At 46.3% G+C, this 60948-nt stretch overlaps 3 protein-coding genes and 1 non-coding gene across 5 annotated transcripts; 3 read left to right on the top strand and 1 right to left on the bottom strand.

Moving 5' to 3' along the window:
* The first annotated feature begins 1554 nt into the window (after positions 1-1554).
* Positions 1555-13440, top strand: FURIN (furin, paired basic amino acid cleaving enzyme). Its single transcript, XM_072618787.1, has 15 exons — positions 1555-1857; positions 3612-3710; positions 4330-4425; positions 5129-5257; positions 5539-5615; positions 6281-6369; positions 7046-7218; positions 7446-7658; positions 8266-8366; positions 8649-8752; positions 8865-8982; positions 9297-9476; positions 9951-10075; positions 10240-10356; positions 10806-13440. The coding sequence occupies exons 1-15, from the start codon at positions 1687-1689 to the stop codon at positions 11354-11356; spliced, it is 2343 nt and encodes a 780-aa protein (XP_072474888.1). The 5' UTR covers positions 1555-1686; the 3' UTR covers positions 11357-13440.
* A 5709-nt stretch (positions 13441-19149) lies between these two features.
* FES (FES proto-oncogene, tyrosine kinase) lies at positions 19150-34979 on the top strand. Its single transcript, XM_072618798.1, has 19 exons — positions 19150-19306; positions 20391-20612; positions 21051-21224; positions 23449-23545; positions 24230-24413; positions 25320-25457; positions 25603-25722; positions 26031-26153; positions 26259-26445; positions 26619-26702; positions 27851-28060; positions 28650-28772; positions 29078-29131; positions 30733-30851; positions 31437-31531; positions 32640-32763; positions 32922-33079; positions 33497-33619; positions 34528-34979. Exons 2-19 carry the CDS (start codon positions 20400-20402, stop codon positions 34668-34670), a joined length of 2469 nt encoding a protein of 822 aa, XP_072474899.1. The 5' UTR covers positions 19150-19306; positions 20391-20399; the 3' UTR covers positions 34671-34979.
* Positions 34980-36381: 1402 nt separating this feature from the next.
* LOC140521775 (U6 spliceosomal RNA) lies at positions 36382-36485 on the bottom strand. Its single transcript, XR_011973075.1, has one exon. It is a non-coding gene; the product is annotated as a U6 spliceosomal RNA (small nuclear RNA).
* A 2151-nt stretch (positions 36486-38636) lies between these two features.
* MAN2A2 (mannosidase alpha class 2A member 2) lies at positions 38637-60139 on the top strand. Of its 2 annotated transcripts, none has more exons than XM_072618775.1 (23): positions 38637-38688; positions 40439-40590; positions 41380-41637; positions 41721-41865; positions 42319-42490; positions 43063-43190; positions 43766-43939; positions 44841-45027; positions 45770-45947; positions 46260-46462; positions 46772-46954; positions 47127-47241; positions 47668-47735; positions 47913-48078; positions 48411-48647; positions 48970-49092; positions 49856-49970; positions 50388-50521; positions 51075-51216; positions 56622-56755; positions 57483-57677; positions 57897-58007; positions 59117-60139. In XM_072618775.1, exons 2-23 carry the CDS (start codon positions 40459-40461, stop codon positions 59267-59269), a joined length of 3453 nt encoding a protein of 1150 aa, XP_072474876.1. In that variant the 5' UTR covers positions 38637-38688; positions 40439-40458; the 3' UTR covers positions 59270-60139. The 2 variants fall into 2 exon arrangements, with proteins under 2 accessions (XP_072474876.1, XP_072474866.1); XM_072618765.1 differs by lacking the exon at positions 38637-38688 and adding an exon at positions 39137-39272.
* Positions 60140-60948: the final 809 nt, after the last annotated feature.

Genomic DNA, 60948 nt, shown 5'->3' with positions numbered 1-60948 from the left:
CATGTACCCCCTTACTTTCCATGTGGCTTGCAAATGGATACAGATGTCTCATTTGACCCTGTGATGTAGGTTACAAATGAGGAAACTCAGGTAGACAGGTTAAGTGAATTGCCCACGGTCACACAGACAATGTGTCTAAGGGCCAGTTTGAATTTAGGTCTTCTTGAGTGTCAGCCCAGTGCTCTCTCCACTGAACCACTTCATTGTACCCCCTTAGCTCTGACTTGAGAGACCTTGGTTATATGTCTTGGGGTGCTAGGTAGAAGTCTGTTTCACAAATGAGGTGCTCTCTGGTTTTCTTTTAGCTGGGTTATAACATCACTTTCAAAGCTTGGGCCCACCACTAAAAGTCTTACTTCTTGTAGTTCAGTGGTGCTATGAATGTAGAGCCCCAAGCTAGGGAGAGGGACATAACCAGGATTCTCAAAAGGTAACTTGTTTTCACCTCGAGTAATAACTACACACACACAACACAACACAACACACACCCCAGCCTTCCTGAGGCCAGCATGCTGAGTCCTAAGTGGTGTCACAACTCTGCATTTCCTCCAGACTTCCATGGGTAGCTCAGGAATTGGCTTGGTGAGGTTTCTTGTAGGGGTTGGGGGCCCGTGTAAGGGACAGTTATGTGAATGTGGTCAGAACGGTCCCGTTGTTTGTTTGCTGAGGGAGGAGGAGAGGCAACACACAGCCTATTGATTGCTTGCCTCACCTTAGCTCCCTGGCTTAGCAGACTGTGTTTGCCTGGGCAGCCCGTGGCTTTGGTTACGTAAGACATGGTGTATGTACTCTTGTGCGTGGGGGTGCTGATGCCACCCAGCTTTCACATGCTGGCAGGTCTATTGTGGGCGCTGCTGCCCCTCAAGCTAATCCGAGACAATTCAAGAAGGTGGCACACTAAAGGAAAACCACAGGATCAGTTAGAAGAGACCTCGGCCTTCTTCATTTCTAGGCTTGCTGTTGACTGTCCCTGGATTTAACCCAGAGGGAAAGGGATACTCCCACTTTAGAGAACTCTGTCCATATTTACACTAGCAGAAATAAAACTCCCGTGTGTATCCATTTGACACAAGTGGCAAAAAGTCCTAGATCCCAACTAGATCAATCCTGTCCTCCAATGTTTGTCTTTCATATGCTGACAGTTCACTCCAACTATATATAGGCCAGACAAAGAAGGGCTCTGAGAATTGAGCGATTTCTTCCTGGTGGGGACCAATCTTGAGTGAGTCAGTCTGGGTTTTTTTTCCACACACACTTCTGTTGCACAGTGTACTGAGTATAAGAACTGAGGGTTTATGTTGTCATGTGGTGGGGTCAGTCATGTGCTGTCCCACAAGAGACCTTGGTGCTGGAGGGATGGAAATAGATTGCCAAGTTTCTCTGGAGGAGGCAGTTTTTTTGCAAAAGCACTTTTTAGGGTAAAATTATGGTGAGGGAGGGAGCAACTCTGGCTTGGAAGGGAGAGCTCAAATGAATTAATTTCCTTCTTTTCCATTGTTTAACAGAGCTAGTGGCCCCGAGTACTGCTCCATCTGGTCCTCCTTGGCTTGGCCACATGCCCCCACCCACCCACCCCAGGGCTCAGCACACCGAGCAAGAGCCTGGGACCAAAGCCATTCTGACCAGGCACAGGCGTTGAACATATAAGAGGGAAGTGGGATTCCCCGGGCTCTGCCCGCCCACCCCATGGAGCTGAGGCCCTGGTTGCAGTGGACGGTAGTGGCAGCTTTGATTCTGTTGGTTGGAGAGGTCCTTACCCAGAAGGTTTACACCAACACCTGGGCCGTGTTTATCCCAGGAGGCCTAACTGAAGCAAACAAAGTGGCCCAAAAGCATGGATTCCTCAACCTGGGACCGGTGAGTCTGGAGTTCCTTTGCCCTGCTTCACTAGGGTCAGCCTTGGGAAAAGAGTTCTTGGAGTGATTGGGGTGGGAGAGGGTAGGTTGTATTTCTCAAGGGGTCTTTCAGCTAATTGGTCAGAGGAATGACCAGCCAAGCTAGGCTCTCTGGTACCTACTTATCAGACTTTCTTGAGGAAGAGACTGTTATTTTCTTCCTGTGCAAAATCATGGTACTGATATTTGGGAAAATAAGTAGAAAAGGGGAGCTCAGGGAGAGAAACAAGAAAGTATAGAGCTTCAGGGGTCCCTGGGCAATGTAGGAAGCAGTGGCGCCTGGGAGCAGAGGAAGGTAGGCATTTCTCTCCAGGGGCTGGGCAGAGTTCCTTGCTTTGGGATGGTCAGCAAGACTCTGACCCTTGCCCATGTGGCAGGAAGTCCCAGTTCCTGTTTGGCCTCCAGAGAAGGAGTGGTGTGACTTTTGTTTAGCGTTTCTGTGAAAATTAGCTGTGGCTGTCCTTTCCTTAGCCTGGCACCATATGACCTCTTTTGCTATTGCCCTGTGGGATGATAGAGAGTTCCAAGTCTCTCAGATGCTTCAGAGGACCTGATGAGCCAGCTGAATCAGTACAACAAGCCAAGATGGGGCAAGAGCTTATAGCATCCCTAAGCCAGAACAGAAGAACTTGTATCCTCTAGCTCTCAGGCCACAGGAGTTATCTAGGAATGGGACCAGGGTCAAAACAGAACCAGGGTTCACTTTAAGGTTTGCACAAATATTTATCCAGTTATCCTGGAGGGAGGGAGTATACATGTCATGCCCATTTTATAGATGAGGAAACTGAGATGAAGTTGCTCATCTTTACACACCACCAGCAATTATCGGAAATAAGATTTGGACCCAAATCTACAGACATCCAAATGCTGCTCTCACCCACTATCTCCTGAATATGGTCACACACACACACACACACACACACACACACACAGCACACAGAGTCTGCCTCCTTTCAGATAGTGATTACTTTGCTATGGGGGTACTGCTGGAAGTGTAGGAATGTTTTTTAAGAATGAATAGGGTAAGGAAGAGGGAACTTAGTATGATGACAAGACTCACACTTCAGAAGAGCCAAGTACGGACCCTTCATCTTACAACTTCTGTATGATTGAGACTTTCAAACCTAATTTAAACATTTCAGTACAATGACATTTCAGCAAAAAGAATGTGAACGTTTTTAGTTGTTAGGGCAATGGGATTTGCCCTGTATTTATCTCTGGGAGGGGAGGCTGTGGGCCCTCGTGCCTTAGTTCTCTATATTTCCCTCATCCTGGCTGCAAAACAAAACCATTTCTAAGTGAGTTTCCCAGGTTGTCCCAGGAGAGCACTAACTAACATGCTGTCTTAAACTCAGTGCCCTTTGGTAGAGGGCTAAACTCTGCCTAGGAGCCACAGAAGAGAATGGGTGAAGACTTGTTTTCTTTTAATCCTAGATAAGTCAGAGGGAAAAAGTAAACATCTCTGTGCATGTGGTGGTACAAATGAAATGAAAAAGAGGCTCTGGAAGAGCCTTACCTGTCCACAGGTTGAAAAGCCACATTGAGAGTGGGCTCTGGGAGGGCCTCCCTGGACCTCCTAATTGGCCATCCTCTACATGCTTGCTGTTGCTGCAATTTCTCTCTGCTAGCAGGTTGATTCCCTTTTCCCCATTCCTGAAGATAGATGGGTCAGAAGCCCCTCAGTGGAATACTAACTCAGTCCTTGCTTGATTTCAGATTTTTGGGGACTATTACCACTTCTGGCATCGGGCAGTAGTGAAAAGATCACTGTCGCCCCACCGGCCCCGTCACAGCCGATTACAGAGGGAACCCAAAGTAAGTGCAGCCCATTCTTTCCTCCCTTCGAGGGAGAGGCTTCTGCCTGATGATTGAGCCAGGGCTTATATTCCCTTTTCCATAATGCAGTAGTCTTTGGCCCAGTTGCATCAACTTTACGTGGAGTGTTACTGATGTAGCCTTTCAGCCTGGCTCAGGATGCTTACACTAGAATCTGCAGCTTTATGGCAGAAACTTGGGTCTTTTGTTGAGAGTTGGGAAGAGGGAAAGGAAATTGGTGGGGGTAGAAGGAAGGCGTCTGTGTTGTATGAGGCAGGAAACTTGGACTCTAGAGACATAATTCCCTATATTGATTTAATTGCACTCCAAGTTGTCTCCACTTATCTTAAAGGATATTGCAAATTTCAAAAAACAAAATATTAATCTAATGCCCTTACAGATGTGAAAATATTTGACACCTTTGTGGGGTGGATATATGTGTGTGTCAGTATAAGCAGGGGCCTTATGGTAAGGGAATCTTGAACTTACGTTGGGAGCTTATTTACCCATTGTGTCTAAAACCTTAATGAGGTGGCCTTTCCTTCACCTTTTCCCTTCGTTCCTAGCCTTCCCCCCTCAACCCACACCATGTCTTCTCCCCCGTAACTCTCTGTTCCAGGTGCAGTGGCTGGAGCAACAGGTGGCAAAACGTCGGAAGAAGCGGGATATATTCATGGAGCCCACTGACCCCAAGTTTCCCCAACAGTGGTACCTGGTGTGTAGAATTCTTGGGATTTTGTGCAGGCTCTGACCTCTAGCATCTTAACTAGGGGAGCTTTGGGACAAGCCTGTCACCTGTAAACCTTTTCTTCTTCGCCATGCCCTTAGGTGCCCCCTCCATCCTAATGCTGAGCAGCTTTTTTGCCACTTTGGCTCACTGTTCTGATCTGACCTGACTAAGGTTTTGGCCATAATAATCCTTCGCCTATGGTGCCTAGCCACAACAAAATTGTTTCTTTGGTGCTTTTCCCACTGCCCTTCTCTTCTCTCCTCAGAAGGCCCCCCAACCCCCACCCCTCCACCTCATTCCTCATCTTAGTCTCCAGTAATTGTTGACTAACCCCCTTGCTGATTCTTGTAATTTAATCACAGGCTTTAAAGGCTTAAAATATTAACCTCCCCAAGGGCATTTGTATTTTATTAGGGGATTCTTAAAAGACTCAGAAAAGTAATACTAATGACAGAATTTTGGGCACAGTGATAGCTATTGGGGAATACTTGAGGAAGGTGGGAACTTTTCAGGAACCCCTCAAATCATACCACCTATTCCATCTCCTTGTAAGGTTGGCCCTGCTCACCATCACTACAGGGAGACAGGGAGAGTTGTCAGTGAGCTCTGCCAGGTCCCCAGAAGTCTGGGATATGGGTCTGGGGTAAGTGTCTAGATATGTGCTGAGCCATTCCGGGTGTCTCTGCAGTATGGTACGAATCAGCGAGACTTGAATGTTCGAGGGGCTTGGTCCCAAGGCTACACTGGCCGTGGCATCGTGGTTTCCATCCTGGATGATGGCATTGAGAAGAACCACCCTGATCTGGAGGGAAACTATGTGAGTCACCCTTTGGAATAGGGGGGCACCTTGGAGACAGAAGTGATTAGGGCCCATGAGTTCTGGGCAAGGCTTGGCACCACAGATGTAGCCACTCAGCAATCTAAACAGGGTTGTACCCCCTAGGGTACGTGGTGAGGTCCATTTCTGGGATACAGAGATGTTGGGAGTTTCGTTCAGGAGCCCAGAATTTGTGCAGGAGCCAATACTGGGCACCTCTTGGGCAAGATCAAGAGCTATCCCTTCCTAGTGTGGCCTCTGAAAGGCTTGTTCCCTCCCAGGATCCTGGTGCCAGCTTTGATGTGAACGACCAGGACCCAGACCCCCAGCCTCGTTACACACAAATGAATGACAACAGGTAACGTTGAGGACGGAGGGATGGGTCCAGAAACTTCCAAGAACAGGAAAGAGGAGTAGGTTTGGTTAAATGGGAGGAGATAGAGAGCAGGTACCTGCCATGAAAGACCCCTTTAGATAGGGGCCAGAGAACCAGCTCTTTTCCTGAGAGTCCATAACTCTACCCACAATGCTGCTCTACCTTTCTCTGCCCTTCCAACCTGAGCCAGAAGCATACCCGGCAGCTGTCCCAGGAGGCTGAAGCTGGGACTAATGGCTGGGAATGTAAAGGTTTGTCACCTTGGAGAATATTGGGCCAAATCAAATAAACAAATTTTTATAGCCTATGCAGCTGAAGTGGGCTTAATACCTTCTGTTAGTCATATTAAGGCATACCACCAGATAGGAGCATGAAAGCATCCTTTGACTTCATGGACCAAACGGTCAAATGAGGTACTACAGAAAGGAATTAATTATTGGTTAAAAATAGATCTGTCCCTACGTGGAGGAGGGGAAATAGGGAAGTTCTCAGAATGTAGATAACTGGGAAGAGATTAGAGGAATTTGTCCTAAGTTAGGGATTTCCTTCTTAGTTCACAAGCCAAGCCCTTCTGAGAAAGAAGATAATATTGTACTTCCCTCTATTATTTACCCTTTCCCTAACGTTCTTCTCCTTGGCATCTGCAGGCATGGCACCCGATGTGCTGGTGAAGTGGCGGCCGTGGCCAACAATGGAATTTGTGGTGTTGGTGTTGCCTACAATGCCCGAATTGGAGGTGGGTCTGGGAATCTTCTGGGCATTGAAGCCCAAACAGCCACTGTAACTTGTCTTTAGCTTCTGAGTACTAGGTCATCTTTGGCCTGTGCAGCTTCTATTGGCTTAGGAGAGAATGAATGACCTTTATTATACTCATTCTTATACCTCCTAGATGGCTCACATCTGAGATAGAGTGTTATTACTTGATGGGAAATCCCTGATAAATATCCTCTGCTACCTGCCACTCAACAATGTTCTGTCAGACTTCTTCCTTAAACATTTCCTGCATCAGAAAAGCTGGTTTCTAATCCATGTGCCATTACTGTTACTACCCTTGTGACATTGGATAAGTTGCCTAACTTCCCTGGGCCTCAGTTGTGACATCTGTGAAATAGAGGATTGAATTAGCTGACCTCTAGATACTAGAGGTATCTAGCCAGATATCTCTCCAGGCCTCAGTTTCTTCATTTCTAAGTGAAGTATTTGGACTTGGTGATGTCTAGCTCTAAATTCTCCTTCTAGGACTGCTGACCAGATTTTAGCTGCCTTTAGTCCCAAGTTCTGGCCTGAGCCTTGACCTTGGAGCCATCAGGGATGGACATGTGCCAAAAAGGGGATATGAGGGTTCCTGGATGGTTACTTTGAGACAGAGAATGGGCAGATGTTATGCTTTCTCTTTCCCCTTGGCCCTCTAGGTGTGCGCATGCTAGATGGAGAGGTGACTGATGCAGTGGAGGCCCGCTCTCTAGGACTAAATCCTAACCACATCCACATCTACAGTGCCAGCTGGGGCCCTGAGGATGATGGAAAAACCGTGGATGGGCCAGCCCGGTTGGCTGAGGAGGCATTCTCCCGGGGAGTCAACCAGGTAAGGGTGAGGGTTACAGGGGGCCCTTGATAATAAGGGACAAGGAGAAATATGGGCCAGACCAGATCACAAAGGGGAAAACTGGAGACTCATTAATATGTCTGATGCTCCAGGGTGGCCTTCCCAAGGGCTCAGAACGGATCAGCTGCCTGCTCTTATCCATACCTTTCACCACACATGGGTCTTCCTGGAGGAATTACCCTTCACCCATCTCTTGTTTTTCACAGGGCCGTGGGGGTCTAGGATCGATTTTCGTCTGGGCCTCAGGCAACGGGGGCCGGGAGCATGATAGCTGCAACTGTGATGGCTACACCAACAGTATTTATACCCTGTCTATCAGCAGCACAACCCAGTTTGGTAATGTGCCCTGGTACAGTGAAGCTTGCTCCTCCACCCTCGCCACCACCTACAGCAGCGGCAACCAGAATGAGAAGCAGATTGTGAGTTCTGGGCTCTGGGCACAGAGGATCTGGGAGCACCCAAGAGGGCTAGAAGTTTCCTAGGAGCACTTAGATGATGGGGAGGTCTTGGGCCCCTCTAAACTCCTTTCCTCTAAGATGCAGAGCCCTTACTATCTCTGTAGTGGGTTGAAAAGGCACAGTTGAGGTGGCCAAAGCCTAGGGACATCACAGCTGCTTTTAGGGACTGAAGACACCCTGTGGGCCCCATCTTGGCTTCCCTCAGAATGCCAGTGCAGGGATTCTCCAGCTATGGGTTCCCCCTCCCTGGTCCTTTTCCCCGCTCCTCTTTTAGCTCAGGCTTTAGAAGTGAAAGTCAGAGCTTAAGACCAGGTGAGTGGGAATAGCTCAGAAATCATAAACCATGGAACCAAGAGCCTAACTTGGCAATCATCCATCTTGTCCATCCCTCTCATTCCACAGAAAAACTGAGGCCCAAAGAGGCTAAATAACTTCCCTGGGTACGCACAGCTGAACAAGCCACAGAGAGGATATAGTGACTATGGCTCATATGCCACAGAACCTCCTAGATGGCCCATGGTTCTCTCCTCTCCTGCTTGGAATCATGTCCTTTTCCTTCTCTCTATAGGTCACGACAGACCTGAGACAAAAATGCACAGATTCCCACACTGGCACCTCTGCCTCTGCCCCCCTGGCAGCTGGCATCATTGCCCTCACCCTGGAGGCCAAGTAAGGATGGAGCTGAGAAAGGGGAGGGTGGGTTTACTCTCTACAACTGGTCCCTGGGTTAGTTAACCCTCTATCTCCAAGAGTTCCTATACGCTTATTCAGCCTAGCTTTAGGGTTTTCTCCATGATCTGGCTGAGCCTCAGATGCCTTGTGTTTGTTGGGAGAGTTCCAGGTTACTGTTCTCTGTTCCCTCCCAACATGTCCTGCAAATATCTGTGTCCTCAGAGTGTCTCAGAGTACTGTCTTCTCCCTACTTCTCTCTCTTCCTCCCTCCCTCTGCAGTAAAAACTTGACATGGCGTGACATGCAGCATCTAGTGGTCCAGACCTCCAAGCCTGCTCACCTCAATGCCAATGACTGGACTACTAATGGTGTCGGGCGCAGAGGTGAGGTGGGGGAACATCCTAGAGGGCTGGGAGAAGATGGGACTTGATTTTTCTCAGGAGTGCTCAGCACCATCCCACTTTGGTGAAACATGTCTCTCTTCTCTTTCTACAGTTAGCCATTCCTATGGTTATGGACTCCTAGATGCAGGAGCCATGGTGGCCTTGGCCCGGAATTGGACCACAGTAGGCCCACAGAGAAAGTGCCTCATCGACATCCTCACCGAGCCTACGTGAGGGAGTAGGGCATGAGGGGCTGGTCTGGGACCCATAAGTTTGAAAGGAGGGGATGGGAGTGGGAGATGGGGCCATGAGAAGGGGCAGTTATCTCCCCTCATATGAACAGGACGGGTATAGAGTGTTGTGAACAGCTAACACTCAAATTATGCCCTTGTATAAACCCCTTGGGAAGATTTCTTTTTTCCAAACTACTCCTTCTATGACCTCATCCTCTCCATCCCCACAGGGGCATCTCTAGACCATCTTGGACGAGGGGAACAATAACTGACTTTGCTAAAAAGGCAGTTTGGGCTTCTCTTTTGGGCAGGGACATAGGGAAACGTTTGGAGGTGCGGAGGAAGGTGACTGCCTGCCAGGGAGAGGTTAATCATATTACCCGGCTAGAACATGCCCAGGCCAGGCTCACCCTGTCCTACAACAGACGTGGGGACTTGGCCATTTACCTCGTCAGCCCCATGGGCACCCGCTCTACCTTGCTGGCTTCCAGGTAGGTACTATTTCTCTCCCTAGAACAGTCTTATTTCATATCTATAGAACTCTTGTGTCTAGTTCTTAGCCCATGGCTTCCCTTGGGATTTTGGGAGGGTATCCCTTATCCCAGGCGGCCCTTAACAGAAAAACTGAGACCTTCCTAATTGACTGCAGGCCATAACTTTAGCAGTGGAGGCAAGAGGAGTATAGGTAGAAACCACCTGCTGCTTCCGTCTTAGCAACCCCCTGCCCAGACCTCTTGGGTTTTGGAATTGGAAAACCTGGGTTCAGATTCTAGCTCTTCCCTTTACTACTTGTGTTTCCTTGGGCAAGCCATCTAACCTTAGGGCCTCTGAGAGGCATGGTCCTTCTGTGCTCCTGTCATCATTAGGCTTCAGATGAAGAATAACTTCTTACCCCTCGAGATGTTAGGGACCCCTGTTGCACCCCAGAGGAAGCCTGATTTCTTTTGTTATCCCCCACCTTCAAGACCTCATGACTACTCTGCTGATGGGTTTAATGACTGGGCCTTTATGACTACCCATTCCTGGGATGAGGACCCTGCCGGGGACTGGGTCCTAGAAATCGAAAACACCAGTGAAGCAAACAACTACGGTATGGAGTGGCGCGGTATGGAATGGTGCAGTCACAAGGCAGCAGCTTCTTGGAGCACTGAGCAGAAGCTAGGGAAAACTATGGGAGTGTTGTGAGGGTTGGGAAGCTGGGAGGGGTTGGTGACTGGGAGTGGGGAAGAATTAACCCTTTCTGTTGGGAAACAGGAACGCTGACCAAATTCACCCTCGTGCTATATGGGACTGCCTCTGAGGAGCCCGATCTCTCTACACCATCTGAAAGCATTGGCTGTAAGACCCTAGCTTCCAGCCAAACCTGTGTGGGTGAGTCTGGGGGCAGGAGAGGGAGCCCCTCAACTTTTTTCTCATGGGCTTAAATCTCTGTTCCAGTAGTGTTTATACCATATAAAAATAGCCTCTGCTGAGAGGCAGCAGGCCCTGGGGAAGCTCTGGTCAAATCTGGATAGGTACTCTGGCCCACTTGACACTGAACCCTCTTTGGGGGCTGGGGGGGATGTGGATAATGGGGAGGTCACCTGTTTTTAATCCCATACCAGAAAGTCCACTGGGGCTTTGTGTTACACCAAAAGATGAGGATCTTTTCAAAAAGGAAAACTTGGCCCTCCAGGACTAAGTGTCTAGCACTTTGCATGGTGTCTTGCACACAGCATTTAATAAATGCTTCTCTATTTGATTTGGCATTCCATGGGTATAGAACTAACCTAGGCCATGCCCTCGGGTGATCTAACCGTTCTCTTTGTCCTCTTTCCCAGTGTGTGAAGAAGGATTTTCCCTGCATCAGAAGAACTGTGTGCGGCATTGTCCCCAAGGATTCATCTCACAAGTTGTCAACACGCAGTATAGCATAGAGAACGATATGGAGTCCATCCATGCCAATGTCTGTTCCCCTTGCCACCCTTCCTGTGCCACTTGCAAGGGGATCGAATCCACAGACTGCCTCAGCTGCCCCATCTTCTCTGACTATGACCTGGTGGAGTTGACTTGCACTCAGCAGAGGCAGGCCAGCTTCAAGTCTGCAGGGCTCCCTCACAACGAAGGGCTGCTGCCTTCGCACCTCCCCGTCGTTGTTGCAGGCCTGAGCTGCGCCTTTATTGTTTTAGTGTTCATCATTGTCTTCCTGATCCTTCAGCTACGCTCTGGCTTCAGCTTTCGGGGGGTCAAAGTGTACTCATTGGACAGCGGTATCATATCTTACAAAGGGCTGCCCCCTGATGCCTGGCAGGAGGAATGCCCTTCGGAGTCCGATGAGGATGAGGTCCGGGGCGAGAGGACTGCTTTCATCAAGGACCAGAGCGCCCTTTGATGACCACCGGATCTTCCTCTCCCCTTATCTGACTCTCCTGGTCACACCTTCCACCCCCCCTCCTCGGGCACTTTTTAATTCACCAAAGTATTTTTTTATATCGGGACTTGGGTCAGGTCCCCCAGCCCAGGGGAGGTATGGAGCGGTAGGGTCTGCCTGTTCCCCTCTCATGCTAGCTGGGGAACTCTGAGAACCTAACCTGCCACCTCCAAAGTGGGGTAGAGGGCTGGGACACATACCAGCTTTTCTGTGGGACAAGCTCTGGGGCAGAAGAGGCAGGGGACAAGGGGTGGTCTTAGCAGGAGCAAAGTCAGTCTTCAAGGCATTTCTGTCACCCAGGGGACTGCCACATCTCTCCCCTGCCCCCAAACCCACTTTTGTTGGAGGAGGAAATGAGACATTGGGGCAGTGACTGCCCTCCTTTTCAGTTTCTAGATGTACCTAGGATGAGGCTGCTGTGGCAGGGTGGTTTGTGTGGGGAGAGAAGGGAGGGCAAGTAGATTCTTTGTCACAATCCTCCCTTTTATAATTCTTTGGGTACCTCCTGCTCCCCTCTAGCCCAGGCTCCTTCCAGCTGCTTCAGTTCCTTCTAAAGCAATAATGGTCCCAATCCAGCCAGCAGGAGGCACTGGGCAGCTATCTGACATCTGCCTGGGAGTATGGGGATAACTGGAGGATGCCTTTCCAAGGGTTCTCGTCCCCTCCAATTTTCCATCCCAGCCTGTGTCCTTCCCCGCAAAGCCACAGGCATTGGTGGCCTGTGCCATAGAATTGATTGTCCTAGGAAGGGACCAAGGAAGGGCAGGTGCTTTCAAGAGTATGTGTGGTTTGTGTATGTATGTGTGTGTGTGTGTGTGTGTATGTGCGTATGTATGTATGTATGTGTGTGTGTATGTACGTACCCTCCTTTACCCCTGCCTCTGTGTGTGTTCCTGGACCACCCCATCCCTCCTGCACACATCTCTGCACCTTGTGCCTCCAGCACTGCTTCCCAGAAGCCCAGGCGAGCTCAGTACCGTCCACTCAGCCAGGCTGGCAGCAGGTGCCAGGGCACAGCTCCAGCAATGAGCAGAGCTGGTTGTGTCCGGTTCCATCCCTCTTCCTGCCCTCCTGCTGTGCAGGGAGACCAGAGGCCCCTTGTACAGCCAGGGACTTTTTCCTTGTTTTCTGAGCCCGGGGCTTTGGGCTGTTCCCCCTCACAGCTCTGGAGCCCCTGGGTGGAGGGGAGGGAGATCATCCCCAGAGCCCTCCCCCCATCCTACCTGTTCTTCCCCTCCCCACCAATGCTGCTTTCCCCTGTGGGGATCTCAGGGGCCGTTTGAGGATATATTTTCACTTTGTGATTTCACTTTAGATGCTGATTTTTTTGTATTTTTAACTTGGGGTAGCAGCCGGGACACCCACACCGTCTGTGCTGCTGTACCCCTCCCCACGTCCCTGGCCCTGGTGGGAAAACTGAGTTATTGCGCTCAGGACAGGGCATTGGTCAGGGGGAGAATTGATGACAGGGGGTCATATGGGGTGGAAGGAGAGAAGTATTTTTTTGTGTGTGTGTTAAGAACAGTGGTTGGTAGTGCCAAGGGCTCATGGGTCATTCAGTTCTCCTTGCGCCAGGGCTGAAAAGTGAGGGGGTAGGTAGGCAGTGGCATAAGGTTCGCCAACCCCCTCCCCACACTGTGCCTAATGGGAAAAAGCACTGACCTATTGAGTTTTCTCTCCCCACCTATACATCCCAATCTCCCTCTTCTGATGTGCCTTTTGCACCTCCCCCTCCTCCCCCCATTAGGACAATCAGAATCATCTCCTACCTGGGAGTCCTTTCTTTCTCCCCAATCCCTTAGGAGTTAACCAGCCACCAGGGTGAGAGGCAGTCATCTCTCCCAGCCAGGAACATGCCTGGTGTTTCCATCCTCCCTCTCCATTGTCCTCCCATGGCCAGCCCGGGCTGGTTTTGTATGATACCGGGTTTGGTGCGCAGTGATTTTTCTTGTAATTTAAACAGGCCCAGTGTGGTGGGTTCTATTTAATGGACGCGAGATGATGTTAGAGGTTTTTAAGTGATTAAATGTGCAGACTATGCAAAACTGGCTGTTGTTCATTTCTATTCTGACCCAAGTTTCTTCCCAGCACTTGGTCATCAATCCAGATGTGTCAGGGGGGCAGGGAAGCTGGCCAGAGGGCAGGCAATCTAGTTTGCCTTTACGCTTCTCCAGCTCTAGCTCCCTTGTCTAACCTGTAGTCTGCCCCTTCTAACAGAAGGGAAGAGGTGCGCTTCGCTGGCAGTTCTCTGGAATCAGGATTCATCATTGTACCAACCTGAGTGCTTTCTTTTCCTTTATTGCACTAGTGCACACTGTTCTCTTGGTTCTGCATCAGTACAAGAGAGCCTTTTCAAATTTCTCTAAATTCCCCAGTCTGTCCCCTTTTCTTCCCCTCCTCTCCCCCCCCACTCAATACCCGTTTCATTAAAGAACCTTTTCCCTCCCTTTTTCATTACAGGGCAGCCAACCTGTCTGCACGCAGTCCCTTAATTTGTAGCTGACTGCTACTGTGGCACCTGCCCCTGGGCCTTGTCTGCCCAGCTTCTCTACCTCTTGGTTTCTGTCCACTCCTCTTCCTGGTTTCTGTCTTCCCTGCCTAAGGAGGAGACTGCATCTAGATTCAAGGACCTGCATTCAAATTCTACCTGCACTTAATAGATTCATGATCTTTGGCAAATTAGTTCACCTCATTTATCTCATCTGTACTATAAGGGTATTGGACTAGAGGGTCTCTAAAGTTTCTTCCAATTCTAAGTTCTGTGATCCTTGCTTGATGCTGCTATGCTCTGGTTTTCTGCAGTCCTGTGCTTTGAGGAAGAACTCTTCCCGAGATTTAAGACCAGTTCTAACCAAGAGAATTAGGAAAGAAGAAAGTTTGGGGGGAAAAAGAATAGGACCAGGGACTGGATCTGTGATTTCATTGGAATAGGAAACTCCTGCTACTGGTGCTGGTCAGCACCTCTGCTACCTAACAGTCCTAGAGGTGTTTAGAGAAGCAATGTCAAACACTGACTCCCAAGTATGTGTGTTACTGGGAAATATTTTTTTAAAATACAATGAAGTATAGATAAAATTATATCTTAAAACTAAGTTGATATGCCACTCCTTCACAGATGTTTCAATAAGTCTGACAGTCCTGACCTAGAGCCACATAGCCAACTTAAGTCAGACCAGATCTTCCTGGCTTCAAATGAGCTCTTCCAGTAAGTGAAGTCTTTGAAAAAGGACACTTAGACTTGTCTGTGAGTTTCATGTCCTACCTGGCTAGACTTGGCTTTAGTTTATCTTCAACTGCCTATGGGTTGAGTTCCTGTGTCTGCCATCATCTCTAAGGTAGTTAATTCTCACTTCGAACAGCTCCATTAAAGAAACTTGGAATCACAGAATCTGAGTCATAAGGGACTTCAGAAGTCATCCAGTCCAACTTATTTTCCCTTTACAATACAGTCTTTAAAAAATCACCATCCAGCCTTTGCTTAAAGACTCCCAGCGAAAGAGAACCCATTCCCAAGCTCGCCAGCCTGTTTACACTTTCACATAGTTGTTAGGAAGAGTGTCTTACATCAAGTCTAAATCTGCCTTTCCTTTTGAAATATTTTATGATTTTTAAAAATATATGGCTTTTAAATATATGTATATGTATGTATTATATATATCATTGTACTTCCCAATCACTCCCCTCCATGACCAGCAATAGAACTCTTCCTTATAATAAATTAAGCAAAACATATCAATACCTTGGGCACATCTGAAAATATATCCCAAATCTATTGTCCAGCACATCTCTGCAGGGAGGCAGAACATATGCGGACATTTGTGTTAGTCCTCTGAAACTCATTTTACTCTGCCATAATCAGAGTTCTTAAGTACACATGTAGGAGCTGGAGGCCACATTAGTACAACCCTTCCAATGTTGTCTTCTGTTACACTGTGTCTAGGAATCTATTGTATGTGTGCTTCACTGGTTAGGTTTCTACAGAGTTGGAATTGGAGATAATGGTACCTGAAGATGGTGTAGTACCTACCTCACCTCCCTACAGCATGTAATAATGTGGAATCTTGAGTTCTGAATCAGTTCGTGGAAAGAGCCTAGCATAGTCACAGGGTCACTCTGGGCTGAGCAGAGGTAAGGTATTTTTCCAGGTAAATCAAGTGAAGCACCCATATTGGCAAACTCAGAATCAATTATGTAGTCAGATAGTTTCTACATTAACATATCTAATGATGCTTCCATTTCATAACCTTGATTAGAGCTGCTCCCACCCTTTTTCTTAAATGCACTTCCTGTTAAGAAAGTAGTGGCTCTTGCCCCATTGACCTAAACAGAGTTTGAAAGGGAGGATGATGCAAAATTGGGGTTGCTGTTATGAAACTGGCAGAGAGAAATCTCATTATGTGAGTTTGAGATCTCCTTCTCCAAGAGTGGTTAGCATAGTAAGCTCTCCTAGTATGGTACAAGATAAAGAGACTTGAGTCTAGAGTGATAGGACCTGGATTCAAGTTCCCCCACTGACCCTACCTGTGTGACCTGAAGTGCACCTGCCTTTCCCTGAGCCTCATCTGTAAAATGAGGGGGTGGGACTACATGACCTCTGAGGTCCCTTCCAACTCTAGCTCATTAGCCCTTACCAGAAACCAGAAAAGGTTTCAGAAGAAGCAGCTGGGGCAAACAGAAATCAGAGATCCAGATCAACTTGATTGGATCCTAATATGAACTTGGGTGGGGTTCAGGGCACACCCTTTTCACCTTGTGAAAAAAAGACTACTGACATCATTCTACTCATTCACCTCAACTTCTATGTCAAAGAATCACAGAAGAAGGTGTTACTGCTGATGGAAGGCAGATAACCTGGTATTAAGTTTTAGAAATGTAAACTTATTCCTGAGTGAGCCAAGGAGGTATTTAGATACTGACTCTTCATGAGCTCAAATCAGAATTCCCTGCTTAGTCTCATACAGTTTAAAAAGTGGTTTTTTTTATTGCAAATTTAATCAACGTTTCGGTATACAAAAAAAAAAGATTGTGGAACAACTTCTGTTACGTAGTTTGTTTTTTCTAAAGGGATACTAGATGGTATAATGGGTAGAGCACTGGGCTTGGAATCAGGAAGACTCATCCTCATGAGTTCAAATCAGACACCAGCCGTGTGACTCTGGGTAAGTCACTTAACCCTGTTTCCATCCGTTCCTCATCTGTAAAATAAGCTGAAGAAGTAAATGGCAAACCATTCCAGTATCTTTGCCAAACAAACCCAAATGGGATCACGAGTCTGACGTGACTTGAAACAATAACAAAATCGTTCTTTTTAGAAAACTGGGTCCCCTGTTCTCCCAGATTGAAAGTGTAGCCACTCATAGATAGGTCTGTTCACTGATGAGCAAAGAAGTTTTAACCTACTTGGTTATTCTGACTTGGGCCTGGTGGCCCTCTCCTTCCATATTCTCCCCACCATATTTGTGCCACATAATACAAATATCCAGTTCCCTTTTGCCCTGCTATAGCTCACAATCCCAAAATTCGAATGATCAATCAGCTTCAAACACCCCCATTAAAAGACATTACAGGCATGTTACAATGCCCAGAATCAATGCTTTCTTTCTTGATTTTTTTTTCTAATATCTCCAATTAATTTACCCTTCACCAAATACTGAGTAAGTCATTCTCATGTTTGTCCCACAGGGACTTTGGATTCTTCCCTTAGAAAACAGAAAATTTTGATAAGTGAGGTGAGCTTTCACCTTGTCTTAACCTACACCTCCACTCCATTTCCCATCTCCACCCCTTGTAATAATGAGCATTTCCCATTCCTTTACAAACTCCCTTTATGTGTTGCTATACCTCTTGAGTGCAGGCACTGCCTTGGATGTATTACCCCAAAGCCTGGCACATAGTACGTGTTTAATAAATGTTGTATCTAACTATACATTAGGAAGACTCATTTACCGCATCTAAAAATTCACATTTCTTTCTGCATCTGTATTCCACAACTTCGTGTGGAAGAGGTAGGAGCCATACTCCATCATAAATCTTCTGTGTCACACCTGTGATCACATCTGAAGTCTTTCATAATTGTTTTCCTTTATATTATATTATGGTTATCATTCACACATACTGTATTAGTGTCCTGTGTCAGTCCACTTCTCTACCCCTACCATACCATAAGGTGACCCCTAAGTGCTTGTTGCTTGTTGACTGATGAGGCACATATACAATACCATCCAAGGGTCTCCAACCTGATCTCTCCCCAGGGTTCAGCATCCTGTTGGCCTGGCACAAGTATGGCCACTCATTTTTAATACTAGAGAAAGTTCTAATAGCCTTGTACCCCTTCATTCTAAAGTGATTAAGCGTCAGAATCACAGAATGTCAAGAATTGGAAGACATCCCAAAGACCAATGTATCTGAATAAGAATTCCGTCTACATTTTCAATAAGTAGTTGTCCAACCTTTGCTTAAAGACCCTCCATAAAAGAAAACTCACTATTTCTCAAGGCAATCCCATTTTTGGCTTACTTTTCAAGTCTAGATTCGCTTCTTCAAATTCCACTTGCCCATGAGTCCTAGAAGAACAAATCTACTCTCTCTTCCATGGGATGACCATTCAAACGCTTCAAGGCAGTTATCGTGTTCTTCCCAAACTTCCCTTATCCTGGGTTGCACTTTTTCTCTAGCATCTTATTTTTATGCCTTAAGCCAAGGATTGCGGATTTAGAGTTGAAAGCTACCTTACAAGTCATTTGGTCCATCCAACTGCCTGACTTCTGATATACCTTCTTCAAGCCCCATCATCTGGGAAAAAGGAATCAAGGAAAAGAATTTGTCCAAGAACCTTACAATTTTTACATCCTTTCCCCATCCCAGATCCTGACTTTGCCCTTCCTATTGGACCCAATCTTTTTAAAAAATTTTCTTTTGTATTGTGAACTTAATGAGCGCAAACATCTTAAGTTACAAAAAAACAAAAAAAAGAGATTACATAAGAAATAATGAATTTCTGTTACAAGTGTTTAAAGAAATACACATGAAGTATAACAACTTAGTAACAAAAATGATCCGTTTCCCCCTTTTATACTCTTTGCATTACAAAATGTTTTGTGGATGCTCTTTTTTTATGTCTGTCCTTACTAAGCTACATTCCTTCACCAAGCAGAAGCCTTCCCTTGACAAATATGTACCGACTAACAAAAGAAATCGGCCTATTGGCCAGCTCTGTCGTTCAGGTCTCCTTCTGCACCTCTAGTTCATCCCCTCTATCTCTGCCAAGAGGTGAAAAGGAGGTTTCATCAGCGGTCACTTGAAGGCGGGCTTGCTCGCTGGTCTGGTCAGCATTTTGGACTCCCTCCCTTTCCTTGGTCTCTAAGGAACTGGATAAGGGGGGCGGGGGGTGGTCTCAGGAAGGTCAGGCTGTTTCGTCTGTTTAGTCCATCCCAATCTGACTCATTCTCACCTGCCATGAGCCCACAAGCTGCACCCCTCGGCACCTCTGGATGGACTGCTCTGCGCCGGCCTCCGCTCCCCGGTTTTGCAGAACCCTGGACTCCAGGGAGAGGGGGCGGCCTGGGCTGGGAGTGGGGGGCGAGGGGCTCGCAGTTCTGAGAGGCTTGCCAGGTTACTAAATAAAGATGACCAGCTTTCCCCACCGGGACAAAGGTAGCGCCCGAGCTGCCCCACCGACCCTGGGTGGACGTGCAGAGACCATCGTGCGCTCTGAGGGTCCCCGAGCAGCCCCCGCCCCACTCCCCCCACCCCTCCTCCAGTCTCCCCTTCTTCCGACCCGCCCTAAGGCCGGGGCCACGTGAAACCGCGGGAGGAGGAAGCGACAGAATCAGGAACTGGCCGGAGAGCCAGCGGGGGCAGGGGCCGGAGCAGGGGCAGCGCGGCCGCCTGCAGGAGCAGCTCCCAGCGCCGGTAAACCCCCCCGCCCCAGCCGCGCAGCCGCGGCCGGAGCCTCTTAGCGGGTCCCCGGGGACGGCAGTGGGCTCGGCCGCGGGGAGGGCACGGGCGAGGGCTGGCAGACCGGGGGCCGGAGAAGGGTGGCGAGCTGGACGCTGCGGGATCCCTGGGTGGGCGGACCAGGAGAAGACAAGGAGCATTTTAGAAGGGTCCGGAGGAGCCTAGGCGGGGCTGGGTGGGATTGAGGGGGAAGGTAGGGGTGAGTGTCCCCAAGATCCTGAGCTGGGAGAGGAAGCGGGGGTGGCATTGCATGGGGGTGATGCCTGCAGGCCAGGGGGCGGGCAATTCTGGAAGAACTGGGAGGACTTGGGGGACCAGAACTGCCTGGCTGGGTGGACGAGACCGTTCATTCCCTTATTGTAATGGTTCCCAAATGGCCCTCGAGGTCCAGGGACTGGCACCGGAAAGGTGCCACCTTCCAATGACACGGTCTGAAAAGAATGTCCGTGATAAAGCCACCTGTAAACCCAGGATCGTCTGCTGGTGTCAGGAACGCCCTCGTATGAATTTTAAGGAGACTGCGAGTTGGTGTCCAGCTCTGTCAGGGGTGGAGGGATGGAAGAGCAGGACCTTGGGAATTGGGGCTGGGGTAGGGTGGCAAGAGGCACAAAACCCTGACCTGGGGCTAGTAGGGTCCAAAAAAGAAACCAGAGGACTTAAACCGCAAGTTCCCGTTCCTCCTTCTGGCTCTTGGCTTTGTGAAGATGTGTAATATTGAGTTGTTCTTAACACATCCTATATCACCTTTCTCTGAGATTTAAAGAAGGCGCCCAGAGAGGTCCCCTGAGAAGTGCCCCCCCAATTTTTTTTTCTAAATGAAATGACATCTTCTTTTGCTCATTTGAAATTGAATGCCTCAAGGTGTCCTTCCTTGGTAGGCCTCCAGGGCAGCTATATTTTATGGGTACCTCTACAGCAGCACCCCCAAGAATCTACCTGGTTGGGTACCGCTCTCTGCCCAGCTTCCACCTACTCAGGGACTCCTTCAGAACCCATGCCTTGATTCCAACTGGAAGTGAAGGCCTATCTTTGTTTCCAGGGCAACACCATGGGCTTTTCCTCTGAATTATGTAGCCCTCAGGGGCATGGAGCACTGCAAAAGTTGCAGGAGGCTGAGCTTCGACTCCTGGAGGGCATGAGAAAGTGGATGGCACAGAGAGTAAAGAGTGACCGGGAGTATGCAGGGCTGCTACACCACATGGCTTTACAGGAGGGGGGTAGCCAGGTCCGAAACCTAGACCACGTCAGCCAGATCAGCCAGGTGGGCTTCTATTTTCTGTTCCCTACCCCATTTCCTTCCCTGCTGCTCTTACCACTCCCTCTCTTCATAACCGGCGCTCTTCATCAATGTTTTTCCTCTTTTATATCTCCTTTGGATTTCAGTTCATCCTCAAAAGAGGCTCAGTCAGTTATTTCAGTGTCCTAGGTGGTGGGGCACAGCAGAGCCCTCTAAGGACACAAAGGTTGGCAATTTAGTGCCACCCTGGCAACAGCAATGTGAACAATTGGACTTTGCCACGACCCTTCTTCCTATTTCTTCACGTTATCAAATATATGAATATATGTATTTTTCTCAATACCTTGAAGTGCTATATAGATTATTATTAGCCATTATTATTCACAACTACTTCTCTGCCTCCCCCGACTCCATTGTCCCAGCTCCCCTAGTATCATCTACCTTGTCCTTTCCAATCTGTAGTCCTGGACAGAAATAACTCGTCAGACTGAAAGCCTAAGCCGGCTTCTTCGGCAGCATGCAGAAGATCTGAATTCAGGCCCCTTGAGCAAGCTGAGCATCCTGATTCGTGAACGGCAGCAGCTTCGAAAAAACTACAGTGAACAGTGGCAGCAGCTCCACCAAGATCTCACTAAGGTGCCATCTGCCTTTCTCCTTCTACCCTAGGCTGCCGTCCTTTTAACATCTCCCAAAGCGTAAAGAGCAGACTTGAGTAAGGGGAGTTCAGGAAGGGGATTATTGCTGGGGATGCCTTTCTCTAGATTACTTTGGTGCAATGAAAGTTTTGGTGACCAGACTGGCTGTGAAAGGTTTAGGGAATCTGCCCCTTCATTTTGTTCTTTCCCAGAGCTTTCCTAGGAATTTCTTGGTTCAAATTCAAAGAAAAACCCCTTCGTGATAGCCAGTTCTCCTTCCTTTTCTAAAATTAGCTTATCTGGTTACTCTAACCACTTTCCTTCGCAATAAGTATTTTTCTTTTGGTTCCTCTTTTCTGTTAGTTTTTCTTTAAGGTCCTGCCTGTACTCTACTTCAGTTGTCTTCATTATTCTGTCTAAGCCTGTCCTCTGTTCCTGCTCTGCTTCCACCTCCAGATGTCCACATCAACCTGAAAACAATTCTCTTTCTTGTATGACCAGTTCCCTTCCTGCAAAAGCTGGTGACACCCAATCCCTCCTAGGAATGAATCATGAATTAGCGGACTCCCCCTACCCCCATACAAAAAAAAAAATAATCCAGCATATGATCAGAAGTTTAAGGGAAGTATGGAAGGAAGGAGAAGATTGTCTGACCTTGCCCAAGACTTTAGAATCTTTAAAGTCGTCATTGTTTTTTCCTTTCCAAATTTTATCCTCAAACCCCACCCGTAGGTCTCTAGAGACTGCTCTAGGTGACTACTAAGCTTCTAATCTGGACTGAGTACTTTAGAGGCAGCGGCACTAACTTGGCCCTTCACTTTCATATGCTAAGAATGTATTTCCAGTCCCCTAGGGTCCTCTCTTCCTGCCTGATTTATTCCACTCCTAGACTACGTTGGCCCTGCTCTGCTTGATTCCTGGATCCGAATAACCATTGAATTTTCTAGTTCTTTGGTTGGAAATGGTGGCACCTGGTGGCCAAAATGTGACCTACAACATTTCCCATTTTGGGGGGGATGGACAGAACTGTAAACTTATTTTCTTTTTTAGAGGTGAAAGAGATCTTAAATAAGGGCAATGTTATTGATCTTAGAGTCAGGAAGACCTGTAAAATCCCACCTCTGACACTATTTGTGTGACCCTGAGAAAACCTTACGGCCTCTAAGTACCTTCTTCAACTCCCTAAAATTTTTCAGGGGTGGGGAACCTTGGTCCTCAAGGCCTCATGTGGTCTTCCAGGTCCTCAAATATGTCCCTTTGACTGAATCTAAACATCACAGAACAAATGCCCTTAATAAAAGAATTTGTTCTGTAAAACTTGGACTCAGTCAAGAAACCACACCCAAGGACCTAGAAGGCTACATGTGGCAGAAGGTTCCCCACCCCTCTTAAGTGATAGACTTATTGAAGGAAATGCCCACATATGGAATTCTCCACAATGACAAAAATTACAGACTTCTAAAAAGGATATTGTATTCCAAATTCCTTTACACGAGTATGACTTTCTGATACAGCTTCATCCATCGCTTAGAAAACTAAAATCCCAAGGGCTTAAAGCAACTTGTCCAAGTTCTAGAACCCTAAGTCTCCTGATCCCGACTTCTGTACCATATCAGTGTAGTATGTTGCACTTCCTAATAGTCAAGGAATTTCGATTTTTTTTTTGTCCAAAATAACCTCCCAAAGTTTGAGAAAACTAGTTGCCTCTTTTACATTGTCATAGAGCCAGACCCTACAGAAAGAAATTTACTTATTTTTAATCCCCTTTCCTTTAGTCTTTTGTTTTAACCTTTAAATGGTTTTTTATGTCTTTTGTTTTTATATCACCTGTTGTTGAGTTGTTTTCTCGGTGGTGTCCAATGTCCAGCTCTTCGTGACCCCATTTAGGGCTCTTCTTGGCAGAGATATTGGAGTAGTTTGCCATTTCCCTCTCCAGCTCGTTTTACAGATGAGGAAACTGAGGCAAACAGAGTTAAGTGACTTACCCAGCATCACACGGCTCTGACTCTAGGCCTAGCCCTCTATCCACTGGGTCACCTAGCTGCCTTTATGACTATCATTTCTGAATAGGGTGTTGCTGTACTTGAGTTTCAGTATTACTCTGCTAGAGTCACATCACTCAGGATTCTGTCCACTTGCTAACAGAGGCAGACCTACCCCAAAACAGCCCCTCCTTTAGGGACTTAGAACAGGTGCTGACTAAGTACTTTTTCTTGCTCTACCAGATACATAGCCTTGATATTGAAAAACTGAAAAGTCAATACCGTGTGCTAGCACGAGACAGCGCTCAGGCCAAGCGCAAATACCAGGAAGCCAGCAAAGGTAGGTAGCATCACTGGTTAGGGGCACTTCCTTCAGGTGCCTCTCTGTACAACGAGGGGCAATTTCAAACTCAAGGGAAATGAGCCTTCTTTTCTAGAGAAAGGATGCCAAACAGAAAAGAACCCAATCCTTACCAGTACTAATGCCTCACTGGTCTCTGGGCTTTGGCCTAATCCAAGGTATACAAATTTGTTCGTTGAGGATAAGGACTGTTTTTTAACTTTTTGGCATGCCTATTGGCCCCCATGTTGTCCCCAGCACATCAATACTCAGGCAGTGCTGTTGGCTAAATACCCTCCAACCTGGGCTTGGAATTGATAGTACTTTAAGTACTAAGTCCACTCCTCAGTAGCCTCTAATCTAGAAAAATTGCTGGGGAAAGAGCATCTGGACCAAACCTTCCCATTTCCCTTCCCCTTAGAGGCTGATTTGGTCCAGAAAAGCCCTTTGCATGTAGACTTGGGGGAGGGAAGTAATCCACTTGATTTGGAGGTCCAATCCAGCCCTGGGTCATCCCTGACCTAGAGGAGCCCTGAAAGGCTGGGCTAGTTCCTGGGTGGCCCTGGCCCTGGAAAGTCAGGTTCACCCTAGAAAGTGGGTTGCTGTGCATCTTACTGATTTCTCTTCAGTGCTGGGAAGGAATTAATCAACTCTGTCTATGTCCTGGTCCCCTTCTCCATACAGACAAGGACCGGGACAAGGCCAAGGATAAGTATGTTCGAAGCCTCTGGAAACTCTATGCACATCACAACCGCTATGTTCTGGGCGTCCGGGCTGCCCAGCTGCACCATCAGCACCACCACCAGCTGTTGCTGCCTGGCCTTCTCCAGTCCCTGCAGGACCTGCATCAGGAGATGGCCCTAATCCTGTAAAGACCTCTCTACTTGGCCTCTGAGCTCCCCAAATCTCTTTCCTCATCTCCCACGTTGTCCTCTGCATCCTCCAGAACCCCAGACTGATTTGTCCTATGATAGACTTTCTGGCAGCACGGGACAATGGAAGGAGCCCTAAATTTAGAGTCCCAGGGTCTGAGTTCAAATCCTAACTCTGCTGTCTGTGCAACCTTGGTCAAGTCACCTAACTTCTCTGGGCCTCACTTTCCTCATCTGTATGGATGGGATTAGAATTAATGATCTCTAAAGTCCCTTCTAGCTCTCAATCTATGATCCTATGACCCCTTTTCCTACCTATCAAAAGATTCCAAATTTGCCTGCAGAACTTTCCCAAGCCATTAGCCAGTCCCCTTAAGAAGAAATAAGGGGGAAGGGTTGGAAAAACGTTCAGGAGATGGTACCAAGGACTGGTTCAGGAGTGGGGGTGGGGGGTGGGACAAAAGGGCAAAGAAGGGGAAGGGAGGAAAGACAAGAAACATTTCTCAATTCCCTGTTACGTGGCAGACACTGTGGTAAATGCTTTACAAATATATCATTTGATCCTTACAACAACCCTGTGAAGTAGATGGTGTTATTATCCCTCTTTTAAAGCTGAAGAAACTGAGACAGAGGTTAAGTGGCTTGCCCAGGGTCAAGTAAGCATCTGAGGACATATTTTGAACTCTGGTTTTCTTGGCTTCAGGCCTGGCACTCTATCCTCTGCATCACCTAGCTGCCTCTGCATCCAGAGTGATGGTTCAGAAAGGGTTAATTGGGTCCTGGGCCTGGTATAGAGCACTGGAATGAGGTGGGGTGGGGGACTTTATGTATAGAAAGCCCCCTCCATCCTGTGAGAGGGGTTTTCTACAGATCCTCTGTGCTTGGGGGTGGGTGGCAAACAGGAAAGAAATCCTACAAGAGTACATTGAGATCAGCAGCCTGGTACAGGACGAAGTGGTGACCATCCATCGGGAGATTGCAGCTGCTGCAGCCTGTATCAATCCCTACACGGAGTATGAAGGCTTTCTTCAGCAATATGGGTAAGCTCCCATGTAAAAACGTGAAGAGTTCATCTACCTTCTTCCTCTTCCCATCAAGTACCACTTTATTGAGAACTTTCTCCTTGCCCAGTGAAGGAATCACCCTTGAACTCTGACCCCTATGGTACTACCCACTCCCCCACAGATCATCACCGAACACTCCTCCCTGTGTGACCTTTGATGACACCTTGTTGGAGGAAGTTGAACAGCTGGAAGCTGGGGAGCTGCAGTTGAATGAGCTGACAATAGAGAGTGTACAGCACGCGTATGTGTGGGAATGTGGCACTTGTGTGAGGCCATGGGGATGCCACTATGTTTGTGTTTGTGTAGGCAGTTGGGTGCTAAGAGTATTGATATGGCCTGAGAACTACAGTGTACAGATATACAATGGGGAGGGAGGGGCAGTTGGAGACTTAAACATACAAGATGTAGCATGGGGGCTGAAGATTACAAAGGTATGCTGAGGGGGTGGTAGTAACAAGCAAGATGGTGAGCATCTTTACTGGAAACTGCTCTTTCCTGGGAGAAGGAAAGGGATAGGGCTGTTACTGACACATGTTTTGGGGTCCATAGCCTAACTTCAGTGAATGAGGAGCTGACCACGGCCACAGAAATGGTGATGAGTAGGCAGCAGGTTGTCACCCAGATGCAGAAGGAGATTCAGAGGGAAGAAGAAAGCATTCACCCAAGGGAGAGGTGAGACTGAAGGAGAAGAGTCAAAGGGCCTAGATAGATTTTGGGGAAGAAAGGAGAGGAGTAGGATGAAGTGATCTTTTTCCAGCCATCTGGTCTACCCAACAGAGTACAGCTCCTTGGGAAGCGCCAGGCCCTGCAGGAGGCACTCCAGGACTTCCAGATGGCCTTATGCAGCCAAGCCAAACTGAAAGCCCAGCAGGACCTGCTACAAAGCAAGTTGGAGCAACTGGGCCCTGGGGAGCCACCCCCTGTCCTCGTGCTCCAGGATGACCAGCACTCCACCTCCTCTACAGTAAGCCTGTTCCTTCAATCTTATGATCCCCAGGCTTGGCACATGTCCTGGCCAGAGACGACATTGTCTCCCTAACCCATTTCTTCTTCTCTCAGCATTAAGGAGACCCTTATTATACCTCTTCCCCTTTCTTGAAAACTCAGCCATGCCCTGAAATCTATCCTTGATCACAGGAACAGGAACGTGAGGGTGGAAGGACGCCCACCTTGGAAATTCTGAAGAACCATATCTCAGGAATCTTCCGTCCTAAATTCTCAGTAAGTAGGTCTAGACTGCTAAAGTCCTAAACCCATTCACTCTACATTCCTCCCACTTTGTTTTCCTCCTTTTCTCCGTGATTACTTTTCATGTCAGGTAGGATGGTCTTGGCCTTCACTTCTGGGAAAAAAAGTGATATCCTTGGGAGCAGCTGTTTTTCCTATAGTCGGTTAGCCACATATCCCCTATGAATTCAGAGCCGCAGTGTTCACCATCAGCCTCCCACTCCACAGCTCTCCACCTCCTAACCTTGACCATGACCTCAGTATGTCCACCTAGGCCTTGACTTGGGTTATGCATTAGTCCCTTACTCTAAGAATGCAGATCAGTTGAACAAGCATTTATCGAGCCTAACATAGCAGTGGTAGGCGCTATGGGTTATCAGAGATGAGTTGGATATGTTCCATGCCCTTGAGAACCTACAACAGGGGACACATCCATAAATAATTACAATCTAAAACAGTATTTTGATAAGTGCCATAAAAGAAGTGCCTTGGGGGTTTGGAACAAAAGTAAATCATATCTGATTGGGAGTATAGTAGAAGATTAAGGAGCTGGCATCCAATCTGGACCTTGAAGGATAAGTAGGATTTTTAAAAAATTGTTATTGCCTTTTGTTTTTATACCAACATTATTTTCCCTTAACACTTCACCCCCACACCAGACCCTTCTTTGCAACAGAGGGGGAGAATTTTAGCAGGAGAGATGGGGGTGGGGGGAGGAATGTTCTAAGTGGAGAGAATGGAAAGAACAGGGGTGTGGACATGGTAAAGGTGGGGAGCATGTTCAGGGAACAGCAGGTAGTCTGCTTTGGCTAAAGCAAAGGAAACATTTGCTAAGGAATGAGAGATAAGACCAGAGATAGAGGGGCATATGGTAAAGGGCTCTGAATGTCAAACAGAGAAGTAGGCAGTAGGGCTCCATCGAGGAGCATAGGAAGGGGGACATCTAGGGAGAGGAGGGGAAGAGTTACATAATCCAAGCTGTTCTTTTGGCAGTATGTGTAGAATAAACTGGAAGGTGAAAAATTGGAGTTGGTGAGATAGTGAGGAGGTTATTACAATCACCCAGGGAAAAATAATGAGAGTCTGAATTAAGGAGGAGGCAGCGGGAAGTGTTCCATGTGTTTGTCTGTGTTGTCCCCCAGCTCCCTCCACCACTCCAGCTCATCCCAGATATACAGAAGCCTCTACAGGATCAGGTGTGGTATCATGGTGCCATCCCACGAACAGAGGTGCAGGAGTTACTAGTGAATTCTGGGGATTTTCTCGTGCGAGAAAGCCAGGGAAAACAAGAATACGTGCTATCCGTGATGTGGGATGGGCAGCCTCGCCATTTCATCATCCAGTCTTCAGATGTGAGTTCAAGGGAAGCCTTGTGAAGGACATGTATTTGCCCCAGCTCTTGGGAGCATTATATCCATTATCCCTTTTTCAAGCAAGCCCCTTGAGTCAGAAAAACACAAGAGTAGGAGTAGAAAAAGGGTATTGGATCTTAGAATTCTGGGGCTCTAAGGAACCTGAGGGATGATCCAGTCTAGCCTATTCAATTTACAGATAAGGAAATTGAGGTTTAGAGAGTTTAAATGACTAAAGTCCTACATCTCATTAGTGGCAAAGCTTAGAACAGAACCAGGGTTTCCTACTCTAATCTTTTGTTCTTTTCATTAAACTATGCTGTATCTCCAACTGGGAGGTGCAGAAGGGAAGCTTTATTAGTATGTGAATGATATGACTAGGCATGACCAACTGACATGACTAAGATCTGATCTGTTGTTTATAAGACGTATGCCTTAACAACTAAGCCAAGAAGACCATAGTTCCTTTTTCCAGTGCAAAGATGTTCTCATAGACCCAGCCGTCCAAAAGTCAGGCAGCTTCTTGTTGTAGGGGCTAGCCTTTGTGTTATCTAGGAGTACTGATTTCATGCTCTGATCCACCTCACAGAATCTGTATCGCCTAGAAGGGGATGGATTTCCCAGCATCCCCTTGCTCATTGACCACTTACTCCGCTCCCAGCAGCCCCTCACCAAAAAAAGTGGTATCAGTCTGAACAAGGCAATCTCCAAGGTAATTTTCCCAAGTTAAGCCTCTAGATTTCCTCCCCCATCCTCTGGTAAACTGGTCCGTTTTCCCACCCTAGTGGCTTACCTTGCCCCTTCTGCATTCAGTACCTGTTACCTAAAGCCTGGAGGGCAGAGAACAGAAGGAGGGAAGTAAAGACTTTCAAGAATTACCCACCTTAGCTCACAAAAGTAGGAAAAGACCTCTCCAATAGGTCTGATCAGCCCAAAGCTCATATAGTACTCCTATAGAGCCCAGCAACCTTCCTGTGTAACATCAGCTTAATTTTCCCAAATCCACTCCTTCCCTAGGACAAGTGGGCCCTGAACCATGAAGACCTGGTGCTAGGTGAAAGAATTGGACGGGTAAGTGCCAACACTATGCTAACTTGCATCCTCTATCCGGGTCACACTTGCCTCCTAATTTATTCCCCCCATTCTCCCATACTCATCTCACCTTTTTCAACTCCTAAGTTATATGCATGAAAATGCCTCTCTTTTGTCTTCTAATTGTCTTCTATTAAGGTCCACTTTCTAGGAGGCTTTGTTTGATTACAAAGTTTTAGCTTGTTCTAGGTCCTCATGTACATTTTGTATACTGGCAACACCTAATTATTAGCCATCTTGTAGATCACTTTAAAGATGGCTTCCCCGTGACACCCACTTCCATTTGTAAGAGCCTAGTTGTAGAGTGTGAAAGGAACGTGGAATCCTTTTAGGCCAACCCCCTCATTTTACAGATTAGGAAACAGGCACAGGGAGGTTAAGTAACTTGTCATTGTCAGTTGGTACATGTTCAGGGTATGTAGGGTTTTTTTAAGTTTATAATTTTTTTTAACTCTTTAATTTTCCTTTTCTAAATTTTGAGTACCAAATTCTCCTCCTCCCTTTAGCCACTTCGCTACCCATTAAGAAAGCAACCGAGATGATACCCCTTATACATATGAAATTATGCAAAACATAATTCAATGTTAACCATGTTGCAAAGCAAAATCAAGTGAAAAAAATATGCTTCAGTCTACACTTGGAGTTTATCAGTTCTCTCACTGGAGGTGGATAGCATTTTCATCATAAGTTCTTTGTAATTGGTTTGAATCATTATATTGATCAGAGTACCTAAATCTTTTATAGCTTATCCTTATTCCAATATCTCTGTTACTTTGTACAATGTTCTCCTGGTTCTGCTCACTTCATTTTGCATCAGTTCATATAAGTCTTCCCAGGTTTTTCTGAAACAATCTGCCTTCTTATAGCCCAATAGCATTCCATCATAATCTGTAACATAACTTGTTTGGACATTCTCCAGTTGATGGGCATCTGCTCAATTTCCAGTTGTTTACCACCACAAAAAGAGCTGCTAAAAATTTTTTTTCATATAGGTCCCTTTCCTTTATCTTTGATCTCTTTGAGAAACAGAGTTAGTAGCAATATTGCTGGGTCAAAGAGTATGCAGAGTTTTGTAGCCCTTTGGGCATAGTTTCAAATTATTCTCCAGGATGATTGGACTAGTTTATAACTCCAGCTACAGTGCATTAATGTCCCTATTTTTCCACATACCTTTCAGCATTTGTTATTTTCCTTTTCTGGCATATTTGCCATTCTGATAGGTATGAGGTGATACCAAGGTATGTAGTTTTAACGTTGGCTCAGAAACATGGTTGGGAGGATAAATTTGCAAAAAAGTGAGGCATTTCAAATTCAAATAGAAGGTTATCTATGCCATTTATCTCAGCATAGAAAACTGCAGCTTATTTTCTTATTACATATGTACTTGTGTTGCTTCCCCAATTTGATTTAAACTCCTTGAGAGACATTGGATTTGATCCATCTTCTGGAGGGAGAGTTTGCAAAAGGAAGATGAATTGGCTGGTATAACGCTGTGGTTCCGGGGAGAAGGGTAATTGGACAGGACGAAGATAAGATGACTGAATGGTGAGGGCTCTGGTATGAACCTAAGGTTGTTGCAGGGGAACTTTGGAGAGGTGTTCAGCGGCCGTCTCCGTGCCGACAACACTCTGGTGGCAGTAAAGTCCTGTCGGGAAACTCTCCCATCTGATCTCAAGGCCAAGTTTCTGCAGGAAGCAAGGTGAGGAGGAGTAGTGTAGATTCATCATCAAGCTCCTAGTCTGCCCTAACTCATTTTCAGGAGAACTCCTATTCAGTTTACTTGTGTCAAATACCTACATTGTGCACTTGGGGAGAGATAGGAAGTTTAGGTAAGACATAGTCCCTATCCTTATGGCTCCTGTTCCAAGGAGATCCTAGAGAATCTGGAGAAGACCATTGAATCTCTCAATAAACTTTGGAAATTGTGTTCCTCAGCATGTGAAAAATTGAACCTTTATTCATTTCTGTTACCCATTATTTGTTTTGGGGTTGATATCTTCACTTTAGTATCTGTAACCTGATAAAAGAAAATACATACCTCCAGGCCACTGAGAGCAGAGTTCATTAGCAGTATGTACACTTAGAAAAATTTATATTATAAAGGGCCTTTTGTAGCCCCTACTATGTTAGGCCCAACCTGCATTGCCAACCCCTAATTCTAGCCCTGCCTTGGTACATTCCAGCTCCCTACTGCTGGGGAACAGAGGTCACAGATTGTACTGTATTAAAGTAGGGTTATGAATCTGGCCATGACCTGATACCTCCTCTGGTGATTCCCTCACAGAATCTTGAAGCAGTATAGTCACCCCAACATTGTGCGACTCATTGGCGTCTGTACCCAGAAACAACCTATCTACATCGTCATGGAGCTGGTACAAGGTGAGTGTCTCCAAGATAGAAAAGACAATCTAGCCAAAACAGCTTTCCATGACAGTGCCAGGGCCACCCAACTGCTTTCTTTATACCTGGATACTTACTCTCTTTTATTCCCAAGGCTTCTAGTCCCTTGGGAGGAACAATATCCAATTGTATTTTTTGAAGGCTTAAAAATACGAATAAAAAGCATCAAGGGAAAATAACAGTCATAATAGTTATACTTATTATAGCACTTCAGAGTTTAGAAAGTGCTTTCTTCACAAAAACCTAGCACAAGCATTGATATACCCTTCTTACAGATGAGGAAACTGAGTTAATAATAGCTAACATTTATGTAGCACCTACTGTATACCAGTCACTGTGCTAAGTACTTTACAATTATTATTTCATCCTCACAACAACCATAGGAAGTAGTCTGTGATTATCCCCATTTTACATATGAAGCAAACAGAGATTAAGTGGCTTGTCCAAGTCACACAGCTAAGGGTCTGAAACTAGATTTCAAACTCAGGTCTTCTTATCTTCAAGCCCACAGCTTTATCCACTGCATCACCTAGACTTACCCTCAACTTGCCAATAGTCACGTTGTTAGGAAAAATAATGATGACTATGATAATTCATGTTTAACAAGGCATCTGGCACATTTTTATTATTGTTCAGTCATGTCTGACTCTTTGTCACCCCCTGGATCGTAGAACACTAGGCCTTTCTGTCCATGTACTGCCTGTGGGGTTTTCTTGGCAGAGATAGTGGAGTGATTTGCCATTTCTTCCTCCAGTGGATCACCTTCTGCAGAACTCTCTATGATGACCTGTCCACCTTGGCTAACCCTGCATGGCACATCTCATAGTTTCATTGAGTTATTCAAGCCCCTCTGCAGCGACAAGGCAGTGATCCAGGAGGGGACCTGGCCCTTACTATGTATTTAATAAATGTTTACTGATTGATCTAGCACTGTACGGTTTAAGAAGCACTTTATATAAATTATCTCATTTGATAAACAGTATCAAAGGCATAATTGAATATAGGTCTTCTGACTGACTCTGGTAATTTTTTCCAGTGTCTGGTAATGAGATCCCAATCCTTTGTGATCCCTCCACCCTCTCCTCAGGTGGGGACTTCCTGACCTTTCTTCGGACCGAGGGTTCCCGGCTTCGAGTGAAGTTGTTGCTACAGATGGTGGGAGATGCAGCTGCTGGCATGGAATACCTGGAAAGCAAGCACTGTATCCATCGGTGAGTGTGCCCTTCAGTCAAGATGATGGTGGATGGCATCCTGACTCTTTGCTGAAATTGAGGGGCTAGGGGTCATCAGGATTGGCCTTGGGGAAAACTCAAGGTTCAGGGTTGGGAGGTCTTATGGATTCAGTTCCTTGTTCTACTGCCCTCCCCAGGGACTTGGCTGCTCGGAATTGCTTGGTAACAGAGAAGAATGTGCTGAAGATCAGTGATTTCGGAATGTCTAGAGAGGGGGCTGATGGTATCTATGCAGCCTCAGGGGGTCTCAGACAGGTCCCTGTCAAATGGACAGCGCCTGAAGCTCTTAACTATGGTACCAACTCCTTTCTTCTAATCCCACTGGTCCTACCTGGCTCCTCCTGGTCCCTACTCAAGGTCAATACAGGTGTCCTCTTTAATGGGTAGCTATCTGAACCTGGAAATGACTCTACGTACCTTGTGCTGTGGAGTTGGGTTGGAGTCTGCTTCTAACATGCCTGATTTTACTCAGCCACCCAACCACACACACACACACACACACACACACACACACACACACTTCCCTTACATCCTCTTCCCTTTCTGCCAGTAGCTTAGCCCAGCTTAGAGACCCTAATCTATACTCCCAGGTCAATATATGCTCCCAGCCAAACATATATAGCATGACACCAGGGTAACAGGTACCCTTCCTTGTTGTCTCATTAGTTGGTTCACTAGCTTCCCTTTCCTCCCAATTGGGTTCTCCTCACAGGGCGCTACTCCTCTGAGAGTGATGTATGGAGCTTTGGAATCTTGCTCTGGGAGACCTTCAGTCTGGGAGCATCTCCCTACTCCAACCTCACCAACCAGCAGACTCGGGAGCTTGTAGAAAAGGGTAAGAAGGGTGACTGACTTCCCCTTCAGAAGCTGTAAACTTCCAGGTCCCAACTTTATGATGGAAGTTGTGAGTCCATTTCTCCTCCCCAGTAGCTAGCTTTTATTTAGCAATTTAGATGTGTTATCTCATTCAGTGCTCATAGTAGCCCTATAAGATAGGAGTCATTGTTATCCCTGTTTTACAGATGAGGAAACTGAGGTTGAGAGGGGTTAAGTGACTTCCCAGGGTCATACAACTAGTGAGTGTCTGAGGCAGGATTTTAACTCAGGCCTTTTTTTTTTTTTAATTTATTTGTTTTCAGTTTTCTACAATCACTTCCATAAGTATTAGATTTTTCCCCCCTCCCTCTCTGAGATGGCATGCAATCTTATATGAGTTCTACACATACATTTAACTCAGGCCTTCTTTACTGATCCCTAAGACTCTTGAGTAAAAAATCAGATGATTTAGGGCTGGAAGGAACTTTAGCAGTTGTCTAGGCCAGAGATTTTTTAACTTGGGGTCCACAAGATCCATGAACAGATTTCAAAGAGATTCATGAACTTGGATAGAAAAAGAATTACATCTTTATTTAATATAATTGATTTCCTTTGTTATACTATACATTTTATTTTATACGTTTAATAATAGCTAGCATTTATATAGCACTTAAGGGTTGCAAAGGCACTTTATATAGGTTACTGTATACATTTAAAAGCATTATTCTGAGAAGAGTTCTTTAGAAGCTTTACCAGAATGCCCTAAAAATTAAGAAACTGTGATCTAATTAATTCAAAGATGGTCAGTGCTATATTAGGAAATGAGAGATCCTTGGGAAAGATGAGGAGTCACTGACTGTTATTGGGGTTCTTCTGGGCATCCAGTCTCCTACTTTCTCCTTATTCACCTGTCCTTATTACACCTAGGTGGGCGCCTCCCCTGCCCAGACCTGTGCCCAGATGCTGTGTTCCGGTTGATGGAGCAGTGCTGGGCCTATGAGCCAAGCCAGCGACCCAGCTTCAGTGCCATCCACCAGGAGCTACAAGGGATCCGAAAACGGCATAGGTGATGCCAAGAACAGGGACCCCCATTTCTGCCTCTCTGCTCCTTCCCCTGAGGACAATACCCTAGTTGGGAGAGCATGATCCTTCTCCTTAGCCTCAGCTTTTTCAAAGCCCCAGGGCTGGGGAGCCTGGTAAATGCCAGCAGGAGCCCTCAATCTCCCTGTTGGAGCCAACCATTTCCCCAGGCCCATAGTTCTCACTGTCAAAATCAGTGCAGGGACGTGTATCTGCACTGGGTCTGTTCTGTACCCTCATGTGTTCCTAGGGTACAAGCTGCTTCCTTCTGTGAGAAATAATAAAGCTACTTATCCTTACTCTGGATACTTTGGATGGAGCTTCCTTGGTGAAGCTGGGCTGTAGTACCTCGCAGCATTGAAAATAATGTCTTTAGGGACTCTGAGGTATGTGGGGGGGCGGGGGGGTAGAGGGGGCACTGCATCCTGTGGGAGTAGCCAGGCCTCCCTTACAAGTCACTGGAAACAAAGGAGAGATGGCAGAACTCTGAGTCTAGGGCCTGTTTGGCAGGCAGCCCAGTCTGAACAACAGACACTAGAAAACAAAAGGAATTTGCCTGCCGGAAAGTTAAACTGAGCCCAGGATAGGTAAGAGTGAGAAAAGCTTAGATCGGAAAGGGACTTTAGAGGTCACTTAGCCTAGCTAGCCTCTTACCTGGTGCAAGAATCCATTGTATATAATGTACCTGGCAAGTGCCTCTGAGAACTTCCTTTCTAAAACAACAAAAAATATTTTATCTGTATCTATTGTTACTAAATTGCCTACATTTCCCATTCTTCTTTCCCCTCCCAGAAAGCTGACTTATATAACAAAAGAATTTTTTTAATTTTATTTTTCTAAAACTTAAATACATAATAAGAAAAAAGAAACCTATTATAAACTTAAATACAAAATAAGAAAAGAAAAAACATGTCATGTGCACAGCAGAATGTGAGGATTCAAAATATATAGCAATAAATTTCCATTTCAAGAAAGCCTATGTAATAAATACTGTGCGTTGTGTTGAGAGCTATCCATCTTTGCTTCCTTGTAAGTTTTCTTTGGTTCTCTGCTGTGCATTTTTTACTTTGTTCTTTTTCCCTCCTTCTTTCCCCCCACCCCCGGCTACATTTAAACATGGATATATTTATGTAGAGATATAAAAGACTTTTTTTAAGGAAAAGGAGGAAAAAGAGAAAAAAGTAACTAGCAAAACTGGTCAATATGTTGGAAGAAACAAATAAACAACTGTGAAACTATACACAATGATCCACAGCCTTGGAGCCTCCACCTCTGCAAAGTAATGGGGAAGGTGTCTTTTCATATCACTTCAGGATTCTGCTTATTCTGTGTAATTTTGAAAAATCCATTTTTGGTGTGTTTATGGTTGTTCTTTGCACTTATTGTAGTCATTGTGTATATTCGTTTCTTGGTTCTTCTCATTTCGCTTTGCATCAATTTGCTTAAGTCTTCATATGATTCTTTGGATTCATCGTATGTGTCATTTCTTACAGCATCTCCATTCTATTCGTGTTACCATGGTTTGTTCAACCTCCCCCCAGTCAATAGGTATTTACTTTGTTTCCAGTTCTTTGCTACTACAAAAAGTGTTCCTATAAGTATTTTGGTTTATTTGGGAACTCTGTTTTCATAAAAGACCTACTTGGGAGTATATTCCTAGCAGCAGGATCTCTGGGATCAAAGGGTGTGGACACTTAAAGAATGTATCTGGAACATCTTATGAATTTGTTTGTCGTCCTTGCTCAGGGGCCATGCTAATCTCTGTATTGTTCCAATTTTAGTGTATATATTCCCAAAGCTAGCACCTGACTGAGCACTTTCAGTGGCAGAGAATTTATCATTTAGTAAAGCAGGCTGGTTGATTTTTAACAGCTCTAATTTTTAGAAAGTTCTTCTTCATATTGAGCCAAAACCTGGTTCCTTATACCTTCTACTAGTCTAGAGAGCTCTGATTCTGCCCTCTGGAGTAGAACCTTCCATCTGAAAAGATAGTACCAGGGCAGGAAGCTTGGGTTTGTTTACCATTATGGTGGCAGGCTAGATGGTACAGTAAGTAGAGTGCTGGGTCAGACTCAATCTCCTCTCTTCCAGCCTTGAGCACCTTGAGTAAGAAAAAGTGGAAGTTGAACCCTGGGAATGACTCCAGAAGGACACTGAGAGTGATTGCAGGACTTTGAATAAGGCTGCAGAGCTTTAGGTAGGGAATGGATCAGAGAATCATGAAGGACCTTGAGATTTACATCTGCATGGGACTTTGGTGGGCCCCCTCATTTTATAGATAAGGAAACTATCACCTGGAGAGGTAAAGTGATATTCCTAAGGACGCTCGAGTTCTAAGCTGCAGAGACAAGTGTGAAATCTGACTTTTGATTCCAAGTGCAAGGGTCTTTCCAGCAGATGGGGCTAGAGTAGATGATCTCCAAGGCTGCTCCCAGCTCTATATTGATAATTCTCTGAACAAGTCACTAATCTCAGTTGCCCTATTATTTCATCATCATTGAATAGCATTTACTAAGCATCTCACTTTATTCTATACTTGGCACACTAGCCCCAGAAGCCAAAGACTGTTTTAACACCTCCCTCCCTCACTGCACCAACACATACACACACACTCACAAAACCATAGCCAAAATTGTGAAATTTTCCTTTTTTGGTTTAACAAAAATTTATTAAGCACTGACTACATGAGGGATAGAGACAAAAATTAAATCCTGCCCTCAAGGGGCTTCATTCTACTGGTGGAAAACAATAGAAAATCCAATAGAAGACAATAAATGCCAGACTGGAAAATCTGTGTCACATCCTGTTAGCAATGGAAAGTCATTTAGAGCTTTTTAGTGAGAGGGAGAGGGTAATATGTCCAGATATGTGTTTTAGGAATATTAATTTTGAAACTGTCAAGGATGAATCAGGAGAGAGATGGAAAACAAGGAGACCATCTAAGGAGGTACAAAAGGATGAAGGCATGAACTAGAACAGTAGAGTGAATAAAGAGAAGGAGATGGATGCCAGAGATGTTGGGAAGATTTCATTGACCAAGATTGGTAACTGAATGGATATATGGGGTTGAAAGGAGCGAGGAGAGTCAAGGATGACTCCAAAGCTGTGAACATAGGTGACTGGAAGCCTAGTGGTGACGTCAACAGAAATGAGGAAGCCTGGAGGAGGGCTGGGGTGGAGGGAGGATTCAAATAAGTTCCATTTTGGACCTGCTGAGTTTAAGATGCCTATGGTGGAGATACCTGCAGTTGGTGATGTAGGACCTGGATATCTGCAAAAGAATTAGGGCTAGATGCATAGAATTAAGAGGTTTTGGAATAGAAATCTAATCCTCAGAGCTAATGAGATCAGTAAACCAGAGTGTAAAGAAAGTGGAGAAGATGGTCCAGGAGACAGTGTTGGGGGACCTCCAGCACAACAGACCAGAGAAGGGAAATACCACAGAAGAGATTGCATGGTCAGACAGGCAGGAGAAATAAGAGAGCTGGGAGACAAGCTTCATTCTGCACCTTTTCCCCGCTTTGTACTGTTACCATTCCTCTGCTTAAATCCCTTATTTCTCTCCCCCCATTTCAGCGCCCATAAAAGAACATGAAATGATTTTATGCTAAGATGCAGGTGATTGATAGGTTACAAGTGTTGTCCTTCCTAGAGGAATCCAGAAATTAAGGATTATTTCTTGCTAATCTGCCCCAACGTCAGCACTGTTTTAGGTATTGTAGCATTTAGGAGAGCTGGTTCCTGCTCTCACGTTTGCAGCCTAGCTGGAGGGATGCGACATAAAAACATGTACAAAGTAACAAACCGTGTATGTAACGACCGATTGTGAGATACTGTGTTTGCATTGTAACTGGGCTACAAAGTTTGGGGGGGGGCAGGAGGTCTAACGGGAACCGCCGGCATCTGTCCGCAGCGGGAGCCGGGGGAGGCCCCTCAGTCCTACCGCCCGGAGCTTTTCAGAATCTCCCGAAGTCTCATCTACAGTTTGTCCGGGACGGCGGGGGCCAGGTAAGGCGGCCATGAGAAAAGCGGGAGACCCCAGCCCAGGAGGAGAAAGGGCTCCTGCGCTCAGTACCACGTAAGCGTCCTGAGGGCAGGCAGGGTCGGCCTCATTTTTCAATCTCGGTATTTCCAGCGCCACGAACGTAGCTGGACACGCGCATTCAGCCTCCGGCCGGAGATGACCGGGGGAGCAGCGGCCGCTCGGCCGGGCGGCGCGGGGGAGGGGCAGGGGCCGAGCAGCCCGGGCCGGGGCGGGGGAGGGGGAGCCCCGGCGGCCGCCCGGGGCTGGGGGTGGGGCCGCGGCTGTCCCCGCCCCGCACGCAGCTCGCTGCCCGGGCCGCGGCGGCTCCGGAGCCTGGCAGAGGCGGAGCGCTGTCCGGCCTAGGCGGCGGAGCGGGCCGTGCGGAGCCCGCCCAGCCGAGCCGGAGGCCCCAGGGCCGGCGGGCCCCGCCAGCCCCCGCCCTCCCTCCCTCCTGCCCCGCTCCGCGGCGGACGCGAGGCCGGCCGGCCGGCGCTGGGGATGTGAGAGGCAGCGAGGCGGGCCGGCCCGGGGCCCGGAGAGCCGACGAGGAGGCCGGAGCCCCAGGACGGTGAGGTGCCCGCGCCGCGAGCCCCAGGGGCGGCCACGGGGGTGAAGGAGGCCGGGGGCGTGAGGAGGGAGGGCAGGGGGCGCTCGGGTGATTGGCAGGCGGAGCCGCGGAGGTCCGGAGCAGGGGCACCGGAGCCCCCCGTGAGGACCTGCCTGGCAGCGTGGCCAGCTTCCTGTTGCACTCTGAGTGTGGCCCCTCGGGGTCCTGGACTCGCAGACACGGGTCTAGGAGGGCGGCAGGCCTGCTGGTGGGGTGGGGGCGCCGCAGGGGCCTCGGTGATCCGTCAGGGCCCCCACCCCCACGGCTCGGCCGGGCCGGCCCAGCTTCTTAGGGCTAAAAATAATGCCGGAGGCCCCGAGCCCGGATTATATTAAGTAGGGCACGGCTCCTTCCTTCCGTGGCACCGCGGCACCAAGTCTTTCCAGCGTCGGGGTCCGTGCCTGATGGGTGCAGACAGCCCCCAGGCCAGCACTGTTGTCCTCATACCCACAGAGTAGAACCCCCACCCTCCCCGGGAGGGGCCTGGTGTGTAAAGGGTCTCCCTCCTAAGCAGAGATTGTGCTTGGCTCCCCGTCTGCCCAGGAGGCTTTAAACTTCGCAGACCACGTTGGCCTCCAGGTTCAGTGATGGGCATCTGGAGCCAAAGGAGTCTTTCCTACCTAGCGCCCACCACGGTTTTTTCTAGAACTATCACTTTATCCTGTGCTTTTAGCATGGCAGTGTAGGGCTGCCAACAGCTGCTCTCTGTGCTGGCAGTGTCCCAAGGGGCTGGTCCAGTATTTTCAAGGGAGCCAGCTCGGTATCCAGTAGTGGAAAGAGCACAAGAGAGACACGGATTGAGTTCCGGCTTTAGTGCTTAATAATTCCCTGACCTTAAGTAGAGCTGAGCTTGCAGGAAAGACTTAGCTCCTTCCCTGCCTGTTCCTCACCCCTAAGTGGGGTAACAAAGAATTCCTTCTTAGGCATCCACTCAGAAAGATGCCACACATGAGAATGAGGTTCCCAGGCCAAGTTGGGGATTGATGCCTTCGTTGGCTTGGAGAACTGTTTTGCATGGGGCCAGGAAAACAGAAGTGTCTTGTTGGTCTGGTTTCTCATTTATTCCTTGTGGTACTTGATGGGAAGATGGGAGCCACTGGGGTATATAGAGTGTTGCCCCCCTACAGGTGCATGCAGGGGGACCGGGATGAAGTTGAAGAAACAAGTGACAGTGTGTGGGGCAGCCATCTTCTGTGTGGCGGTCTTTTCCCTCTACCTCATGCTAGACCGAGTGCAGCATGATCCCACCCGGCACCAGAACGGTGGCAACTTCCCCCGGGTGAGTCCTGTCCCCTGCTGACTATGATCTTTATGGGCCAGGTTCTCTGGGTTCAAACAATTTTCAGTTATCAACACATATATAATTGCCAGAGCTAGTGACCCGTCTACCCACTAGATCAGGACTCTCAGGCTGGTTTCCTGTTCGCTATGTCTAAAACCTCTACTGATGTCCCTTTCTGGTGCTCCGAAGTGACCCTGAGTCCTGGAAGGCCATGCCAGTGGCAGATAAGCTATAGAAGGTCCTCACAAGCTGTGGCAAGGTGAATAGACCATGTCAGTTGTTCAAGGACCAGACAAGCTAAGTTTCAAGAGCCTTGTATCAGATTGACCAAAGTGATTGCTTTTTTTTGAGGCCACAGTAATTCTCAAAGACCATCTCCCAAATCCTCATGGGGTTTCAATTTACCCTGGTAGAGGGAATATTCATAGCAGGGAAGGCATTAAAGGTGGCATGCCTAGGTCCAAGGTGTGTGAGTTAGATCCCCAAGAGAAGACCCTACCATATGTGTACTATTACTCCTACCCTGTCTGTCCAATATTGGTATTAAGCCAGAAGACCCCAAAATAAAGAGTTCCGTGAACTGCATGGTTTGTAAGCCTCAACCAGGATTTATCTTGAATTTACCCTTCATCTTGAATAGAGTCCATTTTCCCCTGTATCCTTGTGTTTCTGTGCCCTTGTTGGAGCAGAAAGGATCATGGCCAACTTTCAGGTGGTTGCCAAGAAGTAATTCTCATTCCTGGCCTAGGACATGGTAACTAATTGCCCATGGTAACTCATTGACAGAGCCAGATCTCAGTGCTGCAGAATCGAATTGAACAACTGGAACAACTGCTAGAGGAGAATCATGAGATCATTAGCCACATCAAGGACTCAGTGCTTGAGCTGACGGCCAATGCGGATGGCCCTCCGGCCTTGCTCCCTTACCACACCCCCAATGGCTCCTGGGTGGTGCCACCCGAACCCCGGCCTAGCTTCTTTTCCATTTCTCCCCAAGACTGCCAGTTTGCTCTGGGGGGGCAGGGCCAGAAGACAGAGCTCCAGGTGAGTGTCAGGGAGGTAGGGTGATGGTCAGGGACTGGAGTGATCACAGATAAAAGATACTTAGCCATTCCCTCACCCTGCAGATGCTGATGCTATCAGAGGAGCTGCCCTTTGACAATGTGGATGGTGGGGTGTGGAAGCAGGGCTTCGATATCCCCTATAGCCCCCATGATTGGGACTCAGAAAACCTCCAGGTGTTTGTAGTGCCCCATTCTCACAATGACCCAGGTAAGGAGGAAGCCCCTTCGTGAGGGAGGGTAGAGGGAGATTATTCTTCTCAGGTTTTGTATTACTGAGCTTGTGGTAGTATCACTTAGTCCTAGTTTCTCTCTGCCTGGTGACTGGAAGGGAAAGCTTCCTTGGGTTGTGATAAAGAATCTTTTTTATAATAATAATAGTATTAGTAGCTGGGATTTTATTCTTTATAATCATTTTATGTGCAGTATTTTTACTTAATCTTCACAACCACCCTGTGAGTTAGAGAGAGCCAGTATTATATCTCCATTATATAAATGAGGAAATTAATGATTTGCCCAGGGTTACCCACCTGCTAATTGTCAGAACTCAAATGTAGCTCTTCTACCTCCAGGTCCATTCTTCTTCCTACTGCAGCTACCCTAGTCTTTGGGAGTAATCTTCAGTGGGGCTTTCCTGGAGCATCTCTCCTGTTGTTTTTTCCAGGCTGGATCAAGACCTTTGACAAGTACTACACAGAACAGACACAACACATCCTTAACAGCATGGTGCCCAAGCTGCAGGAGGACCCACGGCGATGCTTCCTCTGGGCTGAGGTCTCCTTCTTTGCCAAGTGGTGGGAGAACATCAACGCTCAGAAGAGGGCAGCCGTTCGAAGGTAAGTGTGCATGGGATGGTTGGTAGCCAGAGGAAGGGGCTAGAGGACACAGAGTTAGAGGAGAGAACAAGAGCACGTTGGAAAGAGGCCAATGGAGAGGGGACATGGAAAGAGATTTCTCTAAACATCATGTTCTGCAGAAGACAGGGGGAGGAAGGATACTAGAGGAAAGGTGAGATGGTGGAGTGGTGGCCAAGGAGACTTTTAGAGAAGAGTGGGCCACCTATGGAAAGGGAAAATTCAGAGTTGGAGGAATGTAAAGGGAAATAATGTGTCAGAAAGGTTGGCATCAAGGAACTAGGAAGAGGAAGTGGAAACCATAGGGTTGGAGGTTGAGGGAAACTTTGAGTAGAGAGGAGCCCAGTGTTAGAAGGAAGGGGAGAATGGGTGATCTTGGTATCACTGCAGAATGAATTCCCCTTTCCTGCTCCCTGTTGTCCATAACTGAAGATGGCCTGACTAGGTTCGTTTTAGGCCAAGGTGGTCATTCTCTTTGGCTTTGGCAGGTAGTGTTAGAGTAGGGATGGCACCAGGACCTTGAACCATCCTGAATGAGAACCTTTGACCTGCAGGTTAGTGGGAAATGGACAGCTGGAGATAGCAACTGGAGGCTGGGTGATGCCCGATGAAGCCAACTCTCACTACTTCGCATTGATTGACCAGCTCATTGAAGGGCACCAATGGCTGGACAGAAACCTTGGTAAGCCCAGATTGGGATATTAGCTTTTTTTTAAAATTAAATTAATTTTTTTTCAACTAAAATTTCGTTTCCTCTTCCTTCCATCTCTACCCTTGCCCTATCTACCACCTCCAACACACATACATTGGGGAAAAAAAGAAAAACAAAATTCTTAAACTGAATATGCATAGTCTAGTGAAACAGATTTCACGTTGCCCATATCAAAAAATATGTCTTGTGCATCTTGAATCCATCACCTCTCTGTCAGGAGACATGGGTAGGATAAATCACCATCAGTCTTATGGAAGTAAGTTTTTCCAGAGACTTTTTCACCTGCTGAGCTGAAGGAAAGCATGATTATACTAGTCACTGGTATTGATGGAAAGGGGTTAAGAGTAGACAGTGTATCCGGGTCAGGAGTGCCTTTTGTAGACATCAGTTTCCTGTTAGTTTGGGTTGGCATTCTCCCAGACCATTTTCAGAAGCTGAGGTCTCATTTAGCACTTTGTGAGAATAGTGGAGGGGTGCATCCAGATGGAATAGACAAAATTCAGAAAGGTATTCAGCACCTCTGACCTTCATCTTTTCCTGCTCAGGTGTGACCCCACGCTCCGGCTGGGCTGTGGATCCTTTTGGATACAGCTCAACCATGCCTTACCTACTGTGCCGCTCCAACCTAACCAGCATGTTAATCCAGAGAGTGCATTATGCTATCAAGAAGCACTTTGCTGCTACCCATAGCTTGGAGTTTATGTGGAGACAGACATGGGGTAAGTGGTGTGGAGCTGAATCCTGAAAGAGGGACATCGCTGGTATTTTTTTTCCCTGCAGCAAAAAGAGAGAGAGAGAGAGAGACAGAGAGAGGCTGTGTTTAGAGAGAAAAAAGCAAGAAAGGTGTAAGCCCCTCTCTCAGCTCTCCCTGGATCAGACCATCGGCAGCATGGAGGGCAGTTGCTGGAGCCAGTTTTCTTCTGCATAAGACCTTATTATGTTGCCTTTCTTCAGTCCTCCTTCCATCCTTGATTTCCTGAGAATATAAATAATAATAATTTATATGTAAAACATTTGTATGATGCTTTAAGATTTATGCTTTACATATATTATTTCATTTGATCTTCACCACAGCACTGGGAGGTCGGTGCTATTTATGGTCCCTATTTGACAGATGAGGAGACTAAGGGAAATTAAGGGGCTTGCCCAAGGTCACATAGCTAGATAGTATCTGTAGTAGGATTCACACTCAGGTCTTCCTGAGGGATTCCAAGTCCCAGTGTTTTATCCACTAGACCACCCAGCTATCTCAAGACCTTCTTTCCAAAAGATAAGCATATCTATCGCACTTTGGAAAGTAAATTGCCTGGTGGTGAATTTAAGCTTTGTCTTATCAAGGACTACCAGTGATTCTTTGCCTGAGGTCGTCTGCCGCTGGAAGAGGAAATAATCCACTCACTGGTCTCTTTCACTGTTGCTGTAAACTGATTGTCCTGAGTCCTAGTTCACATTCTTATTACTTCCTATTGATTCCTCATCTTGGGAAGCTTCTTGATTTCTTCTGGGTCTTACTTTGCCCATGGGCAGCCTTATGAATGCCTATTCCTTGCCCCCATTTTACACAGTGTTTGTCATTTAATTAAATGCCTAATAAACATTCATTGGTTATGCCTTCTGTAGACCCAGATGCCAGCACGGACATCTTTTGCCACATGATGCCCTTCTACAGCTATGATGTGCCACACACCTGTGGCCCTGACCCCAAGATCTGCTGCCAGTTTGATTTCAAGCGTTTGCCTGGTGGGCGAATCAACTGCCCCTGGAAGGTGCCACCCCGAGCCATCACAGAGACCAATGTGGCTGAGAGGTACCTGACCGCAGCTCAGGCCTCCCTTACATAGTATAGCTGCTTCTACCCCCAGGGATCTATTGTTCTGAAGCCTAGCTGAGGCTCTCTGAAACAGCTCTAGCAGACCTTTCCCAGAGTGCTTTTCTGGCAGCAGCCCTAAGGGTGCTTAAGAAGCTGGCTAATTCTCAGGCAAAACATTTCCAGAGCTGGTACACTTCCTTATAAATCATCAATTTCTAGTTAGCCCAAATCCCCTCACAGGGCATCTGGATCATGGAGTCCTTAGTGTTCACCAGGATTAGGGGTTTTAGTTATTCTAGGATCAGAGTCCTAGAATGGATTTCTTCAGAGAGGGACATGGAAAGTTTTGGGACCAGGGTCATTTTTAATGGAACCAGACCTTTTGAGAAAACTTATTGGGACTGGTCCAAACTCAAACTCAGGTGATCTTTGCCAGAATTAGAACAGCCACCAAAATAAGTGTTTTTAATATGTTTTATTTTATGCACTAAAAGAATTATTCTAAGAATGGGTATCTAGACTACACCAGGTTGCAGAAGGGATCCATCCATGACACACAAAAAATTAAGAGCTGCTTTAGAATGTAGCAAATTCAGCTTTTCATTTTAGGATTCCTGTACTGCATCCATCAGTGATTGCATAATTCCTCCAGTTTTAACCTTCCAAGTCACCTTGCCTTTCCTCTCATACTATTGGCCTATGCATGGCCCTGTATAGTATTATCTCTGCTTCCCCATAGGGCAGCCTTGCTTCTGGACCAGTACCGAAAGAAATCCAAGCTGTTTCGAAGCAACGTATTACTGGTACCACTTGGTGATGACTTCCGTTATGATAAGCCCCAAGAATGGGATGCCCAGTTCTTCAATTACCAACGTCTCTTTGACTTCCTCAATAGTCAGCCTGACCTTCATGTGCAGGTGTGATGGCTACAACTAAGAATCGAGGGTTATGGTTGACTCAGAGAATGTAAAGTTTGGATTAGTGTATGGGGTAGTTAGCACTGCTACAGCACACCTTACTATTGACTCAAAAAAAGGGTAATACATGGGGAAGGTTTCCCAGGTTATATCGAAATACCTACATATTTCCCTGGGAACAACTGGAATAGGTTGAGTTGGTCTATCTAGAGTGGAAAAACTAACCTTCCCTACTTGTAGCCATCTGTAGAATTCCTGTGGAGCTCTGCTACCTACAATGCTAATGGGAGCTGGGATTATGTGTCTCTACAGGCCCAGTTTGGCACTCTGTCTGACTATTTTGATGCCCTGTACAAGAAGACAGGGGTGGAGCCTGGTGCCCAGCCTCCAGGTTTTCCTGTGTTGAGTGGGGATTTCTTCTCTTACGCTGACCGGGAGGATCACTACTGGACAGGCTATTATACTTCCAGGCCTTTCTACAAGAGTCTTGACCGGGTCCTAGAGGCCCATCTGCGGTGAGAGACCATGCTTAGTGATAAAGGAATGATTGGGGCCTGGGATTCAAAGAAAGGGATAGAATTGAAGGCCAGCAGGACCATTGGAAAGCAGACAGGAATAGGAAGGAAGTTAAGGCAGGATGGGATAACTATGGGATAGGGCCACAGAATTTCTGAGTTGGAAAACACCTCATTGGCCATTTAAATAGTAAGGATATAGTAGTAGGTCCATAAGGATATGAAGATCCAGGTGGGCTAGGATTGGAGCTAATGAAGGGGGGAGGATGGTATCAAGGAAGGGGATGGTAATCTCTCTCTCTGGGGCAGGGGCGCAGAGATCCTGTACAGTCTGGCGCTTGCTCACACCCGGCACTCTGGCATGACCAGTCAGTACCCACTCTCCGACTACACCCTGCTGACTGATGCCCGTCGCACCCTAGGTCTCTTCCAGCATCATGATGCCATCACTGGCACTGCCAAGGAGGCAGTGGTGGTGGACTACGGGGTCAGGTGGGACCCCAATACTTCTCCTTTGGGGACAAATATAGGACTAGATAGATGGGTTTGGTAGGAAGCAGACAGTCAGGGAAAAAGTCAGAAGCTTGAGACTAAGACATTTCCCTCAGCTGATTTCTTTTCCTTCTCTCTTGCCTTCTTTGCCTCGCCTGCTTCTGCTCTGTAGGCTCCTGCGTTCTCTTGTGAGCCTGAAACAGGTCATCATCAATGCTGCCCACTACCTGGTGTTAGGGGACAAAGGAGCCTACCATTTTGATCCCAACACACCTTTCCTCAGCATGGTGAGAGATGCCCCTGAGCTATTATTCCCTATTTCTGCCATTGGGTATCTCATCCTAAGACTGCACCACCCTCATCATCCTGGCTCTGAATTTTGAGCTCTGTATAGAGCAGGTGTCCTGGATCTGTCTGCCTTTACTTGGGTGAACAGCTACAAAGTCTGGTAGGAAATTAGATGTAGGGGAGATACAGGAATCTGATCTGATGTTGGCCTTTTCTGTCTCCATAGTTATTTTCTCTTCCTTACCAATTTTAATCATTTAACCTGTATGCATTTATCAAGTTCTTACTACGTGTCAGGCTTGTGGTAGTTACAGGAGTTTTAAAGACAAAAATGAAAGTCCTTGACCTTGAGAAACTTACATTCTTTTGGGGAAGATCTATATCCATATACTTATATATGAAATAAATACATAACTTTATTCCAGGATGACACACGCTTAACCCAGGATGCCCTGCCTGAGCAGACTGTGATTCGGATGGATTCCTCTCCCCGGTGAGCCATTAGACTCCTCTTAGAATTTTTTTTACTCTTAACACCCCAGTCCCATTGTGTTCAACCCTTCCCCATCTTCAAAGACCCATTCTCATGTTTGGAAAACCCTTTACCTTCTTTACCTTTTCCTATGGATGTACACCTTCTCTGGTCTAGCTTTGCCCATCTGCCTGACAGGTTTGTGGTACTGTTCAACCCCCTGGATCAGGAGAGGCTCAGTGTTGTCTCTTTGCTTATTAACTCTCCCCGGATCCGGGTCCTCTCTGAGGAGGGCCAGCCTTTGGCTGTGCAGCTCAGTGCCCACTGGAGCTCTGCCACTGACATTGCACCTGATGTCTACCAGGTAGGTGCCAAGGGGAGGACCCAAAGTGGCTCTGGGGGATCTGGACTGTAAGCTTCAAGTTAGAACGGAATAATTTGAAGTTTGAATCTTGTGATTCTGTGATGAACACTTGCCTCTTCCTGGAATTCCCAATGTCTCCCTATACTAGTAGCTCATTGTGTTCATCAGCATGGGTCTTCCTGTCTTCACTCATCCTTTTTTTTTTCTGTTGCATTGCTTGATCCCCTTTTGAAGGATAGGGTATGGGCTGAGAGCTTATCATCTCCTAGATTTTGAACTTGGGAGTGGGGAGAAGGCTGCTCTGGTCTTACATTTTACCTTGCATCGAACAGGTATCTGTGCCAGCCCGTTTACCTGCCCTGGGTCTCAGCATCCTGCAGTTGCATCCAGGCCTAGATGGGCGCCGAACTCTGCCCTCCTCTGTGCGTATTTACCTGCATGGCCGCCAGCTGTCTGTCAGCAAGCATGAGATCTTCCCTGTGCGTGTCGATGAGGCTGGGACCAATGACTTTGCCCTCAGCAATCGCTACATGCAAGTCTGGTTCTCAGGCCAAACAGGGCTCCTCAAGGTAAAGGAGAGGGCTAGAGGAATAGGTGAAGGGAGGGAAAGAGAGCTGGGGAGAATGAAGCCACGATTAGTAGAATTAAATGGGGAGGTCCCTGAGGGTGTCAGAGATGTCACCAGGCTCCAAAGGTAACCAGGGTTGGGGAGGGAGGGATCCCCAGACTGATAGAAAAAGAGAGATTTGGGCCTGAAAAACAGATAGAATGATCACAGGGTGATAGGGGAATACCTGAAATGCATTTCCTTTAAGATGATAGTCTATCCCTGGGTGGGCAGGTCTGATATTCTGGGATGGGGCCAGGGGTCAGGGCTGTGTTTGTTGGCAGAGTGTCAAAAAGGTGGATGAAGCACAGGAGCATCGATTAAGTACCGACTTCCTCATCTATGGCACCCGAACCTCCAAAGACAAGAGTGGTGCCTACCTCTTCCTGCCTGATGGCGAGGCCAAGGTACAGGTGCATGGCATTAGAACTATACCAGTGAGAAATTGAACCTAAGTATCTTGCTGTTTGCTCAAACCAACCCTCTAGTAAAATCCACACGTAACCCCGCACCTTCAGTTTGATCTTGGGTAATCATATTAGGAAATATTCATGAAGAGGCAAAACATAAGTGGCAGTCACAGGGCCTGAATTAAATGGCTTGGTACCTAGAGTACTGGACTTGGAATCAGGAAGACCTGAATTCACATCCTGCCTCAGAGAATTCTTAGCTGTACACACCTGGACAAGTCATTTTATCCTTTCTCAGCCTCAGTTTCCACCTCTGTAAAATGGGCATAAAAATCATACCTCACTCACAGGATTGCTGTGAGGATCAAATGAGAACACCTATAACTCAGTTAGCTTTTCTCTGCCTGTTTCCTCCTGTGTAAAATGGGAGAACAGTCCTGTTGATTACAACTAGGGACTGTCTGGTCTGGTGGAAAGAGCACTGGATTTTGAATCAGAAGACCTGGGTTGTAATCTCTCCTTCCCCTGACCAACGTTATGAGTCTCTTATTTCTGGAGCCTGTTTCCTTCTCTGTAGTGGCCGGATAATGAGGCATGAGCTGTCTCACCACGGGCTGGTCAGGATGTAATTAGATAGCGTACGTAAAGTGCTATATAAGTGTAAGCTGATGTTGTGATTGCTATTAACCAGGTTAAGGGGTCCCTTCCTTAGTCTATTCACCGTGCTGTGATGCTCAGCACCTGCCTGCTCTGTTCCTAGCCCTATGTCCCCAAGGAGCCCCCTGTTCTTCGGGTCACTGAAGGCCCCTTCTTCTCAGAGGTCGTTGCCTATTACCAGCATATGCAGCAAGTGGTTCGGCTCTACAACTTGCCAGGTGAGTCCCAAAGGACAAATGTCTACCCCGAGGTTAGAAGTCGGCCTTAGCAGAGTGACATTGCCAAGGGAGAGCCGCTGCTCCCTGACCCATGCTCCAGACTTTACGTTGTCATATCAAGCAGGACGTACCTTCTAAAATTCTTGTAAATTTTATTCTGAAAGTATTATATTGACTTTTTTGTGGGGGGGCAGGGAATCCTTATTTCTATACCTCCCTCCTCCTTTAAGGGAAAGAAAGACTGGGGCTGGGGGGTGGGGGAAAATAACAGAGACATAAGATAACTAAACCTTGTAACCAATAAATGTAGCCAAGCAAAACAAATCCACACGACGGCTGTGCACGTCATCTCTTTGATGGCTGAAAGGCCATTCCCTGCCTCTTCCAATGCTGTTTGATTCACCTCCTCTCCCCCAGGGGTCGAGGGCCTCTCTCTAGATGTCTCCTCCCTTGTGGACATCCGAGATCACGTAAATAAGGAGCTGGCACTTCGTATCCAGACAGACATTGAAAGTGAAGGCACCTTCTTCACAGACCTCAACGGCTTCCAGGTATTACACCTTGGGACAGGATCTTTTCTAGACAGGGCTCTCCATCTCTCCTACTCCTCTTGAAGGCACTGGTTGTCAGTTTTAGTTTAAGGAGGAGAGTACAAGCAAAGAGTTCTTAACCTGGGGTTAATGAGCTTTTATTAAAATCATTTATTTATTTTTAGCATTCATTTTTTTAAATGTTGAGTTCCAAATTCTCTCCAACAGCCCCTCCCTCCACCCACTGAAAAGGCTATAATAATATGATATCACTTATACATGTGAAGTCATTTAAAACGTATTTCCATATTCGCCAGCCAGTGAGCTTTAAAAAAAAAAAATCTGATCAAGTATTTCACCATAATTGGTTTCTTTTGTAATTCTGTGTATTTTACTGTATGCATTATTTTTGGAAAGAGTTCATAGGCTTCACCAAACTGCCGGAGGGATCCATGATGTAAGAAAGCCTTTTGTAGAAGGGATAAAGGGCACAGGGGAGACAAACTGAGTCTGAGTTACAGAAAAATACCCACCCAGCTGCTTCTCATGGGTCATGTGTTACCATCTTCTCCAGATACAGCCCCGTCGGTATCTGAAGAAGCTTCCATTGCAGGCCAACTTCTACCCCATGCCAGCCATGGCCTATATCCAGGACAGTCAGAGCCGCCTCACCCTGCACACAGCTCAAGCCCTAGGAGTCTCCAGCCTGAGCAGCGGTGAGTGAGTATATGCCATGCTGCAGTTGTGGTTGGAAGGAACATCCAGCAGTACCAGCTCTAGCCAGTTTATGACTTAGCACAGTAGGAGTAGGACATATCCCCTCATTGGCTTCTCACCATGCCTCCAGTGTGGCGTGACTTTTTCACATGGAGGGTTGGCACAAAGGAGGAAGAGGGGGCAGTAAACAGATCCATGAGGGGTGGGGGAAGGAGGCTGGATGCATGCTTTTTCACCTGGAAAGATGTAATTAAAAAAAAAAAAAGAACCTGCAAGTCAGGAGATCTGGGTTCTAGTCTTCTCTCTGCTACTAATTAGCTGCTTGATCTCTCTGAGTCTTATATAAAAAATTAACCAATTGGCCTGGATACCTTCAGTGGGTCCAGTTCTAAAATTTTGTGATCTGTGACATAAGTAAGGGGTTGGATTCATTCAGGTTGCAGATAGGACATAACCACAAGCCTCAGTAATAAGGTACTGTCCAGGGCAGGAGCTGATTTTGTCCTGAGGCATGTTGCTAACCGGACCCTCACTGGCTTCTGTACCTTTCTGACTTTGAAGAGTCAGGTATCCCAAACCCAGTGACCAGCTGCCTTCACAAATTCACATCGCTCAGTCTGCTTTGCTATTGGGGAGCTTATTTTACTATAACAAATGGAGTGGACCTAATTTGTAATAGGCATGATCCACTTCTCTGCTCCCTCTGGGGCGTGAGTATAAATACTAATTAGTTACCTAGATCTTTGTGCAGGGTAATCCACTTTTTAAAACTTCTCTCTCTTTCAATGATGTAATAGGAGAAAAGAAAAAGAAAGGATGAGGGCCAGGTCCACAGAAGACAGAACAAGCGTTTATTCACTGAGATTACGATAGGAAACATCAAAAAGAAGGCTTAAATCACCAAGTTAGGTTCCTCAGACAGCTGTGAACTCTTCCTTGAAGAGCCATGAGGAAATAGGGAGCGTACGTCTGTCACGAAGACATAGGTTAGCTTTGCAAGGGCCGTTGTTTTCTGGGTCTTGTCACTTTAAAAAACTTTGTATTGATAGCTTTGTTCCTACATCATCTAGATTTCCCTGTATCACTCCCCTTCTCCTCTTCCAAAGAGCCATATTTTTAAACAAACAATTAACCAAAAAAATGGGACAAAGGAAAAAAAAGTTCAGCAAAACTGATCAACACATTGGAAAAAATCTGATGTTATATGCAGTGTTTAACATGGCCTCTGCAGAGGAGATGGGGGAGATGTCTTTTCTCACCTCTTTTTGGGGGCCAAGTTTGTTCTTCATAATTTTGCAACATTCAGCTTAATTTTCTGTTACATTCTCATAGTGTGCATATCTTTTTCCCTGGCTCTGCTTCCTTCACTTTGCAACGGTCTCTATGTCTTCCCATGTTTCTCTGTATTCATCGTGTTCCTTACAGCATTGTAATATTCTGTTACTTTCGTGTACCACAGTGTTTAGCCTTTCTCCAATCAACTTTCTAGTTCCTTACTACCATAAATATTTTGGTGCTTATGGGGACTTTCTTCCTATTAATGACCTCCTGGAGGCATGTGCCTAATAGTTTAATCTCTAGGTCAAAGGACATGTGCATTTTAGTCACTTAATTTACATAATACTGACTTGCTTTCCAAAATGTTTGTACTAAAATGTATCACTGCTCCACCAATAGTAACAGTGCAGTTGTGTAATAAAAGAAGAAATACTGGACTGTGAAATACTAGACCCAGATTCTAATCCCATCGTACTCAGTGTCCCAACCTGAAAATGTAGGGAGAGATGAGGAAAGACTTCCTGTAAGAACATGGAGCCCAAGGTGAGCCTTGAGGGAAGCCAGGGATTCTAAGAGGTAGAGATAAGGGGAGAGTATATTGTAGGCACGAGGAGCAGACAGTCTGTGCCAAACAGTTAGCCTGAAGAGCGGTCTCCAGTCCTTATACTCCAGTCCAGTGCAGTACTCCACATGACCTGGCAGCTGCTTTTTTTTTTTTAAACATGAAACACTTCATTAATTTTTCTATAGAACATCGCTACTGAAAATACATTTAAAACATTCTTTTATGCTTAGATGTCATGCTATAATACAGTGTGAAATAATGGTAATGGAAGAAGCAAAAGTGATTTCTTTCATACCTGCACTTATAAACAAAAGATTGCCCAAATAGTCTGAAGAAACAAGGAAATAAATGCACATTTTCTAATAAAGTATTATTTATTTGGACAATGACATAATGACCTTGGTTGCAGTAAACTGCTTACTATGTTGATGTGAATTAACTTTCCAATCACAGTGGTCCTGTATTCAGTAGATTTCTGATCCATTCTCCAGCACTGCTCACCTGATACAGGTACAGTTTTAATCAACCCACTTTAAACAGCTGCAGTGGAGGTTTAACAAGAAATAAAGAAGTTGATGTTAACTTATAATTTTCCTAGAAAATTTTCTAATTCGTAATATACTTTTAAATTTCTTTTTAAAATTTTTTTTTAAATGTGATATTCTGTCACTGCTAGTATTATAAATAGACAAAAGAGATTATGGACAATGAAGAGTCAGAGCTTATGAGCAGTCTAACTCCTAAATCGTGCGTGTAACCAAAGAAATTCTTGGATAAGATCAAAAAGCTCTGAGGTTCTTAGTTTAAAGAGCACTGTGAAAAATGACATTATGAAATAAATGTAATCGAGAAGACTGGAAAATGTAACTAGTGGTCTGAAAAGCCAACAGGGATAAATATGTGATTTCTGATGTGGAGTGAACCTTGAAGTAGAGTATTTGAGTTGATGTGAGGTGAGGGGGATTGACATATGACAGTCACAGGTAAGTCAGGCAAAAGCAATAGCTTGAGGACAGTACGAAGTAAAACTTCAAGTAACTTGATAAAAGCAAGGAATGATGGCAGAAAACTCTTAACTAGATTACATGCAGCAAGCTAATAACAAAGAGATTAACTTGGAGCAAAACCATAAGGGGCATGATGCCTAAGGGTCACATATAAACCATAACCCTCTGTTTATCATTAGGCTGCCTTACGGATCTCTCTTGTAGATGGGTGAATGTTGCCAGGTGTACCAGGTGATGAAACTTCAACAGCTCCCTAATGAAAAAGAAATTAGAATTGCAAAGCAGTCCAAGGTCCCTCTACGTAACTCAGTGACATGATTATTGTTGACGTTTTGGACTTTTCAATTCCACTTGCAGAGAAGGATAGCAGTTTTGCCAATAGCACCATTTTTGAGATTGAACACAATCCATGGCATTTCCTAAACAGTACTCATGTACCTCCAAAATGTAAAGAAATACTTTGCTCCCAGGGATATTACCTGTTTACCAAAAGTATAATCCTAATTTTTTTTTTTAAGCAATATGCAGTGAGTTTGGGCAAGTAGGCAGGAGCCAGCTTGTGTAGGGCTTTATATACCAGGCTGAGGAATCTGCATTTCACCCTTGATGCCACTGAAGGTTTCTGAATAAGTGGGCAACAAAATCATGGAGAGGACCTTAGGGGCCAGCTAGTCCAGTCTTGTCAATTTGCAGATGAAGAAACCAAGGCCCAGGAAGTGGAAGTGACTTGCTCCAAGTCCCCTAGGTAGTAAGCATCCTCAGACTCCAGAACCAGCACTCCTTCCACTGCAATAATAATAGCTGATATTTATGCAATGCTTCCTGTGTGCCAGGCACTGTGCTAAGGCAATCACCTCATTTGTTCCTCATAACAACACTGGAAGGTAGGTGCTATCTATTATCATCCCATTTTATAGATGATGAAAATTGAGGCAAATAGGTTAAGTGACCTGCTCAGTGTCACATGTCTGGTCTAGTATCTGAGGTTGGATTTTGACTCCAGAGCTAGTGCTCTGCCCCATCTAGCTGTCCCATACCATTGGGTCAAACCTGTATTTTAGGAGTATTAATTTGGCAGCCATGGTTTAGAGAAGGCAGAGACCGGAAGGGAGACTGATTAGGAGAATATTGTAACAGTCCAGGCAAGAGGTAATGTGGGCCTGAACTAAACTGGTGGCCATGTGAGGGGAGAGAAGTGGATACAAATGGAGGGGATGTTGTGAAGGTTGAATCTTTGAGAGTTGGCTACAGACTTATGGGAAGGTGGAGAAGGGGAGAGAATCAAGGATACTTTGCAGGCTGTGGAGGGAGATTATGGGAGAAGGAGTAGGAGCAGAAATCAGGAAGTCTTCAAGGATGGGAAGAAGTTAGAGAAAGTAGCTGTTTTGAACCCAGGTTCAAGTTCTTTTCGTTGTATGATCCGAGGCAGTTTTCCAAATTACAATTACCACTCTTCATTGACTGCAGGAATTTGCTCATCAGACTCTCCCTATGTTGTTTCAGTCACAGATCAGAGTGTAAGATGTCATTTGAACATCCTTGGTAAAGATGTTCAGGACTGAAATTCAAGAGAGATTGGAGGCTTGAAAAATGTTTAGGAGTCATCTGCAAAGAGATGATAATGGAAAACAGAAGGGAGCATTGAGAGAGGAGAGAAAAGGCTGAGGATTGAGACTTCAGGGTCCCTGCAGCAGTAAGGAAAAAAAAAGCAGAAAATACACGATGATCCAGTAAATTAGGCTAAAAAGGAAGCTATCAGACAGGTAAAAAGAGAGCCAAGAGAGAAAAGACCTATCTAGAAGAAGGGGCGTGGTCAATAGCACCCACAGCAGCAAAGAGGATTGAGTATCACAAGGACTGAGTAAAAGTCATTGGGTTTAGCAGTTAAGAGACCTTCAGGGGCATTCTTTTAAAGACCAGACAAACAGCTCTGCTCTTCAGCCAATTAAGGGATCTTCTGTATTATTCCTACTTCAGAGAGGGCAATTTGCTTGCAAGGAGCAGGACTCTCCAAGTGTCTACTCAGCCCTTTGGCCACTAGACAAGCTGTCAAGAAAGTAGCTTGTGACTTTTTAAATGCAAAAGTTTTACTACTTCACCTGTTTTAATTAGGATACATAGGACAAAATTTCCAGTAGCCTTTCATTAGTACAATAAGTATTCATTAAAGTACCTTTAAGGACACGTCATCTTTCCTAACTCATGGTACAGTGGAAAGAACCAAAGACTTGGTGGAAGTCTGGAGTCTTGGCTCTGCCATTGAGTAGCTGTGTGACCTGGGACAGGTAACCACTTCTCTGGAGCTCAGGTTTTTCATCTGCAAAATAAGAAGCATTAGACTACATGGAAGTTTCTAGACTCCTGGAAGCTTCCATCAGGAGAGCTGTGATCCTGTGACACCTTCCTATCCTGAGGCTTTCAGCATCTCATCCCAGCTTGTTTTTCTCTTAGGGAGCCTCTGACATTTTTTTCCTACCATTTGGTTTGGGGTTTGGTTTCTGTCAGGGCAGGTGGGTAGATATGCTCTGGGGACTCATCGTTTCAATTTCTTCAGGCCAGTTGGAAGTTATCCTAGACAGACGCTTGATGCAGGATGACAACCGGGGCCTAGGCCAAGGGCTAAAAGATAACAAGAGAACCTGTAACCGGTTTCGCCTCCTGTTGGAGCGACGTACCACTGCCAATAAGGTACCGTTCCTGGGGCCCATCTGAAACCATGAAAGTGCTCCAAACTGACTGGCCACTTATGGGTCTCAGCCTGGGGATAGGGGAATGAAATTAGTACATTTGAGTGGACTAAGGAGTGGGACTTGTCTTCTGGGGTTGTGTGGTGGGGGCATGTCGATTTCTCATTCATCCCACTGCTGTCCAACTCTTCACTCCGCTAACCATCACCTTGCTGCCTTATATGCTTCTGACTATCCATCTTTCTTCATTCCATAACTTACATCAGCCACTTAGCTTCTTTTCCAAAGTGGCCTCTGCATTTAGGCATTTGGTCTTTCCCAGCAGCAGGAGCAGCAATCAAGAGGTAAAGTCCAGCGAAAGTAGTTTTTGTTTAGTACTAGCCAGTGGTAATTGTATCTGGAGCCCTGTCAAGTTCAGATCCTGTAGCAGAGTCCCTCGTGTCTGTGTGTAGGGGAGATCATTAGTAGTAGAGGAGGGAAGATGCCTGAATAGCAGTACCTTTTTTGTCTAGGGATGGTAGTCACTAGACGGGCATGGGAGGAAAAATATATTAATCAGTAAACATTTATTAAGCATTGGCAGTGTACTGTGAATTGGGATAGAACGTTTTGAAGTTATACCTGGATCAGGGAAAGGCAAGGTTATTTTATAGGATGGAGCTGTATCTCTTCTCCCACCTATCCTTCACCTCAGTCACTCTGCCTCACCCAGGTCTTGGTACTTGCAGGTGCAAGATGGTCGCCCAACCAGCTTTCCATCTCTTCTTAGTCACTTGACTTCCATGCACCTAAACACACCAGTGATGGCCCTACCTGTGGCCAGGGAGCAGCCTGGAGGCCCCACCTTACACTCGTTTCAGCCCTTGGCCTCCTCACTTCCATGTGACATTCACCTGCTCAACTTGCGAACCCTCCAAGCTGAGGTGAGTGCCCTTGACCCACTTCTCAGGCTCTGATCTGCAGTTCTTAAACCAGTCTCCTGTATTCTCACTCACTGCAACTATTTCCTAATCTATTCCTGTCTCAGAAGTGCCTTTCTGTATAGACACAAGTTCTTTGAGTTCCAAGACGGCATATTAGATCCCTTGTGTGCAGTGGTCCAAGCACTTTGGCAATATCTTACCATCCCCTCCATTTCACAGGATGACAAACTACCCTCATCTGAGACTGCACTCATTCTACACCGGAAGGGTTTTGACTGTGGCCTGGAGGCCAAGAACTTGGGTTTCAACTGTACCACAAGCCAAGGCAAGGTGAGCCTGGGACAGTATCAAACAGATATATAACACATGGGTCTATGTCAGCTGTTTGGCATGGTGGACAACTCATTCTGCAAAATGCCAAGAGTGAGCTCAGGGAAGGCTTGGGAAATAGCAAGACAGAGGACAGTTGGATAGGGAGGAGGTTGGATGACTAAGTATGAAATGGAGGCCCATGTTCCAAGACTTCTTTGAAAGACAAGGGATGAACAATATTCTGTTCTTCTTTAAGTCCTTTCACCCTAACCCCTAAAATGTAGTCAGATAGGAAGCCTTCATGGGCCAGAGAAAGGGAACATATAGTCACTGTCTGCAGCTACTTTTATATAAGATCCTTGGGGCAGCTAGGTGACACGGTGAGTAGAGAAGCAGCCCTGGAGTCAGGAGTACCTGAGTTCAAATCTGACCTCAGACACTTGACACTAGCTGCTTGACCTAGTCACTTAACCCCAATCACCTCGCCAAAAAAACCAGCTACAAAAAAACAAAAGCCAGGACCCTTGACAAACTTACCAAAATTTAAAAAGCAAAAAGTAAACCCAAAACTTGTGGCTGTCTGGGTAGATGGGGGGAAGGATATACTTAGAAATGGTGTGGTAAAAATAAAGCTATACATAGAAACAAGATTTAAGAGACCCATAAATGAAAGAACAGTTTATATTTGATAACGTTTATATGCTGAGATTTATAGCATGGGGATCTAGAACTGATCAGAAGAGCTGTAACTGGAAAGTATCTTGGAAATGATCTTGTCATCATATGGAAATGTTTTACATGATTACACATTTCTATATCAAATTATCATCTTGGGGGGAGGGAGAAAATTTAGAACTCAAAATTTTTAAAAAAACAAATGTTAAAAATTATCTTTACATATAATTGGGAAAAAAATAAAATATTATCTAAAAAAAAAAAGAAAAAAGAAATCATCTTATCCAAGCTCTTCATTTGGAGTGGAGAAACTAAGGCCCAGAGGTTAAGTGACCTGTGCCCCAGGTCACAGAAGTAGTAAGTGACAGAGCCAAGATTTAACCCCCTGTTCTCTGCCTCCAAATCAAATGTTTGTCACTTGGGTGCTTGGCTCATATCGATTCTTTCTACAGGTGGCCCTGGGGAGCCTTTTTCAAGGGTTGGATGTGGGCTTCCTGCAGCCCACTTCACTGACATTACTCTATGCGCTGGGCTCACCCTCTAACAGCATGGACATCCACTTGGAGCCCATGGAGATCTCCACCTTTCGCCTCCGCCTGGGCTAGTGTTCTTCGTGGCCAGGAGAGGAAATACATCCATACAGACCACCTTTCAGCATAAGGCTGGGATGGACAGCTACACTGAGTTCCCCAACCTACTCCACCTTCCCCAACTGTAACAGACTGAGCTCTGCCCCATTGTTCTCTATTTATTATTGCTGCAGTGCTTGGGGGGCTGCCCAGAAGCCCAGGATTAGACAGATGGGGCAAAATGCAGGCCAGCTCAGGAGTGAGAGGCTGGCCCTAAATGCCAGAGCAGATGGTGCTGGGCAGTGCTTTGAGGTGCATGAGTGGCTGCCCACTTGGACATGAGGTTCTTGCCCCCAGTTCCCCTTCTGTCTCCCTACTGTTAGCTTTTTGGATATGGGGGACCAAGAGCAGAAGTGTAAGAGGAGAAGAGAGTGAGGCAGCAGGGAGTGAGATGTAATCTCTGCTCCTGTCCTGCTGCCCCGATTCAGGGGGAGTAGTTGAGGCAATTATGCAGGACAAAGGGAATCCTGATCCCTCCATCGGTCAGAGCTGGCTCTGAAATGAAGTTCAGTGATTGTGTAGAGACCACACCCTTTGGTGTGATCACCAGGTCTACAGAAGTCTAAGATGAGGGTGTGTAAAACGGAAGCTGAGAACAGTTTTAACTAGGAAGAAAAGGAAGAATAATGGGGGTAAAGGAAAGATTTCTCTCTCCTTGGTACTGGAATCCCTAGTTGACCTGTTGGTCCCTAGGCCCAGCTACACTAGGTGCTGCCTTGGCCAAGGAGGTCTGCATCAAGCAGGTGATTTTGTAGCAGTCGGTAAGAACTCTTTGTATGGAACTAGAGACTGTGACTTTGCCGGAGTTCACAGGACACTTCAGGTAACAAAATTCATTTCAAACTAGTGACCTGGTCTGTGTGTTGCTTTGGGATCTGGTGGTGGTGGGTGGCCCTTGGTCTGCTGCCTAAGGTTTGGCCTTTCCCCACTTGCTTGTCCATACTGTTCCATTTTGGTTGGTGTATTTCTTAACAGCCCAATGGGCCATAGCTCCTTCCTAGGATCAGCAACCAAACTGTTCAAATACAAAAGAGGCAGATGAGGATCATAATAGAAGTGATGTTTTTTCCAGAGCTGCTATATCTCCCTTCCTTCCCAACTCCCAAGAAATGCTTTAAACTATCATTCCAGAGTTTCCCTGGTTGTGAGAAACAGCTGATCTAGAAGCAGTATGGCTGTTGGGACAGACTAGGGATGGAAATAAAGGTATGTGAGCCTTCCCATCAAGCAGGCCACCAGCAGTCTTTCTGAAAACATTCTTGCCCATTTCCTCTCTAGTGATTATATTCACATTTCATCAAGGCACAGGTTCCCTAGGACCAGTAACAAGGGGAGATCTTGAAAAACCATTCTTCCATCTGATTGGGAGATTGAGCTTCACGAGAAATTCCAGGCTGAGACAGGTTTGAGCAGCAGAGGAAGTACCTCTGAAGCCCTGATCTGTATCCTGAATTAGGGGTGGCTATGTTATACTGCATCCAGGGACTATTCTTTCTGGGTACAGAAGTAACAAGTAAATTCAGGAAAGGTCTTGCTTTGTAGAGGATGTGGCACCTACGCCATGCTTTGAAGGAAGTTAGGAATTCTAAGAGGCCATGATGACTAAGGCAAGAAACACAGTTTTGAGCTTTATTTAATGTGATGAGGACAGCAAC

Source organism: Notamacropus eugenii, chromosome 1, assembly GCF_028372415.1.
Source record: "Notamacropus eugenii isolate mMacEug1 chromosome 1, mMacEug1.pri_v2, whole genome shotgun sequence".
NCBI lineage: Eukaryota > Metazoa > Chordata > Mammalia > Diprotodontia > Macropodidae > Notamacropus > Notamacropus eugenii.
This window is presented reverse-complemented; position numbering and strand designations above follow the sequence as displayed.

What these genes read in the sequence shown, in the direction of transcription:
- FURIN (XM_072618787.1), top strand. Translation starts at nt 1,687, where the DNA reads ATGGAGCTGAGGCCCTGGTTGCAGTGGACGGTAGTGGCAGCTTTGATT. An exon ending in GATTCCTCAACCTGGGACCG is followed by an intron (nt 1,858 to 3,611) that starts GTGAGTCTGGAG and finishes GCTTGATTTCAG; the next exon opens with ATTTTTGGGGACTATTACCA. An exon ending in TTCCAGCCAAACCTGTGTGG is followed by an intron (nt 10,357 to 10,805) that starts GTGAGTCTGGGG and finishes CCTCTTTCCCAG; the next exon opens with TGTGTGAAGAAGGATTTTCC.
- FES (XM_072618798.1), top strand. Translation starts at nt 20,400, where the DNA reads ATGGGCTTTTCCTCTGAATTATGTAGCCCTCAGGGGCATGGAGCACTG. An exon ending in ACGTCAGCCAGATCAGCCAG is followed by an intron (nt 20,613 to 21,050) that starts GTGGGCTTCTAT and finishes TCCAATCTGTAG; the next exon opens with TCCTGGACAGAAATAACTCG. An exon ending in ATAGAGAGTGTACAGCACGC is followed by an intron (nt 25,723 to 26,030) that starts GTATGTGTGGGA and finishes TGGGGTCCATAG; the next exon opens with CCTAACTTCAGTGAATGAGG.
- MAN2A2 (XM_072618775.1), top strand. Translation starts at nt 40,459, where the DNA reads ATGAAGTTGAAGAAACAAGTGACAGTGTGTGGGGCAGCCATCTTCTGT. An exon ending in ACACACCTTTCCTCAGCATG is followed by an intron (nt 47,242 to 47,667) that starts GTGAGAGATGCC and finishes ACTTTATTCCAG; the next exon opens with GATGACACACGCTTAACCCA. An exon ending in TCGGCTCTACAACTTGCCAG is followed by an intron (nt 49,971 to 50,387) that starts GTGAGTCCCAAA and finishes CCTCTCCCCCAG; the next exon opens with GGGTCGAGGGCCTCTCTCTA.